General features: G+C 37.4%; 1 protein-coding gene and 1 long non-coding RNA gene across 9 annotated transcripts; one reads left to right on the forward strand and one right to left on the reverse strand.

The window, feature by feature from the left end:
* Positions 1–4191: 4191 nt before the first annotated feature.
* On the forward strand, positions 4192–60055 carry flrt1a (fibronectin leucine rich transmembrane protein 1a). Of its 8 annotated transcripts, XM_083531595.1 has the most exons (5): positions 4192–4826; positions 33240–33345; positions 40869–41211; positions 41291–41451; positions 56677–60055. In XM_083531595.1, exon 5 carries the CDS (start codon positions 56813–56815, stop codon positions 58904–58906), a length of 2094 nt encoding a protein of 697 aa, XP_083387721.1. In that variant the 5' UTR covers positions 4192–4826; positions 33240–33345; positions 40869–41211; positions 41291–41451; positions 56677–56812; the 3' UTR covers positions 58907–60055. The 8 variants fall into 8 exon arrangements, with proteins under 8 accessions (XP_083387721.1, XP_083387716.1, XP_083387717.1 ...); XM_083531590.1 differs by having other exon boundaries at positions 40866–41451; XM_083531591.1 differs by having other exon boundaries at positions 40869–41451.
* Positions 60056–62430: 2375 nt separating this feature from the next.
* Positions 62431–64063, reverse strand: LOC310720742. The gene is made up of 2 exons (XR_014531815.1): positions 63360–64063; positions 62431–63329 (listed from the first exon to the last, which is right to left on the reverse strand). It is a non-coding gene; the product is annotated as an uncharacterized lncRNA (long non-coding RNA).
* Between the last annotated feature and the right edge of the window lie 8026 nt (positions 64064–72089).

Raw genomic sequence — 72089 nt, forward strand, 5'->3', positions numbered from 1 at the left:
TTTAAACTGTATATTGTATTCATATTCAATCAAATACATAAAAAAAATATATACATGCATACTGTAGATACATACAAAAAAACAGTAACCTGGTGTTTAAAAGAGATCCTAATGGTTATTGCTGTGTTTATGTTCAATTTTTTTTCATTATATTAAAATTTTATTCATTGACTGTGCACAATTCCTCAATTATAACTTATAAAGGATGTTTGGTGGTTTAATAAATTGAAACAGAAATTACATGAATATTATTTCAAACTTGCACTTTCACAAAATGAAAAACAAAATATCCATGGTGCAATTGATTTATATATATATATATATATATATATATATATATATATATATATATATATATATATATATATATATATATATATATATATATATATATATATATATATATATATATATATAAAGCACAGGTACCAATTTAGCTGTTTATGTGGATACAGACAAAACAAGTTCTTTGTAAAAATGTGCGAAGAAGTATCACATATTATAACTGTGGAGAAGGCTACGTTAAATTAGAGGATATTGTAAACTTAGTGTGATTTTAATTCTGAGGAATTCCACAGGATTTGGTGTCTCGGATGTATGTGAAACACAGAAATGCAAAGTTCACCCATTCAAACCTTCTGTGTAACTTCTGTTCATCTTTTTTTTGTGAGCCACATGATATGGTCTAATTTGGCTGGAAGTGTGACTGAGTTTTGGCATTGCTCTTGCAGTGCAGATGTGCGCCAGATGAGATCGAAATGGAACAAAAGGAAATTTGCTGTCTAGGAGTCGTGCCTACCTGTGTCGGTAGCTTTGTATCTGTTTAAAGACTGTCTTACTAGTGTTGCTCATGTTAGTGATTGACAAATGTTTGGTGCTACTGCTATGTTGGATACCAGATAAATTAACTGAGAAAATGAAAATTGAATGGCAGCATGGTGGCATAGTGGGGAGCACTGCCCCCTCAAGGCTACAGGGGCTTCAATCTTGAGCTCGGTTTTGCATCTTCTTTTCATGTCCATGTGGTTTTCCTCTGGGTTTCCTCCCACCTCCAAACAAAAAATCCTGGTAGGTGGATTGGATATGCTAAACTGTGAATATGTGAATATGTCTGTGCATGGTTCAGTGTGATTTAGGGTGTATTTCTATCTGGTGCAATACATTCCAGATACATCACAAGCTTGGTTACTGAAGCTGAATGAAATTGACACTAGGATACTGAAATAAATCATTTTTTTCCCCTCCAAATGACATATTAATATGTGTATACATATTGCAACATGGTGGCATACTGGGTAGCGTTGCCCTTTCACAGCTAAAGGTTTGTTGATTCAGTCCTGAGCTTTGGATTACTGTCAACGCAGAGTAGCGTTCCCAGTGTCCATGTGGGGTTTTCCCCAGGTTTCCTCCCAATTCCCAAAAACAGGGACATTCTAAACCGCTTAGCTGGAAAAAACAATATTTCTCTCACATTTCTCTTGTCATAAATATAATCCAAAGCTACAAATACAGCACCATAATCAAAGTGCAAAGGCGATATTGGGGTGATATAGGTGATTTTGGAGGACCAAATACAGTAAAAAACTATGCATATGTGAGCAGATGAACACAGAATCTGAATGCAAGGTAGAAAGCTTCTTGCCAATATCAATGTTTTCCTGGGACAACCTTTAGGCCCCTTTGAGAGCTTTTAAGCATTTTAGAGTCCCTAAAAACTTGCTAGGAGTTTGATTAGCTACTTTAATATACCCCTTGTGTGTGTGTGTGTGTGTGTGTGTGTGTGTGTGTGTGTGTGTGTGTGTGTGTGTGTGTGTGTGTGTGTGTGTGTGTGTTCGTGTGTGTGTGTGTGTGTGTGTGTGTGTGTGTGTGTGTGTGTGTGTGTGTGTGTATGCACTGCAATGGACTAGAATTTCATTCCAGACATGATAATGCTCTTTCTTTCTTTCTTTCTTTCTTGCTTTCTTGCTTTCTTTCTTTCTTTCTTTCTTTCTTTCTTTCTTTCTTTCTTTCTCTCTATATCTAAATCTCTTTACATATCTCTTCTTAATCTAGTCTCTCTCTCTATCTCTCTATCTATCTATCTATCTATCTATCTATCTATCTATCTATCTATCTATCTATCTATCTATCTATCTATCTATCTATCTATCTATCGATCTCTTCTTTACTCTCTGTCTGTCTCTCTCTCTCTCTCTCTCTCTCTCTCTCTCTCTCTCTCTCTCTCTATATATATATATATATATATATATATATATATATATATATATATAAAATTTCTCTCATCTCTCTGTCTCTCTGTCTCTCTCTCTCTCTCTCTCTCTATCTATCTATCTATCTATCTATCTATCTATCTATATATATATATATATATATATATATATATATATATATATATATATACAGTGAGGAAAATAAGTATTTGAACACCCTGCTATTTTGCAAGTTCTCTCACTTAGAAATCATGGAGGGGTCTGAAATTTTCATCGTAGGTGCATGTCCACTGTGAGAGACATAATCTAAAAAAAAAAATCCAGAAATCACAATATATGATTTTTTTACAATTTATTTGTATGATACAGCTGCAAATAAGTATTTGAACACCTGTCTATCAGCTAGAATTCTGACCCTCAAAGACCTGTTAGTCTGCCTTTAAAATGTCCACCTCCACTACATTTATTATCCTAAATTAGATGCACCTGTTTGAGGTCGTTAGCTGCATAAAGACAACTGTCCACCCCATACAATCAGTAAGAATCCAACTACTAACGTGGCCAAGACCAAAGAGCTGTCCAAAGACACTAGAGACAAAATTGTACACCTCCACAAGGCTGGAAAGGGCTACGGGGAAATTGCCAAGCAGCTCGGTGAAAAAAGGTCCACTGTTGGAGCAATCATTAGAAAATGGAAAAAGCTAAACATGACTGTCAATCTCCCTCGGACTGGGGCTCCATGCAAGATCTCACCTCGTGGGGTCTCAATGATCCTAAGGAAGGTGAGAAATCAACCCAGAACTACACGGGAGGAGCTGGTCAATGACCTGAAAAGAGCTGAGACCACCGTTTCCAAGGTTACTGATGGTAATACACTAAGACGTCATGGTTTGAAATCATGCATGGCACGGAAGGTTCCCCTGCTTAAACCACCATATGTCCAGGCACGTCTTAAGTTTGCCAATGACCATTTGGATGATCCAGAGGAGTCATGGGAGAAAGTTATGTGGTCAGATGCGACCAAAATAGAACTTTTGGGTCATAATTTCACTAAACGTGTTTGGAGGAAGAAGAATGATGAGTACCATCCCAAGAACACCATCACTACTGTGAAGCATGGGGTGGTAGCATCATGCTTTGGGGGTGTTTTTCTGCACATGGGACAGGGCGACTGCACTGTATTAAGGAGAGGATGACCGGGGCCATGTATTGCGAGATTTTGGGGAACAACCTCCTTCCCTCAGTTAGAGCATTGAAGATGGGGCAAGGCTGGGTCTTCCAACATGACAATGACCCGAAGCACACAGCCAGGATAACCAAGGAGTGGCTCTGTAAGAAGCATATCAAGGTTCTGGCATGGCCTAGCCAGTCTCCAGACCTAAACCCAATAGAGAATCTTTGGAGGGAGCTCAAACTCTGTGTTTCTCAGCGACAGGATATAAACCTGACTGATCTAGAGAAGATCTGTGTGGAGGAGTGGGCCAAAATCCCTCCTGCAGTGTGTGCAAACCTGATGAAAAACTACAGGAAACGTTTGACCTCAAACAAAGGCTACTGTACCAAATATTAACATTGACTTTCTCAGGTGTTCAAATACTTATTTGCAGCTGTATCATACAAATAAATAGTTTAAAAATCATACATTGTGATTTCTGGATTTTTTTTTAGATTATGTCTCTCACAGTGGACATGCACCTACGATGACAATTTCAGACCCCTCCATGATTTCTAAGTGGGAGAACTTGCAAAATAGCAGGGTGTTCAAATACTTATTTTCCTCACTGTATATATATATATATATATATATATATATATATATATATATATATATATATATATATATATATATATATATATATATATATATATAAAAAAAATCTCTCTCTCTCTCTCTCTCTCTCTCTCTCTCTCTCTCTCTCTCTCTCTCTCTCCCTCTCTCTCTCTCTTCCTCCTTCTCTCCACCCCCTCGTGTTTAATTTCTCCACCTCGCGCTTTAAATTTTTACCTCGCGCGAATTACGGCGCGGAGACGCTTGCGCGTGACATTCTGCGCTCGAGCACACGAGCCAAGGCGGGAAAATAGGGCTGACAGGAAAATAATAGATTAAGAAAGAAAAAAACTCACACACATACAAGGAGTCGGAAAAGCGTGAGTGCGAGTCGCGGTGTTAATCACACACCTATTTTCTATTTTTAAAGGAGAAAGCCGGGGTGGTGAAGTATTGGATGGATGGATGGATGCTCGGAGGAGAGAGAGAGAGAGAGAGAGAGATGGGCTGGAGCATGATGGTAATACTGATGACTGACTGACTCGCTACACTGGATGGAGCGACTTAATTTTGAACAAGTGTCCGCTTTATATTTTGGTTTCCGTCTCATTAAATTTCTTCTTTTTGCCTTTTTTACACCCCTAAATCAATGAACCTGAACGGTGGAACTTACATTCGTTTATTATTTTTTAATTCTTTTATTTTTTTGCGAGGATGAAAATGACAAAACGTTGCGTTTCTGCTTGCGCGGTTTCTCCTTCGGAGTGAGCGCCGAGAACCATAGAATGAAGAACGAAGAAGCTCATTAGCTATTAATATTTTTTGATAATTTTTGTTAGAAATAAAAGGTAAGTTACACACACACACACACACACACACACACACACACACACACATGTGCACATCTCATGAAGTTAATATGACATTCACAAGCTGCTCGCCGTGTGCTGCTCAGACACACTGAACACATCTTCAGTTCATGGATTTGATCATTCAACAAACGTGTGGGACACGATATCAGAGCAAACACACGAATTTCTTCAAATGACAATTTTTTTATTCATATTTTTTATGCTGACACACAAAATTCAGCCCAACCCATAATGCAGAGACCTCATTCATGAAATGGGATTATAAATGCGCACAAGTTTGTGTGTGAACGCGTCTTTTCTCTTTGTGTTAATGCGGTTTCCATTCGCACAAAACGCTGCTTTGCTTAAATATTTCGGGAGTTGAATGCGCGGCTTTGGAAAAGGCGGCACGGTATATCGAGGCTCTACACGATACCGGTTTCCCCGTGTCTCCTTATTGGGAGTTGTGCTGTCGAGTATCCGAAATCTCTATTCGGACGGCATGTGTTTACCCAGGATGTGCCTCTGTGTGCGTTATGTTGTTGGTCATTAGGATATCTTCAAGCAGAGATGTATGAATCATCCAGGAGGCATGACACTACAAATTCCACGCATACATTGTAATACACACACACACACACACACACACACACACACACACACACACACATACACACACACACAAATCCCAAAACACACGTAGTGCATCCAAACACACACACACACACACACACACACACACACACACACACACACACACACACACACAAATCCCAAAACCCATGTAGTGCATCCAAACACACACACACACACACACACACACACACACACACACACACACACACACACACACACACACACACAAATCCCAAAACACATGTAGTGCATTAGGACTATCTTCTATTAGGTCTGTCATGATCATGGATTTTGATGATTAACTGTAAACATTTAATGCTTTAGCTCTGTCCTTAAACACTCGCCACCCATGCTGCTTAATCGTTAGATGGTCTCATGACTATTTTATTATCTAAACTCCTGAGCAAAATATTGGCGAAATAAAAACTTTTAAAAAAATTATCTAAACAACAAATAATCCTGAATCCCATATCCCCAAAGCTTTTCAATTTGATATCTTTGAACGTTTTTTATTTTTATTTTGTAATTTTTAATAAAGATTATAGTTGAACTTGCGGAGAGATTTTTCCACACAAAGAAGAGGCGTTATCGTTTCGTTTAATGTCGACGAGTTTCATACAGTTGATAAGTACATCAGAAATTTTGCATCCCAGACATGCATGGAGTTTTATATCAAAGAATCGAATCCTTAGCACAAATTTGTATCCATGAAGGCTGGTTAAGTGAATTTCAGTTCTAGCTTTTGCTCAGACAATACAGTGCAGTAAAAGTAGATGGTGGTACAGTAGTTCTCATTGTGCATTAGTTATAATGCACAATATTTGGATGGCAAAATTTTGTATTATGGTTTGTTAAGACCTTTTAAAGCTCCACATTTTACCATTTGACCTACCAGGAATATAAAACTGAATCCATGCCAGGAAATACTTAAAGCACAAGGACACGTAGCTTTTCTGATGAATCATTCAATTCTATATTTTATTGCTAAGCCACTTGACCGATGCTTGGATTTGTTTTAGTGAAAATAGTGAGCAGTTCCTGGAGTGTCATTATACTGAAAGAGATAGAAACAAACTGTGGATGTTCCTACAGGATATAGCACAATCAGCTCACTTCAGTTGGGATATACTCTGGTTTCTGGGGTTGATTTTACTGGTCATTTTATAGAAAGCAAGAAATACAGTAATCTTTCCAGACACGGTGTATAAAAATTACTTGCATGACCCATTCAGACATGACGAAAATCTGAGAGTTATTTTTGTATTAATCATATTACCCCACCAGTTCATGTCAAACCAGTTCAGTCCGAAAAGGCCTGAAGGCTAAGTCTGATTTGTAACACTGCTGTCTGTGCACCCTCACTAGACATCATGACCTACAAGTGTTAGGCGATTCAAAAAGTCCAAGTTATGTGTGTGTGTTCATGCCTTATTTGTGTTTCTAATAATTTATATCTGCCTTACCTGAAAGAGTTTTGAGTAATTTTTCAGTCAGGGGAAATTTTGAACACAGCTTTAAAAGTATAAATTAAAAGTTGATTTAAAAAAATGTGTAAATCAACCTAAAATCTGACCCACATGTTTGTAGGTACACTCAAGGTTCTTCATAATGTTACTGCTTCTTCACTTTCAAAGTAGGAACTGGAAACTTCTCACTGATATCATCTCCTGTGAAGCTCTACATAGAACTAGAAATAGAGTTCTAAATAAAAAAACACTTCTCACGTTCATTGTAGACGTATATCCGTTTACATTTGAAATGATTCTGCTTTAGCCACACCCCTTACATGCCCAGACTTTTCTCTTTGTATTATAGCTCTCAAAAAGTGACAGTGATGAGCCTTGTGCTGCTAGTGTAGCCAGTTCTGTATTATAATGTACATTTATTCTGATTTGTGATTCTAACATGAGCATTATAACATTGTAAATTTTGATTCCAAGCTGGAATATGAATATGAACCTTTGATTAATCTTGTTATGGATTTATAACAGATAAAACTCCAATCTGAACATTTTATTTACATAAATTACTTTTGACAGGTAAATGGTCATGCACAGGTTTGTCTTTTTACACAGGATTATTCATGTGCAATCTAAAAATCTTACAGAATTGCCACAAATATCTACAGATTTGGATTGAGATCTATTTGGGAGTATTAAACATACATAGTTATCACCAGTTGTCTTGTAATTCATTCGTGTCTGCAAAATCTGCAAACTCTTGACAGTATATAAGACGGACTGTAGGGAGATATAGAGAATCTATGCTGACAAAAGCAAGTTTCAATTCATGAAATTGTGAGGCATTAAAGATCTGAATTTTACTCAAATAAAACAGCTTCTTAGCAGTAGTGCAAAAGTGAACTGTAACTTCTGGGGACTGAAAACCCTAGAGTTAACAACAGCAGCTTTAGAATTTCCTGGTATGGTTTAATTATGAATTTCTATTCAAGCAGCGTCTTTTGAACAGCAGTGCTGTAAGGGCATCTGCACCGGCTTCTGCAGGATCATAATTGCATTTAGGTTTTAGTCTATTGGTAGTTTTCATAATGCAATGCTTCATATTTCTCTCTTTCTCTCTCTCTCTCTCTCTCTCTCTCTCTCTCTCTCTCTCTCTCTCTCTCTCTCTCTCTCTCTTTCTCTCTGTGTTTGTGGTTAACAGTTTCCTCTTCGATGGAACTCCATTTTTATTTTCCAAACATTTGTCTTTTTTTTCTTTCGCCATGTCCCCGTGGCTTTCTTCCCAGAAGACTCCATCATGTTTTCAGCTCCTGCATCACAGATGCACACTCTGAACACATGTATCACGAGTGCACATGACAAAACTATTCCCTCACTCCTTAACCTAGCATCAGCCTCTCGTCTTTGCTCCCCATACACCCATAAACCCTGTATATATACATTCTCCTTTTTCGATATATCTAGTGGTTGATGCTATAAGTCGCACATGTGCATTAATCATTTAGGTCACATTGAAATGAAACAATTGCCAGGTTCTTTATTCATTTATTGGATTTGCGTTTAAATAAAGCACCATGGCTGTGTCCAATAAATCAGAGCTAACTGATTACTGACCTTATCTTTTGTCATCAATATTAACGGCAAAAAAAGAATGTTTATATTGTCCGTCGATGGTCTTCCCTAATTGCAGCTGAAGGGACTGCTGAATGTTCAGGCTTAATGAGCTTCTATCATAGCGTGCGTGCGAATGTTAAACACTGCTGTGACTGTATAGGGCACGTCCTAATTCTAAGCATTTAGATCCGACTCTCTTCCTCCATTCGCCTCTGTTGTTCTTTATCTTTCTTTCCCTATCATTTTAGCATCAAATCCATCATCATTTCTCTGTCTGTTTGTCATCCTTTTGTCAAGTTAATAGCAGTGAAGCTTTATTGGAGTACACAACATAATAAAACTATCATGAGCAATTGAAATAAACGAAAGGACAAAATAATAATACAGCATGTGGTGTAATGATTATATTCCACATATTTTGAAATAATTGCAGAGAAAAGATACAGAGTAGTAGATTCGCTTTCTCTCTGTCAGATTTTACTTAGGGGTTGCTGAGAAAATCCTGGAAGTTTTTCAGTTTTGGGGAGAAAAATCTCTCCTGTGGGTTTGTATCGAGGACAGTAGGACAGGAAATAAATCTCTCTCTCTCAATCTTGTATATGTTGGACCCCCCCCCATGTCTCTCTCTTTTTCTCTCCCCTCTCTCTTGTAACCCCCCCTTTGCCCCCCTTGGGTCTTCCCTCTCTCTCTCTCTCTCTCTCTCTGTCTCTCTCTCATACCTCCCCTTTTTTTCCACAATCCCCAGAATCTCTGTCCTTTTTCATTGCCAGTTTCTCCTGGGTGGCCATGTTGCTTGTATCATTAGGGAAAAACGACAGAGAGGAAAAAAAAAGAGAGTGTGTCCTCACATTCACACACTTTTTTTTCTTTTTCTGTCCACATCCTTCCTTTCCTACCTTTCTGTGACAGCCGGCAGCCAGTAGGGCACAGTGTCCATGCCAGTGCAGGAAATACCCACGTCAGCGATTAAACACACACCCAAGATGAGTGCACACTAACCTGACACACACTCGCTTAATGGCAGAATTATAATGATGAAAATGTTATCTGGAGTCATTTTTAAATCAACAGATCAGGCGGTCTCATTAACATTATTATGCATTTATTATTTATAAGTTATTCTTTATTACAAAGACATTTGTATTATATGGATATTTTAAAATTACAGTACTTTGTGAAGCTGTGCCAAAATCATGCAGAGGCAATTCTCTCTCTCTCTCTCTCTCTCTCTCTCTCTCTCTCTCTCTCTCTCTCTCTCTCTCTCTCTTACACACACACACACACACACACACACACATCTCACACTTTTTCCTTGGCAAATGGAGCATAGCGGATCATAGCAGCAGTGGGCAAAGCTTTGGCATATTGAGAAACCGGATTGTAACATTGGATTTGGATGTAAAACTGTGAAACACTACAGATGTTGGAACTCAGAAAACCATTAAGCATGCAAGAACACACACACACACACACACACACACACACACACACACACACACACACACACATTTTAAATCACCTAAATCACAAATAGTGCATTTCGACTACTTGCTATTAGGTCTGACAGGATTATGGTTTTTGATGATAAACTGTCACAGAAATTACGAATTATTTGTCTTGTTTCTAATGATATGGCCCTATTATACTGGTATACATTATATTTTATTATAATCCATTAATTAAAGTAAAACACGGAAGTATGCGGGTTGATGATGCATCAGCGTGCTATTTATTAGGGGCAAGTCAGGAAATTAGGTAATCACAGACATATGAATAATTTAAAAAAGCATAACAGAGGGGAGGGTCTAAACACGGAAAATAAACTAGAAAACAGAAACACAGGAAACAAGGCTCAGAAAAAGCAGGGTATAAATAGACAAACTAATCAAGGGTGAGGTACAGAACAGAATAACTGTCAGGAATGAGTTGAGGTGGTAGATTTTATTGAATATCATGCAAAACAAACAGCCAGATCTGTAAAAACAAGAACTCTAAACATATGGATACAAGGCAGGCCATGAGCGAGGCTGAGGAACACATGAAAATTACAACAACAAAAGCTTAGCAATAAAATGTTGAACAACAGGAACTTGTATAGTGGTGCTGAATACAGTGTAAAGAGAAACACAGGGGAGGTTGATTAAGTCATTTGACTTGCTGAGGCTGATGCAAAACCTAGTTAATTACTTATATGGCATGAAGACAGTCAGGTAACTCACTGATTAGATGACGTTGGTGAATATGGGCCTTGAAGATAGATACTAGGTATTGAAGTGTGTGGATAAACCAGTGAAGTGTTGTACACTATGGATCCCCAAGAGCTAAAAAATGGGGATAGAAAATGCGGACTACAATATAACATAAAATCAAAAGTAAATTTTTTGTAGATTTCCAGCAGTTAGAAATTCTAATAAAAAGCTTCAGTCTTTAAATAGCACCTAATACTAGCTTAATAAGCAGAAAATATAATAAAATTGATGTGATAAATAGTTCTTGTCATGATAATCATATCATCATATTTGCCATCTTTGCAAATCTGCCTCATTTAATTTTATTAATTGGCTGCCAGGCAATGAATTATCACTTTTCAATCTCAAAAGAATGCAGTATATTCTAATGTCTAACTAGAAAAGATGGATGAAAATGATTAAATTAATCCAAACTTTCACAATATGTCTCTTGATGGAATCATATTTTTTTTACCTCTATAATTCACAAGAAACTTCTGGCATACGTGACAGTTGAAGTAACTAGTTCACCTTGTGCAGTGGGTAACAGTATCAGCTAATATCTCAAGCATTCTGATAAATGAGAAGGGATTCAGCGGTGCATGAATTATCGTTTTGTTACACAGACGAGGACATGTGAATGTGCTGCATAATCCCCTGCTTTTGTCAAATAGAAATATGATTGCTTATATTGTAGAGAATGTGAAATAATAATGTAAATCAACTAGTTAGCTAATTAAGTGCATTAGTTATATTAATACTGAGGGATGGAACAGAGTATATACATTTCCAATAAGGGGCAACAGTGTGACCAGTTGATCAATGCTCTACTGGTCCCACCACCTCTCAGGGTACAAAGAAGACATGCTTCAAGACTGCTCTGTTCTGGCACCTGAGGTGTTGGAAGGAACTTCCACTTGATACCTGAAGAGCTGAGTCACTAGCTGTCTTCAAACACCGTCTAAAGACCTACCTCTGACAGCACTACTTTAATTAGCTCTTCTCCTATTTGAACAAAAACTTGCTTTTCGAACTATATTCTTTCCCAACAGAGTTTTAGACGGGTTATATTCTTAGTCTGTGTCTTAATGAGCCAGTATTAGAATGTACTTATTAAAAGAGACTTCACAGCTCTTTTGTAAGTCGCTCTAGATAAGGGTATCTGCAAAATGCCATAAATGTATTGTAAATGCTCTGATGTTAGTCACATCATGATTAGTGCAGCAAGTGGTGACATTCAGACATGATCACTTTGTCATACCAGTGTCGGATTTAAACATTAATTCTAAACACACATCGAATGAAAAAGTTATTTAGTAAAAGTAACTATTATATATTACTATTTATCAGGAATCAGTAGAAAGAGTCTACTGGGCAACTGGAATAATAAAAAAAAAAGCCAGCATATAAAATCTGCCTGTCATAATTGTGTGGGGCTACTGATTTATCCTCCCCTGAGTTCTGTAACTAGCAAATTAAATTTGGTTGAATTACATACAGTAAAAAAAAAAAAACTAACCCCATAATTTACAATAACCTTGGCCATTCAAGAGTTTTCATATGAGCTGGCATCTTGTGAATTGTCATTTGAGAGAGTGTTTTGTCAGATGAAGTAAACATATTTGAAACATGTTCACAATAGGGTTAGCCCTGAGCTCTTAAAGGCCTTTCTGTTGTGTTTTTTATTTCTGGCTAAATGCATTGAAAAGCGATTTGTCTGCACTGCCCTGCGGGACCAATAAAAAAAATACAAAAAGTGCACGGGCAGTTCAGAATTTTTTTCTCTCTGCTCTTTAGACATGAAGATGGCTCAGCTTTAATACCTCATTTGTTTGTGGTGCTTATTTTCTTAAAGCATCAATATTTCCTTTGTTACCAAACACTTGATGAATCTTCAGATTGCTCATTTCAGCATTGATATAAATCATACATAAAATCTGTTCTGCTTTTTTGATGCGAAATTGATTTCATAATTGTGTATTGGCAGGCGGACATCGTGCAGCATCCCACAAATCTGTGATGTTTGAAGCTTTACTGTTTTTGAATAGCTGGGACTTGTGATTGAAGTCAACTCTTTTATAGACTAGATCTGGCACAAGGCTGTAATTCCTTATAATTGTGCAGCAGCTGCTTAGAGAAGTAATTAATTGAAATTTTCTTTAATGATATAACTATATAGATATATATATTCTGAAGGATTTCTGATGTAAAGTGAAATACAAGTATACATGACAGTTAAAAGCCAGCAATTGCCTTAGGTACACAGATATTGTTATACTTTATGGTTTTATAGTGTTTATGCAAGAAATCTTTCATGAGCAGCACTAAAACCTAATGCTGAAGCCCATGTGGTCCTTACACAAACATCTATTAAATCTGCAGTGGTCCAGAGCTGTTCTAACATGCAGCCTCCATTCGTCAAGCCGGTCTCCAGAGGAACAAAAATGGAAATGAGATAAAACAGTGATCTGCATGTCAAATCGAAAAAAAAAAATTGAAGCAGGTCTCTATGGGATTAAGGCGTTTTTAAATGAGACAAGGAAATGAGCTTGGGAAAAAAAAACAGAACATTTAATTAAAATTGTCATTGGTTGTCATTTAAAATGTTACATATTCAAGCAGTTAAAGCAAGACTTTTGGGTCACATGAAGCAAAAAGTTTATTGACAGTTAGTACTGCAAAGTAATTAGAGCATTTTCATGAAAAACATGCTGTTTATTATTAGATTAATATTGGGCCATCAGTATGCACATAGATATAAAGACCTGTTTTGAACTGTAGCGCAGTCTCTGACTCTTAATAAGCTGTTTCCATATTATTTGCAGGATATGTTACATTTTCTGTTATTGGTGGGAAAATGAAATTATTAGATCATGTCACAAATGTAAAGTCCTGAGGCATAACGTCAGAAATGCTTCACTGTCGTTGTCCTGTTTTTGTTTTGTTTGACTGATTTTGTTTAATATCAGTGTGTGTGCGAGAAAGAGAGAAAAAAGCTTCGGGCTAGATTCTGGCATTGCGGTTATGCAAAACATTATGGACACATTTCTCTCTCTTTCTCTCTCTCTCTCACACACACACACACACACACACACACACACACACACACACACACACACATGCAAACATACAAATACAATATTTATGTACAAGTATTTATCAAACTTGCATTTAAACTCAAAATGACAATAAATAAATATTAAGTGTTTTATGATTTTTTTCCTTTTGTGATAGAATGCAGGCCAAAGTGCACAGTCAGCTGCTCGCTGGCACGAAACGCCAACTTAAAGACACGCCAATCTGCAGGACTCAAAACACTTCGAGCCCTTTACTGATAACTGAATAACTTCAACATTTCGAGAAACAAGCATTCCCTTTTACCCCCTCAGACACGCTGACTTGCACCATTCAAAGACATTCTCACTTGTGCCTCTCAGACACGCCCATTTCTATCACTCAAAGGCATGCTTATTTGCATTACTCAAAAGAAACACTCTTGTGTGCAGAGTAACCCTTTGCTCAAATAACATAACAAAAGGACAGACTCGGTGTTATGGTTGAAGTTAGTTATTATAATATACTGATTGCAATGTGTAAAAAAATGTAGCACTGATTTCACCGAGACGAGCTTTTGCATTTCTTGACAGAAGATAAAGGTCTCCAGTGAAATGTAAATAAACACAGCACAGCAACAAGCAGGAGAGAACAACCAATCCTAAAAACGAAATCTCACAGTTTTTTTTTTGTCAAGAAATATAAATACAGTATTTATTTGTTATAAAACAAAACCCAATGGCCACGGACTGATCTAACTCTAAACTTTCTTTAGATTTCTTTCTCCATATTTAACCATTGCAATACTAAATAATTACATTAAAAAGTAATTCATAGCTCACTGTAACAATGCACTTCCCGTGGGCTCACCACCTGCAGGAGGGACCGTAAGGGACGGTGCTGTGAGGATTGGGCAGCAGTCGAAGGCGGGGGCCTGCTTAGACTGCTGCCCCCGCGACCTGAATTACGGATAAGGGGGAGAAAATGAATGAATGAATGAATGTAACAATGCAGTATTTTGAATGATGTACTGGAGTAATGGAGCATCTTTGCTGCTAGAAACTACGCCATGAATTAAGAAGCGAGACCCTAGAGCTTGTCTGGTTTTATAATTGGCCTTATTTGTTCTTTTCAATTTGATTGTCTGTTTTAATCGAAGTGACAATATTACTTTATATAATTGGCATATGCACATATGTATATGCATTGGCATGTATTAATAGTCTGCTAGGCACCAAACTCATCCACAGGTTGCCCAAGTTATGGATTGTTTTGATAAGACTGAATTTGCTGTAAAACTTTATAGTGACCACATCTTAAGCCTTAGGAACACTGATGGGATGTTGATGCTTTGTGGCAGACAGCAAACCCTAACCATTCACACACCAGGCCAAAATAATGCTTTTTAGAAAGAATGGTGTTCATGGCTTTGCTGGTATGCTATGAAGTCGTTCTGGAGGCTGGCGGTGTCCCGTCACCTCGCTGAGACATTTTTTGTTAGTTTATTGAATCCTGTCCTATTACAGTTGACCAAAGAAAGGGATGTATTGGTTTTGCACCGTTTACTATTGCTATATTTAATAGATTACAGCTTTCTTGATTAGGGTAAACACCTTGTTGAAATGTCTGTTCATTTCCCACTGATTAGTGAACTTTTTTAAGACAGAGGCTGTGGGGGAGGACACCGCTTTTTATCTAGACCTTTTTGTGTCCCTGGTATGTCATTAATATTCATGTGATATAAGCTAATCACAAGCTAAATAGCAAAGGTGATGGTTTTGCAACTGAAGATAAATTAGTTGGATGATTATAAAATGATAAAAAAGATTTTTTTTTTAAGTTAATCCCAGCTTCATGCAGTAGGTTTTTTTTTTTTGTGTGTGTTTTTGCAAGACACATCTTGTTTTGTTATTTGGCAACTATTTTAATTTAAAAAATATCATAAAATCTGATGTAGGCTGAGAAAGCCTGAGGTGCATTCGGCATTCCAATTTAGCCCAAAGATGTTTAGTGGGGTTGAGATCAGAGCTCTATAGCAGGCGAATCAAGATCTTCAACTAGATGGAGTCTTGTAGTTAAACTTTTGGGTATAAGTTCTTAGAAAAAACACAAATAGCTGAAAAAGTCAGGTGGTATTTGCTTATATAATATACTATTTATTACTGTAATTATTAATTTGCTTAAGAAAGCAAAAGTATAGCTTAAATATTCCAAGAAACAGGCTGTTGCTTCTCTAAGGTGCTGTAGAACCATGTGTGTGGCTATATCTTTATATCTTTATATGTTTATATGTTTAAGGACCTTAAACTGTGACCTATACATGGGCACAGTTTGTGTGTAAGGTTGTGTAGTGGCGTCCCATCCAGTGTGAATTCTCCCACCTCGTGGCCAGCATTTCCAAGATAAACTCCAAATCCACTCTAAATGACATTCATTACATAAATAACACTCATACACAAACACACATGCACACCTTATGGCTGGTTGTAATTCTTGATTACGGTGCAAAGGCAGCTGTTGTCCTACTGTCCACATTACAGCACACAGCAAACTCACACACACTGATTAAACCACAGCGTCGTTGAAAAAGAAGATAAAACCCGAACTGACAAAGCTGATGGAATTGGAGAGTGCTAGTAGATGCTTTATTGTGATCTGAGAGCAGTTTATTGCGCGTAATTCTAAGATTTTTGGCCCTATCTAAGCAAACTTGTAAGCATGGGGAGCATACAAGGACAAGTAAGGATAATAGAATGCAACAAAAAAAACGAGCCACTGCATTGAGCATGTTTTTTGCTGCAGGCTGCAGAGTGTCGGAGTCGTGAGACACCGCACATCCGTCTAAACCTGCTCAGCTTTTCAGACCACTATCACCGCCTCTACTATTTTTAGTCATCACCACTAATTAATGATAAACAATCTTGATTGGATTAGCATACGCCAGGGTATCAGGGCTCCATTTGAGGCAGTGACAGGCTTCCTATTAACAAAATGTACACACACACACACACACACACACACACACACACACACACACACACACACAATCACTCAGTTTCCAAGAGAGATATGGGGTTAGTTTATGAATGAGAGCACATTTTCTCCTAAATGAATATCTCTTATTTTCTACAAGCATCATGCTATGCCAGAGCTTTCTAGTGTTCTCTGTGATACAGCACTTACAGAGGAATAAATAACTGTATTACCCAGTTCATGTCTTGTAAATGCTGATATATTTAAACATAGTGCAGGCAGGATGCAATCTATTTCAAGCGTATGGAAATCCGGGCTGTTACGATTTAGCACTTTCATGGTATGATAACCAGGTTATCAAAAAAATAACATGGCAAAGCGAGCAAGTCGATGTCGGAAAATGAATACACAAGGAGTAAAATACGACCTGGCATGCTGTGGTAGAGAAATAATCAATGACAGGGTTGTCAAGTATCATAAGTGTATTATTTACAATAACATCACTTTAACATCAAATATTTTATTCCCTTTCTTTCACAGCCATACAATAAAGCACATATCATATATTTGATCATTTATCAAGTTTTGATTAGAATGAATTCAACTTTACATTTACATTTATGGCATTTGGCAGATCCCCTTATCCAGAGTAACTTACAACTGAGCAGGGGAGGGTTAAGGGCCTTGCTCAAGGGCCCAGGAGTGGCAGCTTGGTGGTGGTGGGATTTAAACCTAAGACTTTCCAAACCTTAACCACTGAGCTACCCCATCCTCTTGGTGAACTTTATTGTCATTGTGAACTGACAAAGCTGATGGACTTCATTGTCATTGTTCTGAGTACATCACCAATGAAATGCAGTGTATGTGCATGTGCGTGCATATTATTATAATTATAATTAATAATATATATAAAAAGAGAAAAAGATATGAATGTTTTTTAATAAGTGAAACATTCAGTGGGGAAAAAAAACACAGACCGAAAAACAGCTCCAAAACAGTAGAGCAAAACATTCCGAAATAAGAGTACTAAATCAGAGAGAGGGCAGACAGCAATGTAGAAAGAATCAAATCAGAATCCAAAAACAGTCCAAAATTCCAAATGCCAACAAAAAAAACAGTAAAGGGCAGACAGAATCAGATCCAAAAACAGTTCCAAAATCAGGCATGGCAAAAAGAGCAATATAGGTCAGAGCAATAACAAAAACCAAAAGATAGTCCAGAGTCCAAAGCAGTATCCAGGGTAAGCCAGGCAGAACAGGGCTTGGGAAGAGGTACCAGAGCAGGCAAAGTGGCAAAAACCATCACAGGGACATGAAAAGCCGGTGAGATAATCTGGCAGTGAGGTAATATCTTTGGTGTCCTTAAATACTGGGCAGTGCAGGAAAAACCCCAAGATGGCCACCGACCTGGAAGTGTGTACTCCGAACCCGGAATAGCCTGACATGGATAACAGCTTTACACACTTTTGGCTGCCAGACAGTTAGTTTCCATAAACATTCAGCTGAAATAATTTCCTATGCCTTTCGTAAAATTTGCCAAAGATGTTCTACAGTAGATTTTGTGATACAGTTCATAAGCAGTTCGATAGGATTTAGAACTGGGCAGGTTATTCTATGATAGAGAGATAGATTGCTCTCTAAATAATGCTTATGGAGCTTGGATGTATGCTTCAGGTCTTTGTTTTGCTGTTTGGTGAAGTTGGTTAAAATTTGCTGCAGTCCAGATGGAATTGCAAGGTGTTGAAGTATGGAATGGTTGGTTCAGTTTTCCTTTCACCCTGAATAAGTCTCAAAGCTTCCCTGCTCCAAAACAACCCCAAAACATTACGTTTCCATGTTCCACTGTGGGACAAAACATATTGCACACATAATGTTGTGTGGTGTATTAACCACAGGCCTGTGGAATACTCAACACATCAGATACTCAATACTCAACCACAACAGACATTGGATTAATATAATATAAACTCATGTCAAACAAGCGTCTGATTTGCAAATACAGAATTTGTTGTCATTTTTTTTAATAGCAAGTACTTTCTAATTACTTTCTAATTGCCTTATAAAAGGTTATAAACAGCTACTAAATTCCTGTGATCAGGATTTTATAAGAGCAGTGCTACATTCAACAAAAAGCTCCTGGTCTCCCCACTTCAACCAAACCCCATGGACATTTTAGAACATACATCACAGTTGGGTTTGTCTCTTTGTGGACGATTAAAATAATTAAATCTATAAGCAAAGTTATAATTCCCACCTGGAGCATTTGTAAGTGCATGAGCAGTGTACCAAGTATTTGGTTTGCATGACCTTAAAAAAAAGGACAGCCAGTAAATGAGAAATAATAGCCTCAATTATGCATTGGAAATTTGTAGGCTACTTTGTTGTTTAAGGGACTTTATTGGAATGGAAAATGTTAATGGATTTAATGAAAATGCATTTTAATCCTTCAAGGGTCGATGGTCAAATCACCCAGCATGGCACAACAACAAGCCTGATGTTTATAACACACATCAGTGGATATTTTCAAATATACCTTAGCTGATGAATGCAGCAGAATGTTGGGGCATTTGTTGTTGTTGGTTTGCTTGTTTTTCCTTTAAGCTCAAATGATGTCTGTCCCACTATCCAGGCTGAAATCAATTGATGAGTCGATCAATCATGAACACCAATCAATCTGTTTTTATCGAATGAACCGCATTAGGAGGCACACACACGGCCACGGAGGCTCAACGTAATGCGATAAGGTACAAGGGCTGTACATAATGGGATTACATTAGCAGATCACACTGACAACAACAAAGGCAGAGAGAGGGAGAGATGAACTGAGAGAGAGAGAGAGAGAGAGAGAGAGAGAGAGAGAGAGAGAGAGAGAGAGAGAGAGAGAGAGAGAGAGAAAAAGGTGGCAAAGGAAATTAAACGAAGGACAGCGCCCACAGCCATGAAGATTGGATCATATGCAGGTGAGGTATATAGAACTGAGAGGTAGGACACACACACACACACTGTCATGAGCAAGTGGGTTCTGTGATTTATGTGAAATGATCAATGAGTCAGGGTTTTGCTCTTGAGAGTTCACATGCAGTGGAAATATGCGTGTACACACACACACACACACACACACATTTACTGATAAAGAGTAAAAAGAACACAGGGTGATGTACCCTAGGTCTAATGTCACAGTAAAAGTGAAACAGCAACTCCTGCACATTTGGGAATTATAAAAAATATAGCTTGTCATCCGAAACAGCTCCGGGAAAACGTGTTACTGCAGAAGTGCCATATAATATTTTTCCCCCATCTTATTCCTTTTCCTCATTTCATTATTATAAGTGAGTACAAGTACGAGTACAAGTGCACAAAGTACAGAATCGAATTATGAAACGGAAGCTTTATTATGTGAAATTGGCAATAACTTAAGGGTATTTCACAAGGTTATTCGTCAGAATGAAAAGGCATTAAGGCAATTTTGAAGGAATAATCATGATGTGAATCTTGATTTTTTTTTTTTTCTAGTGAAATGCCACGATGCCAGACGTCTCAAGGGGAAACGAGCTAAACCATACTCAAAAAGTTCAGCCAGATCATGTCATGAATTCCATTTACATATTCATTGAATTGTCATGCTTATTTGCATAGTGCTTATTTTCACTTACACTTTAGAAAATGGAATAGATTTTTTTCAAACTTGGAAATAATTGAGTGTAAACTGTTCATAGAAAGAAGCCATCTTTGGTTACAGCATCAAAAACCAAGAACCCATTAAAAAAAAAGGTTCAAGAAAAAACTACCTTCTATCAAGAACACAAAGCAATGGTAGCGAGTAGTTATGAAAATAGGTTTAATGGAAATGGTTGGAATGTCTTGCTTTGTTGACTTGAAAAAACAAGGACAGACTATGCTGGGTGTAGGGAACATCACTTCATGAATGCAAGTGGAGCTCAGTCTAGCTTTACACAACTTGAGCTAGAGAGCCCTAAGCAAGCCGTTGAATCCAGTACAGCGGTTAACATCTGCTTGCAGTCAGTCTGATCTGAGTCATAAAATGTTTAATGCAGTGTAAAGCACTAATGTCTAACACATTATTGACAGTGGTATTCCTAAATATTTTGATCTACACTTGGATATCGGACACTAAAATCTGATATTGTGCATTGATACCACAGCAGTTGAATGCTCTAATCTGACTGGCCAGAAGGTGTACCTTATATTTAGTTACTAGTTTTTAACAGAAATATTAAGTGTAAGATGGATTACAAGTGCTGTGCATAATTGAAGGGCCAGTAAAAAAAAAAAAAGAGAGATAAAACTGATTCTAGTCATTGATGTGGTGACTTTTTGTTGGAGACGTTTACCATTTATGGAAGAAATCTCGATAGTAAGAACCCGCTGTCTTGGTACTGCTTTCTGTTTTTGACATGTTCTCGGTAAAATGACAGGCTGTGCTCTGAGTGTATGTGTGTGTGTGTGTGTGTGTGTGTGTGTGTGTGTGTGTGTGTGTGTGTGTGTGTGTGTGTGTAAGAGAGAGAGAAAGAAAGAGTGGGACAAAGGAAGACAGACCGAGAGGGGTTGGTGAGGGAATGATTTGGTGGCTAGTGAGAACAGGAACTAACTTGTCTCTCCAATAATTCAAGGCATTAAATCTAACTATAAAACATTAAAATGTACATATTGTTGATTAATTAATAAAACATTGTAATCATTGGCTAATCATTGTGGTGTAATTGAGGGGGTTGACAATGGAGGTGGTGCACAAGACAGATGCCAAGGCAGAAGCCACTACCTTACATATACATTATTTTTGTATAACAGCATCATCTGGAGTGACATTCTGCTCATACCACAGAGATTTTCCAATAATTACAATGATTCATAATTTAAAGAATGGCATTTTAATTGTTTATAGTTGCTAAATAGCGTGTACTGTTGTGTTATTCCTTACAGAACCCTGATATTTATACAATTACCAGTTCATTTTGACAGGAGAAGAAAAATCAACATAAAATAAGACACATTAAATCCATGCTGGAGATATAAACCTTAATATAATTATCTTTCAATTTCTCCAGCATGCATGGTTTTACATTTAATTCCATTAGATAAGAAAACATTGCCATCTGTCACATTGCTTCAACTTTAGACTAGTTAGTCTTCAGCTTCAGATGCTTTTTAAATATATGCACTTCCCTTGAGCTGTGAAAAAACTGTAAACAGGCCTATTTTTAGCTTAGTATAGCTAAATAATAAGTATAAATGTATAAATAGTGTTATAAATAGTGCACCCATTAGCTGTAAACAAAGGATGATAGTAAGAAAGAGATGTGAATGTTTTCTGAAGATTTTAGAGTAATAGCTGGAAGTCGGCTGCTTGGATGTGCCTCTTTTGTGTCGGTGCAAGAAAATGACTGTGCAGTCTATAGGAAATCATTGGAATTAAGCACAATGGGTGTTAGACATTACTTTTTTTCTTTTTAGACAAGCATAGTGTTTATTTGATCTTTTATCACCCATCATGACTGTTTTCTTTTTTTGTACGGATACATAAGGTTTTATGGCATGCACTTGTACTTGCTGATGCCTGGAATTTGGAAGTACCTGTTGTTAGTTAATGTTTCCTCCCCTATAGTGAGTGCAAACAAGATCATTACAGTAATGACAATCCAAAAGGTAAACTGTCTCCACTGACCTGGCATTCGGAATAGTAGCGCAGTGGAATAAAATGCAGTTATTGTTTCTTTTTTTCTAATAGAATTACTTTGTTTATAAGGTAAACAGCTCCTTTCCTCATCACTTTTCTTAGAAAAATAATTAGCTCCTAGCTGTTTGGCCAAGAACTTCACAAAGCCAAACAACACATAATCATCAAAGCACCATAATGTAAACGGACAATTTTTTTTTTTTATCCAGTCTCTTTTTTTTTCCCACAGCACTTCTCTAAACCATTTTTTGGCTTTAATGGCAATTCAATATTCAGAGTTGGTTTCCTTACCCCCACCCCACCCCACCCCCATCCACGTTGATTTAACAACTTCCCACAAACTGCATCTATTTAACGTGAAATTTAATTTTGTTAAGTGTGAAAGACAAAGGTTTTTTTTAATAAGGGTTCATAAGTCAAAGGCTGCCATATGGAGATTGACACAGTCCAGTTGCTCCTTCTGTTTGGGGATAAAAAGAGCAAATTGAGTTCCCTTTTATCCAGATGTTGTTTAGATTCTGGGGGGAAAGTTACCGGCACATTCAGCAGACGTTGCACTTGATGTTAAGGGAATCTTATTTGAGACTTTGGGTGTGAATGATGCAGGGGCACTGGGGTGGATATGCTGTGGTGTTTAAGAGATACACTGTTACAGACATCAAAGTAGAAGCTGCTTGGGATATTTGGAAGAGACTCCACCAATGAGATGATGCAAGAATGTAAACATTGAAGAGATGTTAAGTGTTTTGGGGTATTAAAAAGATATACTAAGGGCTCTGGGGATGTTGTTGGGTTGCAAGCGTGCTCAGAGGAAAGTTTTAGATACAATGGGTTGAAGTGGAGGACACTGGGAAGATGGTTCTTGGGGGTTGGGATAATTTTGGAGAACATTGTGAGAGAGTGTGGATATTGTGAGAATGTTGTTGGACATAACGAAAAGGATATTAATGCATGTTGCAAAAAAGATTGGTGCTGTGGTTATAATAATGGATTATAGATCTGAGGAATAGCTTAAGAATAGGTTGTTTTGCAGAAATAGTGACTATGTGTTATTAGAGAACGTGCAGAATTTTCTCCTCTATAGACACAAATATTGTTTAATGTTTTGGGGACTGGAGAGAATAATGCTACGGACAGTGGAGTCTTTGGGGGTGTTTTGGACAAGGTTAAAAGAGGGCTAAACGGATGCTTGGGTATGTTGTTAGGGTATTTATGGTAGTATGTAGAATGTAATTGGGGAACTGTTAGGGAGTGTTTGAGTTTGAGAATGTTTGTTTGAATTATTTGGGTTAAAGTTGGTTGATGTTGGGTGTACGCTTATTAATGTAATTTTCAAGGAACATGCATGGATGTTTGGGCGGTGGTGTTGGAAGTGTAAGAAGAAAGTTGTTGAGGGACAACATAGACACTATCTGAAAAGAAAAAAGAAAGAAAACGCATGGTAGGGAAGATGCAAGAGATGTAAGCCTTTACAGTGCGAAACAGTGGCTGAAGTGGTACAAAGCCTGCGGGATATGTCAACATGCATGCACATTAAAATCATTAGACTCTATTTATTATTCACTCCAACACACGCTCACACACCCACACACCCACACAAAGGGTCTCCAACGATCTTCTATTCATCTCCTGTGCCTGTGAACAGCACTGACTTTAAGAAGCTGATTTTAGGCTGATCACTCTCTTTTTCTTACACACAAAACAGATAGTAATATTACTCCAGTCATCAAAATAAATTTAAAAGGACTAAGTAGTGGATTATTTTTGTCAATGGCTTCAAAAGGTCAGACTACAAACGGACCTGTACCAGTTCCACACTTTTCCACTGCAAACGAGCAAACTCAATTTGGATTCCAGTGTCAAAATGGTACTGATATGGAACCAAGGATCATCAATGCCAAGGGCTTCAGAGTGTCATCGTTTTGTTGCCATGACAACAGCGCTAGTAATTACACTTCATGACCAACATTAAATCAGACTTGAAGATTGCAGGGGGGCAGATTATTATCACTATTATAAAATTAAATAGCTAAATAGAATGTTGTCATTTTATATCTGGCTGCCAAATAGAAGTTAATAAAAGGCATTTTTGTAACAAATGAAATAGGAGACATTACTACAGGTAATGCTAGCAGTGAAGGTGTTATCTTTATTTATATATATATATATATATATATATATATATATATATTTATATATATATATATATATATATATATATATATATATATATATATATATATATATATATATATATATATATATATATCAGTTGCTTGCAACTATTGTGTGTTCTATAGATGCTAAAGAATTTGGAAAGTAACATGTACCATCATTGGAAATAATGCTTTGGGAAACACTTAATGGTAATGGTGTATTCTGTATACTGGTGGAAGTACAGGCTGCAACCTCTTGGTTTAATAAATGGCACTCTTTAAGTGGACATTGTCCCAAAGCAGCTTTATTCAAATAAAGCGGTAATAAATAGTTTTTTGTTTGTTTTTTTTTAGAATTGTACGTTTCTCCCTAATGAGCAAACCACTGGTGACTGTGGACTCAAAAAAGAACCCATCCTCATCTGGGTGGCACTAAATGTCCATTCATTAAGTCAAGTCAAGTCAAGTTTATTTGAATAGCGCTTTTCACAACAGACATTGTCTCAAAGCAGCTTTACAGAAAATTGTTGTCATTACATTTCATTGTTGTTGAGGTTTACAGTGAAAGGTGATTACATGCAAGCTGCATAGGCTATATCCTTTTTTTTACTATTTAAACCTAAAAAACATGGCAGTGGCATTTTTGGAAATTTCACAATACACAGTGATTGGCAGTGATGTCCCTCTGGAGACTCATGGTGCTGAAAAGGAAAGTAGAAATTACACAACCTTTTTTCCTTTTTGCAAAATAGGTAAGTCCAAAAATCTGGTGCATTTTGCACATATTTCTGGTGGTACAGTGCATATAGCAAGCAGGGAAAATAAGATAAGATTGAGCATACCTGATTTGTGCTTTGCCATTTCCAGCTGCTTAAAATAGCTACTCTGATTAGAATAGAACCCATCGCAAGCACATCAGGTTTTAAAATGATCCTTGCTTTTCACCATTCTCGTTGCACTGATGCTGGTGGAAGCAGCAGGCTAATTAACCAGAGCCCTACCTTTTACAGCAATAGGTATGGAAGTTTAGAATGACTGCATCGGATTACCATTATCTCGTCGCATTTCAGCTACTCTACTCGTTCATGTAATTTTTTTTTTAGCAGCAAGAGACACGACTACTCAGTCAGGAATGTACAGGTAGCCGAATGTGAACACTTCATTGAATGAAACAGAAACAAATGCAGATACAAGTTGGAGGTGGTGTAATTGCTATCTTTTGTATGGAAAGTTAGTCAGGAAGGTTTGCGGGGCAATTTGTTGTGACTAAATGTGTGCATCAGGAGTATGATTATTTAAGTAATTACAAAGAAATAGCACCATATTTATCAAATAATGTAAATAATAGAAAATAATTACCAGACCACAGTTACTTACATGAAAATGGGGATTTAGTATCTGCCCGGTCAGGATTCAGGTGGTTTAGGTTAGACAGCTAGTTTATTTTCATTTCAAGAAATAGAAAACACTAATTTTGTTAGAATACTTTGCAAGTAAAATATAAATAATAACCCTGTGAATGGGATTTAAACAGTCCCAAGCATGTTATTACTCAAGAGATACAGCTATGTTTGAGGAACTACCAGATAATACAGATGCCAATAGAGGCATTATGTTAAACAAATTTTCGCTTTGAATAAACAACTACACTAAAAATGATGTATACAAAATGCTAAATAATGTTAAATTTGAATGGAAATCACCATAGCTTTAGTGCATGAGGTAAACTATATAGCTAATGCGAACATAGTGCTAATAATGATCCATGAATCTGACTACGTGATGCCATCAACTCACAATAGCCCTGATCTAAAAAAGAAAAAAACAATCTTTTAAGAAAAAAAGAAATGTGTGTGAGAAAGCAAGAGAAATAAACTGAGGAGACCTTGTTTATTTAGGATTCTGTCGTTAATACAGCACAGATGCTCTAGGAAATAATGAGAATAATGAAAACGATAAGTGATGAGCTGGAGAGTTTTAACCCACACTAACCCTCACACACCCCATCACACGGCGCGTTCCGATCATTTCCTCAGCTAGCCCCATCGCAGAGCGACAGCACACACCTGCCTTATTGATCACAGAGTGTGCGTGATTGTGTATTCGCTGCAGCGCTGAGCCGCACCGAGTGTATCTTCAGCTGTGCTTAAGCACAACCCGGTGAGAACACATTCTGCTAGCAGGACATTGACCTTGCTCCCTCCCGCAGCCTGTGTGTGACAGAGTGTGACAGAGGCAGCAGGGAGAGGCGAGTGTGTGATAGTGCACATTGTGTGTGTGTGTGTGTGTGGTAAAATGAGGAAGAGAAAGCAGTGAGGTGTCCAGCACTTAAATTGCCTGTTTATTTCCAGTCACTGCATCATTTACCGAGAGGAGGTAGAGGCAGCAGTGTGTGAGAGAGAGTGTGAGAGTGTGTGAGCGTGTGTTAGAGAAAAAGGGAGATTTGGGAAATTCAGATAAGGATGTGTGTCTGTGTGTGTGTGTGTGGGGGGGGGGGAGTAAGTACAGTGAGTAAGAGGAAATCTTGGGGGTTGGGGGGATGGGAATAAGTATTGGAGCATGAATTCTTTTTTTTTTTTTTTTTGCTGCGTATGTAGGTAGGTATGTGTGTGTGTGTCAGGCTAGTGATTAGTGGAGCCCAGCTGGCTGAATGCATCACTCTGAGAAGACCAGCAGCTCCCCTGTATTGCCTTTGTCTGCTGTCTGGCACCAGCAACAGGGGTTAAACGCACTTGCTTCACACTTAAAACACGTCATATGTTGCAAATATATGGTATACTCTCGTCTCCACCTCCATCTCTCTCTCTCTCTCTTTTTTCTTTCGCTCACGCCCCCTCACATTGATTTCTTGACCCCAAGCTTCATTCATGTCAACACCAAATTGGAAACGAGGTGCACTGTGCTAAAAAATTATATATGATATATTTATTGTGACAAAGTATACTCCAGCTGTCAATTTATCTTAACAGCAAGCTCATGAGTCATGTAACACGATAACGGATAAAAGGTTAAACTGAAAAAAAATAAAAAATCCATCACAATGCATAAACAATCGATTTACGTATAGTCAGGTTGTGGCAACGCGAATCATTATCAAATTCAAACAGAGAGGTCGTGGCGGCTCGTCATCATGTATCACTCGTATCGTTGACTCGTCCGCTAGATTTGATCTTCATTTAGGCTAATACATTCTCGCCCATTTCAGTGACATATCCGATATACATCATCAGCCATCATGATGCGGATTTCTTCATGCTGAAAAGAAGTGGATTATTTACTATTATTTTTTTTCCCCTTGAAAAATGTAACACAAAATATAGAGTATGTAAACACTGTCTAATCAGCATACAGCAGAGAGCAGAACTGTAGGTTTTGTGTGTGTGTGTGTGTGTGTGTGTGTGTGTGTGTGTGTGTGTGTGTGTGTGTGTGTGTGTGTGTGTGTGTTTAAATGAAAGGGGTAGACCTTTAATGTTTACTGTGTTTATTATTCAGAGGAAACATGACAAGAAGCCAGTCAAGCATTACACATTTAAACTAAAATTAAAACTAAACAAACAAACAAAACAAAAAAAACCAAACTTACTAATTAAATAACTAATGTAGATCCAGGATTAGCTACATTTGTGTATTCATTAAGTAACTGATTATTATTATTATTTATTTATTTATTTATTTATTTATTTATTTATTTATTTATTTATTTATTTATTTTATCAATGAGGCCTTGGGACATAATGTATCGGTTAACCATAAGAGTTTCAGTGTTAAGTTATTGATAGATATCTATCCCTTCTATCTAATATCACCACACACTGCTGGTGTGATCAATAGTGCGATACACTCCTATAGTTGTCTTAGTATATTTCATCTGGTTAATGCATTCTGACAAAAAGATGCATCTTGTTTCCAATTTAGTATGACATGATTAAAACTCTGGGTCAAGGCAAGAGGCAAATGTAGGGGGAGTGGAGTGGAGAGGAGGGGAGGGGAGATGGTGAGGGTTGTTTAGGGGTATTGAAGCATGCTACAATTGCTCACACTTTTAATTACACACAGCATGGTTGATACAAATCAAGCTTGCTAGGAGTGTCTCCTCTCTTTCTGTGTTCTTGCACTAGTAAATATAATTCAGTTCAGATATATGTATAGACAGCTAGCTTACTTTAAACATGCATTACCACTGAACATAATCGCTATCACTTGTTAATTCAATAAGGATTTTCACACCTAATTGTTAGAACTTCAATATAATTTGGATTTCAGTAGGAGCCAGAGCTTGCACTGCAACAGTAGCACTAGAGCACCATCATTTCCGCACACACAGTTGAATCAAGTGCCTTAATGTAGTCATCCGACGCATTTTAAGCATCCGAAATCGATAACTGATGTTGCACCGTGTCCTGTGATTGACTGGGTCCCATCCAGGGTGTATTCATGCTTTACAACCAGGGTTCCCGGATTGGCGTTCGGCTTCGGGGTGACCCAGATCAGGATAAAGTGCTTACTGAAATCGAACGAATAAGAATGTTTCTTTGGGTTGCTGCTTTGAAAACGTTTCCAGCTGTGTCAGGGTGTTTATAGCTGGCACTTTTAGCGAGCACTTAACGAGGAGGCGCCTACTGCCCGGTGTCTTTTGAAGGAGTTACATGATATCCATTAAGTCCATTTGTAACAATATACTCAGCACACTCTGTAACAGGAACACCTTTACACATATGTGCAATAAGCCAATCATGCCTATTCAGGGTATAAGCTTTAGTTAATGTCCGCATTATACATTAGAAAATGAATCAATAACTTGGTGGTATGGAATGGCATTGAATTGGTTTGTCTGATGGCTCTAGGCTCTAAAAATCAACAATGTCTAATTATATAATTATATCATGCCCATTTATGATAAAATGATATAATGTTTGAACATATAATGGTTTTCTTCACTTTATGGCCAAAGGTTTGTGCACATCTGACCATCACACACATATTTGACTCAATTTCTACAATTTCTCTTTATTGGAACTAATAAAGCCAAACGTGTTCCAGCATCAAAAATGTACACAAAAAACAAAAAAGATTATGAGTGTCCTACACTGGACACCTTTAGAACTAATGTTCTTGTGGATAAAGAAACACAAACTCCAACCTACAAAATCTAATGTAAAGCCTTCCCAGAATAGTGGTGCTTGTTAAAACAGTGAATAAGACACTAAATCTGGAATGGGATGTTTAAAAAGGACATACCATGGATGTGATGGTCAGCATGCACAAATATTTTCGGGTTGACAGTGTTTGAATATTCACATCTGAAGATGGAAATTCTACTCTCAAGGTCTCTTCCTTTTAACTGTAAATCATGTTTGCCATGTAAATGTGGCAAATCCGAACATCTGTCTCCAGTAAATGCTTACAAACTGCAAGTATCATTGTTAGTGTGAATGCTGATGACTGTGTGACTACATGTTGAGAAAGGAATAAGTAATGCCCTGTTGAACAAAGGCTGTAATAAGTAAGTGAAGACTTTCCAATGGCGGAAAACATACTCTTAGGAAACACACACATTGGGAACTCATTCCATATAATTATCTAATCATCTCCTTAAATGAATCTTTAATTATAAGGAAACTTTAATTATAAATCTGTGATTATATATTATTTAGTGATACAGCCTTGCAATAGAAAATGAACTAATAAATTCTGGCCAATCAGATTAAAAAATTCAGCAATGTATTCTAGGTAACTTTTTTTCTTTAGATGCATAGATGCATAATATCAGATACAGCAGCAACAAATATTTTAACACTAATGTTAATGTTCACTGTGTCTGTGACAATATAGTGTAACATCCATATATATATATATATATATATATATATAAGATGGATATTTTTTCCTGCCTCTAATGGATATGTTCTATTAACCGCCAGTGAAAATGTATGCAGAAGAAGAGACACTGTATGTATATTTATGCACTGTATGTATCATATTTGCAGTGCATACATACATAATGCTTGCATTATTTCATCCTATTTGCCCATAACTCTTCAGACAAACACCGTCCATACTTCAGAGACGCACACAGCTAGTGTCTTCCCATCCTCCGTCATATTCTTTTGTTCTTGCGGTTCCTTAACTGATACGTTGCCATTGTGAAAAGCCAGCACCTCATCTCGTCCTCCTTCTTTTCATTCTTTTCCCCACACCGCCCTTGAACTAGCTTTTCTACTCGTCATCTCTTCGCTGAATACGACACGTCAATGCTCATCTCATACCGCACTTCTAAACAGCTGTGGGAAAAGGGGGGTAGGGGGAGTTAGGAATATATAGATGGAGAAAGAAAATGAGAGGGAAAATAGGAGTGAGAGAGAAAGAGGAGGAGGAAAGGGACATAGTAAAGGAGGGAGAGTAATACAGTGAAAAAAAGAAGGTGAGAACAAGAATGAGGAGTGAGAGAGAAAAAGGAAAGAGAAGAAGAGAGAAAGAAGGAAGGGGAGAAAGAGACATGGAAAGAGAGGCTAAGGAGAAAGAATACAAGAGGGAAAGAGAGCGAGAGGGACAAGGAAACATGAAAGGAAGAGCGTGAGAGAGAATTAGAATGGAAGAGAGAAAGAGAGAGAGAGAGAGAGAGAGAGAGAGAGAGAGAGAGGGGATGGAAAATACGGCAACTGTATGAATGGTGCAAAAAATGGCACCGTCTCAAAGGGCAGAGCCAAATAGACGAAGGATGGAGCGAGGGATTTATCCAGCAGGGAGGAGAGAAAGGGTCACAGTGAATGATTCAGAATCAGATTAGAAAAAAAGGGGGAGGTGGAAAGAGGGAGGGTGTGGAGACTGAAAGAAGAGAATGAGTGGTGGTAAATCGAGCATCGAGCTCTGCATATGGGTAACTCTTAATTATCCGAGCTAAAAGCTTTATTAGGACCGCTCAGTCACAGAGAGAGAAGCAAACGCATGTGAGCATCCTGTCCATATTTCTCACTCCCTCTTTACCCTTTTCTCCTCATATATCTCTCTCGCTTATACTCGGAGGAAATGAGGTGGAGGAGCACCTGGTTAAGTCGCCCTTACCACTTTATGTCATGTTATAACTCTCACTATCTCTCTCGCTTTCTCTATTTCTGTCTTTCTCTCTCTCTCTTGCTCACTGACTGGCTATTATACTGGCTCTGTTAGGAGTCTGGTCACATCATACTGTGTCTCTGTGAGTGTGCTGGTTTCTCTTTGTGTATATATGTGTGTGTGTGTGTGTGTGTGTGTGTGTCTAGGCAGTTGTAGGATTCTAAGCTCCTACAGATATATCAGGCTATTTAATAACGACTAATGACAATAGCGAATCAAATATTTCCCCCTATGAACCTATGCAGTGTTTGGGGAGTAATAAGATCCCGCCCAAACCCCGAACTTGGGGAATTCAAGCTCATACTGGCTAAGTTGTGGCGAAGCAATTGAACATTTTCTTAGAAAAAGAACACAGTGAACATATAAATGATTCGAATTTTCAGCAACTGTTACTGAAAACCATTACTTGGTGATTAAGTAAGGAATAAAACCCAATAAAAGGACGATTTTCCTAAAACAGCATGTCATCAAGCAATTCCTTTTTCATTTTTATTTGTATTTTATTTTAATACAATATAACAAGTGTGCAGTGGAACGTTTCTGGTTTCTAGTCAATCCCTTACCAGCGTTTCTTTTTCTACACTCTTATGTTGATAAAAGCCAGAAAAAATGCTGTCATATTCTAAAAACTGAAACTGGTTATAATATAGATATATTATGTTATAATGTTAATGTAAACCACTTTTTAAAAAATATGTGCATGCATTTAATTTATTTTGCACCTTCTATATTTTACATATACCATTCTGGCACGAGCATATGCGGCATAGAAACGTATTGCAATCTTTAACTCGATTGAACCGTATGAGACATCTTTAAACCAACATTTACCTCGGTACAAATTGCCCGCTTTCTTGAGATATTAGTTACAAGAATCTCCACTTTTCTTCAAAGTCTCTATTCCGAGAAGCCTAAAGAATTTACAGGCTAAAATCTGTCTGCATTTTAAAAATACCATGTCCAGCATCGCCTTGTTGTGGAGATGCTAGCTTAGTGATTAACGCATTGAACTTTTTATCTGAAGGTCGTGAGTTCAACTCCCTGCCATGCCAAGCTGCCACTTTTGAGCTGCTCGGTTGTAAGAATGTGATAAATATAATTTGCTCAGGATTAGGGCATCTGCCAAATGGCGTACATTTAAGCGTAATGGAAACGATACTTGTCACATGCACTTTACAGCACAGTGAAATTCTTTCTTAGCAGATCTCAGTGATATTAGGTAGCTAGGGTCAGAGAGCAGGCTCAACAGGTTACAACATCCATGGGTTGAAGGCCCAAGAGCAGCAGATAGGCAATGCCAGGGCTTAAACTCCTATATATATATATATATATATATATATATATATATATATATATATATATATATATATATATATATATATATATATATATATATATATATATAGGTGAGCCTCTTAAAAAATTCTAATAATGCAAAACATCTCTTAATCATTCAAGGGAACATTTATGTTTTCGTCTCAGGTTTCTTATCATCTAACGGAACTTGTGGAAGTAGTTTTGGTGATTACATCATTTCCTGCCTGATGCTACCGTTAACTAAGAGTATCCACAATGGAGGAGCTTCAAGGTTTGATTAATCTTTTTACTTGGCAGACGATTGTATGTGGGAAGACGTAAAGCAGTGACTAAACGGAACTTTCCAGCTCACTGAAAATGTTATTACACACTGCCGCGCTGTACGGTCAGGTAGAACAGATATTTCAACTTGCCAGGCTGAATCCTAAATAATATTTCAAGGAAACACTGACATCATTGGTAGTGACTTGATATTTGCTACAGCGATACGTGTCAGGATTAAGGCCATGGAAAATGTTTGCTATCAGCCTTTGCACCACTATCTATCATTATGTAACTGGTATAGTCTCAGCATTGTTTTTCTGTATTAATGTATATAATGTATATATAGTCTGTATAAATCTGTGCAGCTCTGCAACATCTGTAGCTGGGATGGCTTGCCTTTTTTGTCAGATAAAAAAAATCTTTAAATCTGTGAGTTTGCCCCATATGATGTCTGCTAAATAAATTTGGTAAGTCAAAAACAAAATGCAAAAACAAAATGCAAAAGTTAATTGAAACAGAATTAGAAAATTATAAAATATATGGGAATATAACATTAGATAAACATTAAATTAAGCCAAAAAAAAAAAAAAAAGGCAAAGTTTATCACAGCTCTGCAAAAACATACCTTTCCCATTCACATACACATCAGAAAGGGATGGGGTGAGGCTAAGCAGCAAGCATACTGAAAACAAAATAAAAGGGAAACATATAATATGAAACATTAGGTGCAACATTTTATGTTATGCCACATAATGTATTTTAAACCATTAACATTTTTGCAACTGAATCCAATTCTTTGTTCATTAAAATTTCCCCTCGCACCTCACGGAGTGTCTCAAGTTTCTAGTGGTTGTTGTTGCTGGGTTTCACGGTCCTCTTCTTCACGCTAGGGCTATGCTTTCTTTGTCTTAGTGATTTTTACATCCGCACTATAAATAACGCCTCTACTTGCATCCGCCTTTGCCGTATTGCATGACACTTTACAGTTGAAGATGCAGTCCTAGTTTTATTTTTCTTTCAAATTTATAGGACTCATGAGGTAGTTGTGACAATTGGGTTCTAACCAATCAGCGGTCTACGCTATTTCAAATTTCTTGTTTGCATGACTCACTTGGGAACAGAAACAGCAATAAAACCTTGGATAAAACCTTCTACACCGCACTGTCCAGTGGATACCCCGCTATATACAAAACGTTATTATTCTTTTTATTTTTTTGCTATGGTGATTATGAAAGTTGACTCCACTCCTGCAGTCTCATATATCTGCGATAGAACTTGGAAATGAGATCTGCTAAAGCTGCTGCGTGAGAGAGATTATTTTAATAATGGAGTAAGCTAATAAACACCAAGCCATAAAACTGATGCATCTTCACATTTTGTAGCGTTCTCCTTGTGTCGACTCTATGAGCAGCTGCTCGGCGCACATGCATGTTCCCTAGCAAACATTAACACACAGCCATTAATGTTAAAGCTAAGCTCATGGAGAAACATTCATCATTTTGTCATGCTGTTGGTATTTTGTTCCCAAAACACACACATATGCATGGACACACCTACAGGCATGTACACAGACTTTTTTTGCCACGTTCTCGCCAGTGAATTGGTTCACCGTCAAATTAATGGAAGCTTTCCTCATCCTGACAGTAATGCCAGCCTCCAACTTATTCTCCAATGAGTTCATGACCCTCCTCCCCCTCTCTCTCCCTGCCAAATGATGAATTGTGAGGGAAAAATAAGGTGCTGCTGTTTGCTGAATAGTTAAGCAGCCACACACACACACACACACACACACACACACACACACACACACACACACACACACACACACACACACGCACACACAAGCACACACACAGTAAGCACTCTGACATGCACAGATTAAGCAAATAAGGTGGCATAAATACACAATCATTTTCCCAGAATCCGAACCCACACATGGTGCTCCTTGAAGTACAGTGGATTTGTGCATCAGATCAGAATTGGATGGAGGCATTCAGATTTAAAGAGTGAGGACTGTTTTTTTTCCCACTCTCCAGACACGGCAGTCTGCAAAAGACATGCTGTGTTTTGTATGAATTGAAAAGCTAATCTGTAAAATTCTGCCCATCCCTCTCAAGTCAACACAATTCAAATTCCATTAGCACTCGGACCCAGGCGGCAGTGGATGGAGGATTTAGCAGGGAAAGATGCACATGCAATAAACAGAACGAGTTTGGACAGATTTTCCAATCTAAAAATGATGGATTTATGGATATGTAGCTTTTCTTTTTATAAAGTAATAAGATGTGCTTATCAATAAATCCAGAACAGGAGTGAAAGTACAGTGTGATTCAAGTTAAATCTCTCCCATTGTCTTTCTACATTTAGATCCAATCATCTCTGTGACTTTAAACCAACGTGACTTTAAAATGCAGTTTGTTCTTACTTAACATATCCGAAGTTTATATATTAGCCATTAATGCAGTTATAATGGAAGTGCCTTATGGCATCTATCCCACAATTGATTTAAATAGTGAACATTTACACATTTACTTTGCACTGCAACACATTCAGGAAACAAGAAAAGGGCGTATATACTTTTATTCCATTTATATTAGATCAAGGATCATTTGTGACTCTTAATAGTGAAATAATGTGAAACCTGTTAACTGTAAGTTTAAAATGTAATGCCTTTAATGGACAAAAAGCATAATTGCTTTAAGAACATTTCTCCTTAAAGATCTCATTATTTGTAACTAAATTAATATAATATCTGTAACACTATAATGTTGAATGCAGTAAAAGCCAACATCTTATTGCTTTTTCCATTCCCAAGTGAGTCATGCATAGTGTATGGTGAAATCTCCTCATGCTGTATCTCCACTATGTCACAAAATGAGTACACCCCTCAAATTTCAGCAACCACGTTCAAAAATGTTCTTAAGGCACAATCATATAGAAATGAAACTTGGATATACTTTAGAGTAGTTAATGTGCAGCTTGTATAGCAGTACAGATTTACTGTCGTCTAAATATAACTCAACATACTGTTTTGTTTGCCTAAATAACTGGCAACAAATTTGAGTTCTTGTCTATATATATATATATATATATATATATATATATATATATATATATATATATATATATATATATATATATATATATATTCATTTATATATGAACACCTGAACTTTTTTCCCATTCCACTATCAGTCCACCATTTGCTGCAATAGAGTTTAGAGGGTGCTTGTGGAAATGCCCGCTCTGATGTAGGTGAGGAGGCCTGGGGTGCAGTCACAGTTCCAAATCATACCATAGGTGTTCAATAGCGTTGAGATCAGAGCTCTATAGCAGGCCACTCAAGATCCTAAACTACAACTCATGCAAACCATATCTTCTTAGACCTCATACAATTCTACATTTTGTGTAAAAATACGCACACACACACACACACACACACACACACACTCACACACACACACACACACACACACACACACACACACACACATGTACACACACATATATACACACATACACACAAATTGTGATAACTAGACGAGTATCTATCAAAAATAGTGGTGAACCAGCATCAGAGTCATGGGAGGCCAAGGCTCATTGATTTACGTGGGGGAGCGAAGGCTGGAAGGTTAATACTGTAAATCATGTGAAAAACATTTAGAAAATTAATTCTAAAAAAACTAAATTATGAAATGTTAAAGGCAAATACCCTTTGTCTAAACAAACACCCATTTTGTGTGTCTTTTTTTTAAAAATTATGACATATTAGGTTGAAAACAACTAGATTATTAGGTACATAAGCCAAAACTAGCAAAAGTCCTCAGAGAGCAAAACATGTCTTGGATGATTGACTACACTTGGAGTAAAGGGGACATTGTCTAAATCTGATTTATTGCCAAATCGTACATTTAACACTGGAATCTGGCAGCACATTTGGTACATTTTGCAACGTTCTTAACGAGAACTAGCTGACAAACAGCTTTAGCTGCTAAGCTCAGAATGTTAACCTTTGCAGTTCTTGTGTGGGTGTGTGCGAATCAGCGGACATCTCGACCTGTTATTTGCTTTCATTTGTGCTGTCAGCACAGGCAATCATTTATTTGTCCCATATCTCCTTCATATTCTCACTATCATGGAATCAGCCACATAATATTCATACACGTGTGTCCGACATACATGTGAAGATATGTGGCATGACTGGCAGTGAAAATGATTAATATAAGGCATACATTTAAATGCTAAAACTATTGATAACCTTATAACTCATTTACTACTTCAAATGTTTTAAATTATAAAAAAAATAAATAAATAAATAAATAAATCTTCCAAACAAGCTTAAAATTATTCGATGTTTTTATTGGACCATGTTTGGTAAAAAAATTTTTTAGTATATATAAATGTATGTACATTTGTAGCATACAACAATCAGAAAACATTGCGACCACCTGCCTAATATTGTCTTGCCAAAACTTCTCTCAGCCATCAAGGCCTGGACCACACAAGACATCTGGCACCGTGGCAGTGGCACCGAGACATTAGCAGCAGATCCTTTAAGTCCTTTAAGTTGTACGGTGGAACCTTAATGGATCAAACTTGTTTGTCCAGTACATCCCACTGCGGCTTGATCGTATTGATATCCTGCGAATTTAGAGGCCAAGTCAACACCTTGAGCTTTTCGCAGTGTGGCAGGGCACATAATCCTGCTGAAAGAAGCCACTGCCTTTAGAGAATAGGAGTGTAACCTGGCCTGCAGTTTATGCTTAGGAAGGTGGTACGTGTCAAAGTACCATCCACATGAATGACAGAATCCAAGGCTTGCCTTTTTTTTCTCGGTTGTCCTTCCTTGGAACACTTTTGGTACTAACCATACTGGGAACACTCCACAACACCAGCCGCTTTGGAAGGTGCTCTGACCAAGTAATTTAGCCATCACCATCTGTTCCTTCTTGAAGTCTCTCAGATTGTTTTGTTCGCCAGTTTTTTCTGCTTCCATCACATCAGTTTTCTAAACTGACTGCTTACATGTCTGTAATCAATACTAGTCACTTCACCTATCAGTTTTTTATTATTATGGCTGATTTGTCATATTGGTATGTAACTACTTACTGCTTTGTCTACATCGATTTGAGTATTACCAACTGATTGAGATTTAATTTGTCTTTTGCGAAAAACATTGATCTATTTTTTTTCTATGATTGTAATTAGTCAAATGCAGTGGAAATGTTATGGCTTGTATATTGGATTATGTATAATACACACACCATATATAAGCAGTAAAAAGGCTTTATTAAAACTTAGGGAAAACTTTTAATTTGGATTTAAATAGGAAGGGGTGCCCAACTCCCTGACCTTTTTTTCCTCAAGCTTTTAGATGAAAAATTATGCACACGATTTAACTGTGTTTTGTCGTTGCACACTGAATCAAGAATTTACAGTGCATGTATTACTGATTTGAAGTTAATGTAACCCGTAAGTTGGTACGTTTAGAAGAAGGTTAGGAGATCTTAAAAATTGTTCATGGGTGAAATGAATTCATCAAGTTTAAAATGCCTGGAACTGAGCTCAGCTCTCACATACATTTTATCAGCAATCCAAATTTCTGTGCCGTCTTTCAGTTTCATAAAGCTTTCAACCACACTGCGACAAACAACACAAACAGCTGGATCATAGAAAATATTTCCGCACATACTTATGACTTGTTAGCATTCGAAAGATCTCAGTCAAATTTCAAAAGGGATTAGATTAAGCGGCTCCGTTTATTTTGCCACGTTCAAAAGGGAGCTGTTTGAAGTGGCTGAAAACGTGTGCTAAAAACTGCTGCATTTCAGTTCAGCACTGTTTTAACACACACTTTTTATCTTTTTTCATTTCAGTCTAATCCTTGTCAACATCTTCAGGTGCTGTTCCAATTAATAATAAAGTTTTTTAGCGAGTTATTCACGAATATGTGATCAGTGCAGCAGTGTGCTGTTTGTTCACCATTCAGTAAACATTACTGTTTAACAGTCATATTCACACACCACCGTGAGCATCAGCCAGTCAACAGCTTACTGTTTTGTGTGGAAGACCTTTTGTTTCAGTGACAAAGAGAAAATATAAACATTGTTATAAACAGATTGTCCTGCAAATAGAAACACAGTTGAAACCGCGAGACAACAGATATAAATGTCCTGTTTTTTTACACTTGAGATTCACTACAACACGCTAACACCTTTTTCGGAGCAGTATTGAAAATGTGAAGAAAAAAAAATACATTTTATTTTTATTATAATTTTCTACATCCCTTTTTTTTTTCTAGTTTAATTTCAGTCTTGCATAATTTGGTCATTTGGATTTATTTTTATTATTATTTCTTTATTTAGTAGTACAATTTTATATTATTATTTTTGCTTTTTAATTTTGGTTTTAGACTTTCCTCCTTAAATGGAATGGAGGTCATTATGAATATGCAGATTCCAATTACAGGCATACTAAATCCTTTCTCCTCTTTTTTTCTGTTGAATTTTTTAGTGTTCAGTGTGCTAAATGAAACTGGCTAAAACTATAGTAGAGCTACGATTGTCTCAACCAGAGCCTTTTTTAATACTAGATTTACTCTAACAAGAACTGATTCATGTTTATATGTGTATATTCTGTCTGTCTTTTTCACATAATGTCATTTTTATTCCATTATATATTTTTAGCAGAAGTATTATATGCAATAATATTATAGTATAATAGTAATAATTATTGAGTAGTATAACAGTTTATTTTAGTCATGGCAGAAAGATTTTACATTATCGAAAAAATCTGAAAGAAAACAATGCTAGGGCTATAGTCAAGACTGCCATTGTCAATTCTGAGATAAATGTGAGACCAGGACTAGCTGAAATTGAATCTTTAGGGGGTAAAGTCCAAGCCAAGTCCAAATGAAAGGAAATCCAAAAAACAGCTTATTCTTTTCTTTTTTATTCTTTCTACTCTTTCTATTCTTTTCAGTCTATGACTAGACTTGGTTACTAGGTTAAGACCAGACTCAAAGAGTCAACCCAAACATTTACCTCAATGCAAAGGAAACATTATTGATTGGATCATTCGCTATTTGGAATTTCAAAATGGAACCCTTGCGAAATTCCCATCATATTATTTTTAGTTGTTTTACATTTTCTTCATATTTACTATGACACATGATTGCCTTTTTGCACAACAGTGACCTACATAAAGAATTTATATGTTTCAAGCTACCAACCAAACAATCTCACAAATGCATTGCAATTAGCCAGATTAAAAGTTAAGGTTAAGCAAAAATCAATCCAAGATTTAGTTTGAAGATTCCAACTCCAATTCCATTTGTAATCCCATTATTATCCACTCACACTATTTCTGAAAGACCTTAAACAACCATTTTAGCTTCAAAAAAATGTACGCTAGCATTGTATCCATTTCATTTCTCCAAAAAGGAGAAATCTTTGTTAAAAACCCTTTTGCTTTGATATCATCTAATATAACTTTATTTCTAATAAAAGCCTCCATTTGTTTTCTCAGCAGAACAAGGGCTATTCTGGTCTAAACAAGGATCAATGGTCCCTCCTTCTCCTTAACCATCTCTGGCAGGCACAAGGGATTTCATTTGAATTACCAATGACGTTCAAGAGCATTTTCTTTTCCCCAATGTGAAAACAAACGCCAGCATTAAGAAAAGTTACAGCACACCAGAGACGGTGGGAAAAGATTGCGTATGCTGAGCAAAAAAACATGCTGGACAATTGTGAATGAGACAACGGGTTATGACCAGCAAGGCAAAGTCCTCAGTGAGAAAGATCCAGAACTAATGTGATGCTTTGAATACCTAAGGGATTTTCTTATTTTAAAAAAAATGAATCGGAACTCAGTTAAGTCGATCGAATGTCAACGTTTTTCAATTTGGGATTTCCTGGTGTCGCCCTGAACTCCAGTCTGGTGTTTTGTAGGAATTAATACACAGTATCCCTAAAACCCTACTTCAAATCTGTGGCTGGAAACCTCTGGAACATGCATGGAGATGGACACAAAGAAAAACACTACAGTTTGGATGCAGGTCTACTAAGGCTTCACCCAGAGGGAAGGAGTCTCCCAATCCTCACAATCAAAGGTAATGTTTCTTCTACATATAGACTCCCATCGCTAGGAACATGCGTATGCATTTCACATGTTTTGCAAGAAAGTCATCTGATTGTAGGGTTGATTGCATAATCATTAGCTGCTTGCATTAAATTAGCATGTGTGATTGATATACACGGCAGTATGTTTTTAAGATTCCAGAGTTTTGGAGTTGTGGTCTCCACTGAGACCCAGATGATTAGCAGATATTCAACCAGACACTATTACCAGACAAATTACCAACGCTGCAATGACTACAAAACACATACCATTACTGGAATGGCTACAAAGCAAACTGGGTTGTGTAAAAGTGCTGCTACTGTAGTGAGTAAAAAAGTTAAAATCGAAGTAGCGATCAAGAAACTTACTCAGGTAAGAATAAATAAGTGGAGTAGTAAAAAAAAAAACTCTTTACAATTAAAACAAGCTATGGCTGAACTGCATGTAAAGAAAAGTAACCTTATCTGGTTAGCTAACATTTCAAATGAAGTAGCCTGTGTGGTTCATTAGTTCATGTTAATTCATGCATATTTCTAGCTACATACTTAGCTCTCTATTAAAGAGACTCATTATACATTATTCGTGTCATTACCTGCTTAGCACTGCTATAAACCATAGTAGCATTGTAGCACTTTGATATATTTAGCACAATTGACAGTCACTACTGAACACCAAAGTGATACTTTAAGCTGAATACAGAGCTTTTCGATCAAGCCTATCTTTAGCTTTAAGCTGAGAGGATATCAGCATTATTATCGTGCTGTTTTCTTTGCAGCATTTAACATTTACAATACCTGAATAATGGGCCAGGGATGCTTATATGGATCCGAAAATTGCTCAAGTAAAAATACTGGTACTGCGTACTATGACAAGTATTATAACAAGTACACCCAGTTAGATAATTTTAACAACTGCTATTTACCCATAATCCTTTCACCATCAAGCAAGCTGTACTATAATTAATTACCCATGGTGCATTTGGTGACCATCCATTCCCAGGTACTATATGAATCATAAAATAAAATAAGAGCAGAGTTTGGCATAATACAGATTAATAATGTATTATTATACAGTATATACAGTACATTAATAGTGTAATGTACTGTCTGCCAAAGTTTCTCAATCTTTTAAAACTCCTGTTTTCTGGAGAATTTATGAGGTCAACAATTAAAATCACAAAAACAGATTTGTTTCAGATTTATTTATGTTTATTTACCCAAAACAATTTCATGCATGCGATCCAAATAAATTCTGCCATCTTCTAATTTTAGAAAATATTGGAGTTATAAAAAATGGAGTTATAACTACTCTAGGTACTATTGCAACTTATCTTTCGATGAGTTTAGATGGTCAGTGTCTGTTGGTGATTTAGACTTTCTAGTTACATGAAGATGTTTTCTAAACTTGTTGACTTTTGCCCTCTTTTCATCTGTCCTGTCATCAGCTGTGGGGTAAAGTTAAGTCATTTATGTTCATTACATAAATTATTATGGAAAATAAGTGGTCTTTGTTGACTTTAAAACCAATTGTTTATGATTGTCTAGCTGTGATCTATCTATCTATTCACTATTTATCTATTCAATAATTATCCATTAATATTCAGTGTCATTAGGTTGTTAATCATGAATTGCAAGTTCCTGCACATATGATGTATGATGGAATTCTAATAGTAATATATGCAAAGATTTTTTCAAACCTTTATTTTATGTTTAATATACATGTTGTGTACATTTGTTTCATATGCTAATTTTATACTACTTAATAATACATTGTGGTGCTAGTTGATAGTTTTATTCTGTAGTTTAGATGAGTTACAGTGGTCACACACTGCAGTAGGTACGACAGACTGGTTCAGGGTGAAGGTTGGACTGCATCAAGGATCGGCCCTGAGCCCTTTCCTGTTTGCAGTGGTGATGGACAGGTTGACGGACGAGGTCAGACAGGAGTCTCCCTGGACTATGATGTTTGCAGATGATATTGTGATTTGTGGTGAGAGTAGAGAGCAGGTTGAGAAGAGCCTGGAGAGGTGGAGATATGCGCTGGAGAGAAGGGGAATGAAAGTCAGTAGGAGTAAGACAGAGTACATGTGTGTGAATGAGAGGGAGGGCAGTGGAGTGATGCGGTTGCAGGGAGAAGAGGTGGAGAAGGTGGAGGAGTTCAGGTACCTGGGGTCAACAGTGCAAAGTAATGGAGAGTGTGTTAGGGAAGTAAAGAAAAGAGTGCAGGCAGGGTGGAGTGGGTGGAGAAGAGTGACAGGAGTGGTTTGTGATAGAAGAGTATCTGCAAGAATGAAAGGGAAAGTTTATAGGACTGTGGTGAGACCTGCGATGTTGTATGGATTAGAGACAGTGGCATTGAGTAAAAGACAGGAGGTGGAGCTGGAGGTAGCAGAGCTGAAGATGTTGAGGTTTTCGTTGGGAGTGACGAGGATGGACAAGATTAGAAATTAGTTTATTAGAGGGACAGCACATGTAGGATGTTTTGGTGACAAGGTGAGGGAGGCGAGATTGAGATGGTTTGGATATGTGCAGAGAAAAGACATGAATTATAAAGGTAGAAAAATGCTGAAGATGGAGCCACCAGGTAGGAGGAAAAGAGGAAGGCCAAGGAGGAGGTTCATGGATGTGGTGAGGGAAGACATGCAGGTAGTTGGTGTAAAAGAGGCAGATATAGAGGACAGGGTGGTATGGAGACGGATGATCCGCTGTGGCGACCCCTAATGGGAGCAGCCGAAAGAAGAAGAAGAAGAAGAAGAAGATTAAATATTAAATTTTTTCCCCTTACATTTGAAATAACAGAATAACTTTTTAGTCTTTCTTCCTTTTTTTCCTTTCTTTCTATCTTTCTTTCTTTGTTTATTTATACCTATGCTTCTCTTTTCTTAAACTTTCCTCTAATATAATTTATTAACATGATCTGTATGCTCAGATCAGAGCTACTTTATATGCATGGGATAAGAGACTGATTTTAAATTAGGCATAATGAAGTTTATTTACTCAGGAGGAGGAGATTATTGCCCAGCCTTCTGACTGGCATAAAGCACATATGGACTGTACATAAAAGTAGCAATTCTGCAATCGCAACAGAAGATAAAGAAACTGAAGAAAAAACAACATTTCAAATGGATTCAGCACAATATCTAATCATTGTAATCCAGCATCAGGAATTATTTTCTGTCCAGCAGAGCAGCAGTATCTAGCTTCACATCATGACTTGATGAGATCGATCGGTGTGGAACAGGAACACGCATGTTAGCGGAAGACACTGAACGAGTCCTGGTGTTATTGCAATCCGATTACGGCCTGTGCGTGGGAAGAGGGGCGTCGCTGGATTGTTTTTGTGTGGGTGATGATTTTCATCAGCTGTAAGATAAAAAGGGCAGAACAAGAAAGGATTAAAGGAGTTGAGTGGAAGAAGACAGAGGAGAATAGATGAGAAATGGATTTTTTTTTGCTCATGAAAAAAGGAAAGAAGCAGCAAAAGAGAGAGAGAGAGACAGAGACAGAGACAGATAAAATGAGAGAGAATCAAAGGCAAACGAATTAAGAGGAGGGGGGAATGAAAGGGGCTTATAGACAGTAGGAAGAGCTAGATTATGAGTGTGTTTGTGCATGTGTTTGTGTGTGTGTGTGTGTGTGTGTGTGTGTGTGTGTGTGTGTGTGTGTGTGTGTGTGTGTGTGTGTGTGTGTGTGTGTGTGTGAGAAAGAGAGACAGAGAGAGAGAGAGAGAGAGAGAGAGAGAGAGAGAGAGAGAGAGAGAGAGAGAGAGAGAAGGAATAAGACAGGTTTGAAAAAAAAGGCCATGATGAAACAGAAGGGTTCGCATGAAAGCAGCCGAAAGAAATTGCGACTCAATCAAGCCGCCTTGTTTCTTATTCAGAGCACGTTCAGATATGGACTATAACGGTTGAGAAAAGAGAGAGTGCATAAGAGAGGGAGAAGCAGAACGAGATGAAGGGAGAGATAGCGGTTGTTCAATTTGAATTTAAACACACTGCCATCTTTTTATCTAACCAAAGATGATGGATTGCATACAAATGCAATCCTCAGACATACTAAGCACTCACATAGCCTAAGCATACACATTATATACACACACACACTCCCACACACACACACTCTCTTTTATACACACACATAGAAAGAGAGGCAGCCTGAAATCTTTTTTGCCCACTACATATGGGAATACATATATACACACAGAGTTGAATTTACATTTGACAGAAGTGAAAAAAAAAAAAAAAAAAAAAAAAACATCGTCATAAATTGAATACAAGATGTTAGTAAGTCACTGAGGCTTGCTTCCCTGCATCCATTTCAGGAAATCCAACACAGCGACTCAATAAAAAAAAGATTAGCCGATCACAATAATACATTTTAACACACTGGTACAAATAAAGCCGTCACCCTTTTCACTGAGCTGCACTGCATAAAGAACAGTAGCTCGTTAAAATCCCCTAGCACACTATAAAATTCAGCAAAAAGCTCCTGCCTCTAAAGGTAACACGCTACCGGAGCTCCCAAGCACCTCGAAAACACCAGGATGCTAGCTGACTATTTCGCATATACTATAATTCCTGGTGAGCTGAAAAGACTCCAAAAAGAAACAGCATACAAGCATAGTAGAAAATCAAAGTAAACGGCTAGCACAACAGAATGCTAGCATACATTTAGCATCATACTGCATCGCTCATGTACTTTTAGATTTTAATAATTAAGAAGGTTTTTGTTAGTTTACTGTAACAGCAGCTCAGTGGTTAAGGTGTTGGATTTCCTATCGAAAGGTCATGAGATCAAGCACTTCTGCAGCCACACTACACTGCAGTTCCTGAGCCCTTCAGCAAGGCCCTTAATGCTTATTTAAGTTAAAGAAATGTTGTTATTTGACTATATGCAAACTAGGTGAGGTTTTCCTCTAACAGCATGTGACATTGTGTTTTATTCCATACTTACATTGCTACCTAAGATGCTAACATACTTGATGCTATGTTTATATTGAGCCAAAGGTATATGATACAGGTCTAAGTAAAAGTAAACAAAAAAAGTACGGAGTGGAGGTTTTAAGGTATCTGATATTATTGGACACTATTTTTGTGATCACAATTAAAAACACACACAAAAAACAGTGTAGAAGCGTGTGGGTGTAATAATATTGTAATGCTAGATTGACTGACAGCCTGTCTGAGACTGGCAGCCTGCTACACCACTCGAAATCTTAATACTACAATGGAGAAAAAGGTTAGCTTCTTTTTTCTTTAGCACTTTATTTTAAGAAACAGATGTGATCAGGTGGAATTGATGATTTGTTAAGTATTTTTTCTTACTTTTTCTTCAGTAAAACTGCACAGTATAAATTTGTACCTGAGAAAAAGAATCAAAAGTCCTGAGATTTAGAAGGGTGTGAAAAAATTGCTGGAAATTAAGAATGCTTTCAAAAATACATTTGTTCATAATTTTCTTTTATTTTTTATTAATTAACAATTTGGAAAGTAAAGAAACAGAAGAGAAATCCAAATCAATTGTTGGTGTGACCACCCTTTGCCTCGAATCTTGCCATCAAATCTTCTAGGTACACTTGCACATAGATTTTTTAAGGCTCTCGGCAGGTAGGCTGTTCCAGACATCTAGGTGAACTAACCACATATCTTCTGTGGATGAAGGCTTCCTCAGATCCGTTTGTCTCTTCATTTAATTCTAGACAGACTCAATCATGTAGAGATCAGGGCTCTGTGGGGGCTAAAACCATCACCTCCAGGACTCCTTGTTGTTCTCTACCCTGAAGATATTTCTTAATAACATTGGCTATATGTTTGGGGTTGTTGTACTGCTGCAGAAAAAATTTAGGGCCAATCAGATGCCTTCTTGATAGTATTTGCACTGTACTTAATATTTTAATAATTTATGCAATTCAGTGTTCCTGTACATCATACCTTTTGAAGCAGAGACTTGTCTAATGTTACAAAATCTCTTTTTTATTGTTGCTTTTCTATTGTTATTGATCTCACCACAACTGTAAGGTTACACTTGTGGTCTTTAAACCAGGCCCTCATTTAATGCAATTTATGTGTTAAGTTGAAATTTACAAAGAGCAGCATGATTTTCTGAAATGTAGTGGAGTAAAAATATACTCAGATTCTAATTTTATTTGTCACACACAAAACCATACACAGTACAACAACATTCAGTGACATGCTCATTGTGCATGGTTTGTGAAATAAAAAGCTGAAAAGTATAAAAGGATAAAAATGACCGATAGAAAACCTGAATAAAATAGAATGTACAATAAAATAGAATAGAATTGCAGTGAAATTAAATAATATATAACTAGTAATTGGTATTTAGTAGATACATTGATACATAGATAGATATATAGATGTGGTATTTTATAGATATGTAGATATTTAAGATATACCTAATATAGTGCAGCTGTGCAGTTTTTGTGTATATGAGTCCAATTGTCTTGTTCCTTTTCCTTGTCCTCAGGAAAAAGCTCCTTCTCATTCTTTGTGTGGTTGCCTACAGACCAGAAACATTTCCCTGACCGCAATAGAACGAAATCCATATATATAGAAATAGAAATCCATTGTTCAGGTGTCTGAGGTCTTCCTGGCCTTGGTCCAGCACTGCTTGCTGTAGATAGACCGCAGGTCAGGAAGCTTAGCTGATCGTGCCATCTGGAGAGCACGTCTGTCCTGCTTGGTGCTGTTCCCAAACCAGGCTGTGATGTTTTCTGTAAGAAAACTCTGATGCAAAGTTCAGAAGTTTAAAGCTCTGCAGTTTAAAATCTCTTAGGCGTCTAAAGTGGGGCAGAAGCTGACATGTCTTCTTCACCATGGTGTTGATGTAACAGGACCAGGTGAGGTCGTGTGTGATGCTAAAACCAAGGTATCAAAAACTGTCCACTCTCTCCACAGGGACCCCACTGATCAAGAGTGGGTGCTAGCTTCTCTTTTGCATCGGGGTGAAGTTCACAACCAGCTCTTTATGACTTGTTCAGCAGATTCTTCTCTTTCATTTTTGATCTAATTCAAAGTGAAATTAAAAAGTGAAAAGTGAAAAAAAAAAAAAAAAAAAAAAAAGAAATACATCAATTACACCATTAGTTTGTACTTAGCTTTTATTCATTTGTTTATTTTTTTATTTTGCTTTTTTTGGATAACCATTACTCTTTATTTTCATTTTTGCTTGGTAAGCTTTATCATTTAGGGCTTGAAAATGAACTCTATTGCTCCCCAGAGGATTGCAGCAAGTTTACGTGCATTAGTGTATTTTAAAGCAGTCAAAAAATTGACAAATGTACAACCTAAGATCAGCTGGTTCTAACAAAACCAATTTAAAAGAAAGTGTGTTAACAAGGAAACAATCTACTGATCTACTGCAAGTGGTTCTGAACCAAGACTCGAAAGAGAGTGAACGACCTCAGGCATTCAAACGGTGGACTCATCTGTACTTTCACTCTCTGAAGACCAACACAGAGAGAATGGGGAAAAACCTCTTTCCACAAGCCAATTCAGGCCCTAAACCAGGAAAACACTTGGACAAAAATTTGGACATGTCTGCACAACACCCACTGCCTCAGACTTGAGTTATCGCATAAATGTTTGACACATCTGCACTTTATTCAAAATAAATCACACTGTTTCTAATCTCTCTGTCCAACATGTAGAGAAATTCTGGTGAATGTAAATTCTACTTTTATTATTTAGATTCTATGTTTATTCTATTTTTTATTTTAAAGACAGATGATAAAAGCATTTCATTGCACATCATACTGTGTATGGTTGGGAATGAGATCAATAAAATTAGCATTTTTAATACTCTCACTTTTTTTATGAGGAGTACCCAAGTGGTAAAGTGTCTGGTAATTTAACAGAGTTCCACACCAGTGCCAAATCTCACCCTTTTTTTCACAAGTGACCGTTTTTAAGCCATGAACATCATCCTTGTGATTGGTGAGGGTGAGGTTTCTATGAACTTAATTGCCTGAGAGGGAATAAGTTCTGTAAAAGGATATGTAGATGAAGGAAAGTTTTACCCTTGTGCTGCAGATTGTGACCAGCATCAATGCCATTAGAAAGAAATTACCGATTTTGCTTCAGTGGGACTTTAATTTCGCCTGTGATTAAACGAGTGAACAATCAGAGCTGCCTCAAAGAGTAGGCGAAAGAAGCAGTCGATCAAATCCTTGAACTGTCTATCCGCTAAGATTTTAGAAAGAAATAGTTACGGGGTTTTTTTGCAATCAGAAAAGCAGCTACAGAGAACTCTAACCAAATGTTTTTTTTCCTACTGTATGTCACTGTAGATCACAGACTAATGTTACTCAGAGTGCACTTTGTAATACGACTAATTAAACATCGTTCAGTTAGCCAGCGAGAAGCTCTGACAGGCTGCAAGAGATGGAAATATAATTTGCCTGTGGCTGAAAACAGCAAATAAACAACAAAACTTAGCTGGAATATTTGAGTATGCATGAGGATTTATTTTATTATTGATCAGAGAGCATTAGTTTATGCAAGAAAGAAATGATTACCTGCTGGCTACAATGCAGCATGTAAAGTATATTCTTTTTGCAATCCATTATTTCATTTTAATGGTTTGAAATGTAGAAATATTGACATGAAGAATATATGTCATAGCTACAGTAATGGAAATTCAAGTATTTCATTACTGCTTTATTTCCTACTCTTGTTATTTTTCTATAGTATATTTGTATATGCTCATTATATGCAAGTCATATTCTCTCATTCTAGGACCTGCGACAAAAATACCGCCTAGGGCTTAGCACACCCCAGGAAGTTTGTGTGAATTTTCCTTTGGGTTGATTTAAAGATTTGTAGCAAGTAATGAGTCTAGAAAAATGAACTGTATAAAATTCAGAAATGGATTAGTCTATTTTTAGCTTGCACAAGAAAAATCCTATTAAAATGTCATTTTTTATCACAAAACTGTAGACTGCTAAAGAACCGTGACTCTCTAATGAAGTTCGTAGCCGTCTCTCAGCTTTGAACCTAAAGTTGTTTGAAATAAAGGCTAAAGCGACATGATTAAAAGATGCAGATTGAAGAAAGGACCCACGAATGATATGCAGAGATGTGCATAATTTTCTCGAATGTGAAATTTGTTCAGGTGCTGCATGACCGTCGGAGTCACCCCACTTCATGACAGTGACAGATTAATCACATTCGAGACATGCAGCATTCAAGGACACGGCAGTTACATACTGAGAGCAGAAACCCTACAGTCCATTAAAATGTAGTATCCACATCATGAAGGAATATTTAAGGGAATTTGTTTGAAAAGAAAAAAGTACTATTTCAGAATGAAAATGGGTTATGCTTTAAGCTCTCTAGAGAAAATTGTAACCTAGTTGTAAGGGAAACCCTCTGTTGGAAAGTTCTACATAGAACTAAGGGATTAAGGGATTGTAAAACCTCAATGGAAAAAAAGATACCCGTATATACACATAACACATGACAGACCGATAAATGTGAAAATTCTGTGAAACTTTTGCGACTAATTAACTGTATGTGTTATTTGCTACTCTTGGAACCAGAGCAAAAGTAACCAAATTCAGTTCTTGTACTTAGTTATGATATGCATGGCTTGGTTTAAATGAAATTTGGGTCCTGCATTTACTGTCATGCAGAAACACACATTTGTACACAATCACATAGACACAATGAGACACAAATAGTCCAACACAGCTAATCCAACACAACTAAAATTCTAATACTATTAATCACTACTGTGCTGAGAATGTTCACTACACGGATCAGATCTAGTCACTGGTGATCTTAACATGAGCCATTTCCATTGATGTGTAAAGTGGCAAATGAACTACACTCTGAAATGGATTAAGAGTAGTTACAGATAAAATAATACAAAGTAACTGCTGCTATAAGGTGCATGGGAATTGTATAAATACTCCTAATACTGGGTCATATTCAAAGATGTTGTTTTTAATGCTGAAATCTATTGTATTCAGAACTTGGAAAAACCACTATAGGAAAAATGCTGTAGAGCAGCCATTTAATTCAAGAAGATCCACCAAAAACACCAAAACATATAATTAGATTTGTATTAAATTCTGTTGATTTACTAACGTAAAACTTTCTTCTGTGTCTCTTGCTTATCGTAGAGGAATAATTCTTTGTTTATCGAATTCAAAGATTCAAATGCTGTACAGTGTTTCTCTAGGTATCCATGTGTTTTTTAAAACGAAGCACTGGACTGTGTTTAGATCGGGACCGCAATAGAATCTTGTCTGAGTTCAGAGTACAACAGACTGCTGTATTAGTCCAAATTGTACATTAGGGAGGACATTTTCAAGTGTGGTTATGTAGTGAATGGTTATGCTTATTTTGCAATGCCATGCCATGCACATTATGCAAGTATGAAGCTTGTGGTTTTAAACACAAGCCCTTATCTTTGAGGCATAGAAAACATAGGTTGAAAAAGAAAATCATAGTTATTCACAGTTGTCAAATATAATATTATAGCAAAAAAGTAAGGCCGTTTAAAAATAATAATAATAATAATAATAATAATAATTCAAACAGATTAAATACAATAAAAGATTAATGTGGCAAGTGCTAAAATACATATCTAATTAAAGTATTAATGTTATATTGCTGCATGAATGGCTTTAAATGTAGTTTTCAACTTAACCAGTACAAATTTGGTTTTATTTAACAATATGGCTTCCACACCTATTATTGTTCTTTTTACAAGATAGAACTGAACATATTATTTTGCATGTAATTTATTATTATTATTTTTTTATTATTTGTCATGTTCTGACAGTTGCTCATGCAGACGAGTTAATTAAGCCACCAGATATTAAACTGAGGTCATGAAATCGTAATGTGTGCAGGCGGTAGGCTGTTTTATTATGCTTTTAATTGGTTATTTGGAATTGTCGATTCACAGGTTAGTGGGGCAAGTTGGAGCTGAGAACTTTTCTTTTCAAGAACAGAAAGAGACTTCATGAGTTGCATCATATTGCACCAAGTGTGTGTTCCTTGTCTCATTCCTCCATTTGAATATTTATAAATATATATATATAGTAATACAGGGTTTTTTTTTTGCCATGTTTTGTTTGTGTGCTTGTTTCTGTGAGGCTGCCTGTAATTTTGCAGTTGGTTGGGAGATCAGAAGTCGGTACTGTCTGGTCGTTCATGCATTAAGGATTAATATTTAATCTCCAATTTGGTAAGGAGGGACGTGGATTCAAATAAATTCCATGGCAACAGGTTTTGAAGAGCAAAACAGGCTCCTTCATAGATCTACAGGGATTTCGTTAGTTAATGCAGGACAGGGAGAGGGAGGAAAACAAGAAAGACAAGAACAAGGGAGCAGTAGAGAGTTGAGTTTTTAACTTTTTTTTTCGCTGTTTACTGTTTAGAAGCTCTTTAGCCGAACCTTGGCTGGAAGGTGAAGTTTTTTTGTTTTTTTTTCGAGGAAACCGTGTGTTTCATCGTTTTGAAAAGTGTCTTTGAGAGCAGAAATAGTTTCCAAAAAAAGATTAGTTGGATGGCTAACAGTTGTACCTTTCCATAAAGGTTCTAGTAGGACACATTTGGGATTCTTCCCATTAGAGGCAACCAAAAAATAAAATATATTGTATTGTACTACAGTATATTGAAAGCTTAATTTCGTTTCACAAGCTAAATTTCATGAGCACATCATGGTCTTGGACCTGGCCTTTTTTTTTTTTTTTTTTATGAGTTGGTACCAAAATGTTTTGAGACTAATGGTGCTAACTGGTGCTGTTCTGACCATGTGTGTTACCACGTCTGTGATTTCATCATGGACAGCAAGTTAGAGCAAAACGCAAAATGACATTCTGCTTGAATCTGGGCAAATCTGCCACAGAGACGTTTGACATGACACACTGTACGTTTGACATACAGCGATGCTGCAATGAGTCGTTCAAGGTTTTTTGAGTGACATGCGCGCTTCAAGAGCGGAAGAACATCATTGGAAGGTGATGAGAGATCAGGAAGCCATCAACGAGCTCAACCCCCGAAGATGTCGAAAGTGGGAGATCCAACACGAATTCTTCGAAAAAGAACACTTCCAGGACTTTGTATTGCTGTGCAAGTACACTATTTTGAAGGTGGTAGTGTGTAAACGCAGATAAATAAAGTAATTTCTTGTAAACAGAGCTCGTCTTGAAACGTTTATGATACCACATCGTATAAGGAGATGCACTATATTTAACATTCATGGAAAGAGTCTCTTAACACTTCTTACCATCAGTAACTTTTCTGCCAAAGGGAAAAACTTCACTGTTTTAGTTTAGCATTTGTGTATTCTGTATATTATGAAAGATAAAAAAAATTGTCTGATGATAAAATGAATGTTTATATCTTCTACAACGTACGTGACAACAGAAAATAGCTTGTATGAAACACAGGAACTAACACAGGAATGAAATACTTTCATTCTCTGTTATTGGAAAAAACAATTTTTCTCATTTTTACAGAGAGTGCGTCTGCTTCGTGTCAGGCCACCCCATCCATGATGACTTTCCTATAACAGCATGCCCCATTGTGTTTTATTCCTCGCATATTAAACAGTTTAGTATTATACATACATTATATTTAATGGCTTCAAATGACATGTTCAGGGAAAGTTTTAAGACACCTTCTGTTCTGACAAAAATAAAATTCTTGCAGTCATGCATCACTGTCAAGCTTCATTGATTTGAATTATCCAATTCCTGGATGGCAACCAGATAACCTTATTAGGCAGAAAATGAAAAGAAATTAAAAGACAGACAGAAGGATGGGCAGATGGACGGATAGATGATGCATCCGAGATTGACCATTAACTTTCTCCACTATGTTCATGCTTCCTTTCCTTTTCTCTCCCACCACCTATCACTTATTCTTATCATATTACCTTTTTTCTCTTTATTTGTACATCATCTTCTCATGTGTTTTGATCAGCATGTATCTCCCCCTTTGTCTTTTGGAATTCGCATACATAAAAAAGTTGTTATTTATGGTCATGCATCAGCAGATAACAGTCAACTTAGCTATATCTTCTGCTCGCCATCAAATATGGCTATATCTTCTCATGCGCCAGTGTTTCCCCTCCCGATAAAGCGTTATTTTTATTTCATACACTCACGCGTGACACCTGGCAGCACCAGATATGGTTTTATTGTAATGCGGTGAATTTTATGAGCGAGCGATAACAGAGCTGTGGATAGGCTCTGTCTCTCTTGCTCAGGCTTGTCCTAGGGTCCCTGGATGTAAATTGATATGGTCCCTTGCCACCCTCACAGGGCCTGAAATATTGGAGGAGTGTGGTGTGCTGGGGTGGTCCGGCGACAGGCCGTCTGGAGAGCCCATTTTAGGCTGTCCTCTAGTGATCTGTGCGTATTTCTCAAACACAAATGTTAAGGAACCACATGCACATGCACAAACTAACCTATGTGTTGATCCTTATTTCAAAATGTTTCTTTGTTAAATACACAAAGATTTTTGTAGAGGTGCACAGCAGAGACAACAAACACAACTATGTGTGTAGTATAAAGTATGCGAAGTTAATTGGAGGCAGTTGCTAATTCGGAAAAATGTTTTGTAGAATGTTATTAGACTGAACAACATTCTACAAAACATTTTTCCGAATAAGCAACTGCCTCCAATTAACTTCGCATACTTTATTTTAAAGATAGTATTAACTTCGCATACTATCTTTTAATTTAATTTGCAAACTTTTTTCATCAGATATTTTTGTGTTCCTAACATTGCTTTGAAGGTTTTTATATGCATGGCTGTCATAAAGTAAATTGGAAAACTTTTTTTTTCCATTTATGTTTTTTTCTTTTCTCTCTTTAACTGTACTGATATATGGTTGAAAAATGATACAAAATGACATCGAGACTTTCTCTCATGTCGGGTTGCAATAACGTTATTGTTGGAGTGTTAGCTGTCAGCGAAGGCTGGTCATGATTTTCAATTGGAGGGGTAAAACCTTTTACTACCTATCAGTAACTCTTTACTATTATGAATCCATTATGGTTGAGACTTATAGCTCAAGGTCTCACAGGCATAAAACTTTAACATCTACTGATAAAAACATATTAAATAAAAGACAGGCAGCGACATTTGCAATTTCTATTTTTAAGTGTTTCCTTAATTATGTCATGTCTCTTTTAAATAGCAAGCATGGTAAACAGAGAAGCTGTCAAAATGAGCTCTATTATATTTCTATATATTTTTATTACTGCCAATAATGGTGCTGTAAACAACAACAAAAAAAAGAATCCACTTTTAGCTATTTGTTTAGAGGAAGTAAAATGATGTGCTTTTTTTTATGAAGGCAAACTTGTTTATACCGAGCTGCACAATTTACACCATGTTTTATGTATATTATCTATGTTTTGCAATAAGAATTTGTCTGTATATATCAACAGATTACATCTACGTTAAAATTGTAATAGTTCATTGCATTGCAGTGTGTACGCATAAGAAAAAAAATTTGTATCGTTTTATTTTATTTCCTTCTCTCGAGCACTTGCTCTATCATAACATTCACAGCTCCATTTGCTCTGTAATCCCACATAGGTTACTCTGTCAATCACATTCTCTTTCTTTCTCTTTCTAATATTTTCATTTGTATATGAGAGTAGTGACCTATATACCCTGTGTTCATCAACCGATTTATTTAAACAGCTTTTTAGTCCCAAACAGTACCTCATTGCCTACCCTAAACCAACATTCCCTGACCACAGCCTGGTTTCTAAATACACACAACCACGTACAAACACACACTCACAGGTGCAAAGTGTAGGATAGACATGTTTAAAAATATTTGTGATGTTTTGACAGAAATTACTATGTGCACAGACTGAAAAGGATGCATATTTTCCACATAGTCATTTACAATGTATGGTACACTCATGTGATAGACTGAAATATAATTGTGTAGTAGGTATGTATTTGGAGAGGATTTCATTAATTTAAAACATTGAAGATAAAAATGTTTGTATGTTTGTTTTGTATTGTTTTGGTTCATTAGAGTTCAATAGTTTGGCTATATTGTGTTTAACTTTTAAGAAGAATTCTGGATGAATGATTGTTTAAGATCTTTTTAGACATTTAATTTAATAAGCCTATATGGCATGTAGGCTTTATTTGGGAACGCACAATGATCTTGAGTACTTTATGTATTAATTCAAGATTATTTCTTTCTTTCTACAGGCTGGCTGCCTGAGCCTTTCTGCGGATAAGATCTGCAGCTTATAACAATATTGCTGGGGATCTGTAAAGCAGAAACTCAGAAGCGAAGGGCACAACATTAAGAAAACAAGAAGAGGAAAGGTTAGACATTGAAACCATGGCTCCTGAAGTCATGGCTGAGCTTCGTGATTGGTTCTTTCTTCTGCTGCTCTGCCTCACACTATTGGCTGAGGTGCTGCAGTGTGCTGCAACTGCTTCACAGGGAATGGATGCAGATGGAGACGTAGTGTGTCCGTCTGTCTGTCGATGTGATGAAGACTTTATTTACTGCAATGATCGTGGTCTGAGTGCTATCCCACCACTCCCCCCATCTGCCTCCATTCTTTATCTTCAGAACAATCATATAGACAATGCAGGACTTCCCACGTCCCTTGAGTTCCTCACTACTGTCGAAGTCATATATCTTTATGATAATGAGCTGGATGACTTTCCCATGCATCTACCACCATCTTTACGGGAACTTCATCTCCAAGACAACAACATCCGGGTGTTACCAAGAGCTGCATTAGCCAGGTTGCCTCTCCTGGAAAAGTTGCACTTGGATGACAACTCAGTGTCCACAGTTAGTATAGAAGATCAGGCTTTTGCCGATAATCCTCGTCTTCGTCTGCTCTTCCTTTCCAGAAACCACCTTTCCAGCATTCCCTCAGGACTTCCAGCCTCACTAGAGGAACTACGTTTAGATGATAATCGTATCTCTACTATTCCCACACATGCCTTCCGAGGTTTATCTTCTCTGCGCCGTCTTGTCTTGGATGGAAACCTTCTGGCTAACCAGCGCATTGCAGATGACACCTTCTCACGCCTATCAAACCTCACTGAACTTTCTTTAGTACGGAACTCCCTTCAGACTCCACCACTCAATTTGCCTAGTGCACACCTGCAAAGATTGTCTCTCCAAGACAATGCCTTGATCCACATGCCACGGGGCTCGCTTGATGGAATGCGTAGTCTTCAGAGGCTGGATCTTTCTGGGAACAACTTGACCACACTTCCCAGAGGTTTGTTCCGGGACTTGGAGAGTCTAGGGCAGTTGCTTGTGCGTGGCAACCCTTGGCACTGTGGCTGCAACCTGCGCTGGCTTTATGACTGGCTAGAAGCTAAAGGGAACACTATTACAGTTCGAGGACTAACTTGCCAGTCTCCAGAGCGAGTACGTGACATGCCACTAAGGGACCTTACTAGTCAAATGGATGACTGTGAATTAGCAGCAGCTGGAGGTGCAGGGATAGGTGGAGTGGGTTCACCAGGTGGTGGAGGTACTACTGGCAATAGAATGAGTGGAGCAGGAGTCAGTTCAACAACTCTGTCCCCTCCTCAAGGATCCCTGTTTACTCTGCGATCCAAGCGACCTGGTCTGGGGCTTCCAGACAAAGGCTTAGACTACACACTTGGCAGCAGTGGTGTGGGGAAGAACCTGGCCCTGAATGTGAAGCCACTATCCCATGACAGCATCAGGGTTACATGGAGTGTGGCTCAAACATCTTCCTCTTTCAGGCTTAGTTGGCTCCGCTTGGGGACTAGTGCTGCAATGGGTTCCATTACTGAGACTCTTGTAAGGGGTGACCGAAGAGAGTATCTACTTACTGCCCTCCAACCAGCATCCAGCTACATCATCTGCATGGTGCCCCTAGTCTCCGGCACAGGGAACAAGGGAGGCATGTCTGGAGGAAACACAGACACGGATGAGGCTCCAGTGTGTGCAAAGGCTGAGACATCTGATCCCAACCTGTCTGATGTAGACCAAGGGGAGGATCAAGGCTCAGAACACATCACCTCACTTCCACTTGCTGGGATTATTGGTGGAGCCACTGCTATAGTCTCTTTAACACTTATTCTCGGAATATTCTGCTGGTACATTCATCGGGCAAGGCGCTTTTCCACAAGAGAACACTACAGCCGAAGCAGCTCGCGCAAAAGCAAGCATTATGATGACTACATTGAATCAGGCACTAAAAAAGATAACACCATCCTGGAGATCCGAGGGCCTGGCTTCCAGATGACACCAATGGCTGCCAGAGAGACACCACAGCCCAAGCCAGTACAGGAAGACTACATAATACACACAATCTTCCCTTCAAATGGCACAGGTCTATACAAACCACCCCATCACACAGCTAATGCAAGCTATGGCACAAACCGTGGCTATAGAGAAGGGGGTATTCCAGATTTAGATTACTCTTACACGTGATGAGCCTGATTTAGTGAACACTATTGAAAATATGGTACTGATAGATGCACATTTTTTTTTATCTGCATGGGGTCTACAGAACCCTATTGTGCCTTCTGTCTTCATTCCAAACTAGCCTGCTGTTCATGGCACCAAGGAATCTCTAAATTGGCCCAAATGCCTACTAAGAAACCATTTTCTGTTTTTTGGCACCAGGAAGGGAATATACCATTTTAATTAATGGTTCCAGCTAGCATTTTCACTCCCCCCAGTCAACTTGGTGTGTCCTCAGCGTCATGGCTTTTTCCAGGGCTCCCTCAGTGAGATGGATACAAGGGCAGTACAAACTGTATTTTAAACAGAGATTCATTCCATTTAGAGCTCAAATCATAGGTAATATGGATTAATGGCACTTACTGAAAAAAGAACAATATATTTAAATGTAAACCTTCATCTCTTTTGACTGTAATTGTTAGCTGCCCAGCTGTTTCATAGTGTTGCTCCTGACATGATGTGGAGGAGTACAGTACTGGAATGGCTAGAAAAAGAGAGAACACTATGGGGAATAAGGATTTCTCAAAATTCACTGCTGTACAGGGAATCAAAGGATGTCTTGGCAGTGCAACTCTTCAGAGACTAAAAACTTGCTGAAGAAAACATGGGAACACTTTGGTTCCAATTTTCTTAAGTAACTTTGAACTTGGACATCTCAAGTAGGATTGTATGGGAGAATGTATGGAGTTACAAACAGTGGTCGAGAATAGTGATGCACACTAGTTTTTAACAACTCTAAATGATCTTGATATGGTAGCAAGTTCTTGCTATCTAGTTCCTTTTAACATGAAGGTGTGGGGAAATGTGATCTGTAAGGTTCGATTAGACTGAAAGATTTTTTTTTTTTAAGGTAAGAAAAGAAAATTTCAACACTATTATAAATGTTGAACACAGGCCAGGTTTGTAGATATTTGAATCCAACACAAAGACTTTTGGAAGTGAAAGTGTGAAAACATATTGTGTACCAGAATTGTTATGTATTTTCTCTTGTAAGTTTATTTATCCCATACTGCTGTCTTTTTGGTTTATATCTGTTCTATGGTTTAAACAATCTGTTTAGATAGAATGTGGTCAGTCCTGCTGCTGGTGATATTAAAAACACTGTGGTTTTGCCTAGCCCTGTAACTCGTATAATGATTAAGGATTATTTTGTGTTAAATTAATTGTCATTATATTGCCTTGAACTCCCCATTTGACCTGATACTCTCCAAACTTTACTATTATTCTAGTCAGATCCTCCCCAAAATCCTCCAGTGTGACTTTTTTCGCTCAACTGCGAAAAAACTAATGAATATTGATCAAGTTCCTGAGAAAGCACTATGATTGCCCCAAACTTTTAACTATTCTTCTAATCTGAGGTCAGTTTTAATTTATTTAATATTGCTGAAGGGAGGCTGATTCTATCACAGCACAAAAGAACCACCTCTAGCCAATAACCTTTCTCCTAAAAATGGAGTCCATTCAATGTCTGGTGGGCATGTGAGCAGGACATCAGGCTGATACTTTGCTGTGAGATTACTCACTATAATTCATTTGGCTTTTGAAACCCAGCTGTAGTAGATAAGGCTGCTATCTACTTCAACTAGATATAGCTGTAAATTAGAGGTAGTGTTGAACGAAATGAAAGATAGAAAGAGAAGGCATACAAACCGTAACACTGTGGACCTACACTGTGGGAGAACAGGGCACTTGTTGCATGAATCTAAGACAGATATTTAGATTATTTATTTTTCTCTTTTTTTCTCTCTCTCTTTTTTTAAATTACACATTTTACATTACACAGTAAGGGAAGTATGACTACATGAAGTAAAGGCACGAGTGGAAAATGCATATTCTAACAGGTTGTGTTCAGACAGGCATAGAACTGTTTTTGTCTCCAATGTGTCTACACATCGTCCTTTCCTTTTTTTTTGTCCCCTTTCCTTTTCTTTTCTTTCCTTTTTGCCTGCTTTGTCACTTACCCTTTTTCTCATTCCCTTTCCTTTTTTTTTTCTTTTGCTTCCTTTCCTCTTATTTCATTTCCTTTCCTTTTCTCTTTTCTATCCTTTCCGTTCCCTTCCTTTCCTTTCCTTTCCTTTCCTTTTCTTTCCGTTGACTTCCTCCTCCACTTCCCTCAAGGAAAGGATTTAAACATTTAATGTTTAAAAAATGGAAGCTAATTAAATGCGCCTGTCAAGTATATCTGGCTTGTCTGTGATTGTATTTGACGTTACAGCATAGTATTTTTTGTGGAAACTGAAAAATTGAACATGGCCCTTAGAAATTACAGGCATGATCTCACTATTTTTAAGTCGCTGTTCCTGTTCTTTGTCAGGTCATTCTACGTGTGGTTGCTACTAATACCATTCATGCCGACAACTGAACAAAAATCATACCTTTGTTTAACGAGAGACTGCTCAAGATTTTTTATGGTTACTATTATAAGAATCTACTTATCAATTAAGTGGAGAATATAAAATAAAGATCCAAGCCTATGCTTCAGTTTTGACTAAAATCCTTATCGCCGAGAAACCTGCCTTGCACATGAAAAAGATGCTATTGAAATATTTCACCTTTCCTGCCACACGTGCTTTCTTCTTTTTGAAATTCCCTTTGATCTATTACCATTCATTTCCTTTGACATTGCAGAATGTGGCACAAGGGTGTGGGCATGTTTTCATATGTTTGTTTTGTGATTATGTGAAGACACATACTGTATGTTGTGTCTACGTGGGGTCGAGGAGTTTGAAGCATACAGGGTCAGCCGTGGTTTTATCTTTTGTCTTTTTTTTAAACCATCTGCAGATTCTGCACCTCCTGCCGACACGGACCAGCAGTTGTTCCACCTGCAGCCCATTTGCACAGATGTCTCCCGACAAACACACATTCGCACACACACAAATACACACAGTGCCAAAACTTAGCTAAAGCCATGCACATTCATACTTCTGCTGTCTCACTCTAGAGACGAAGCCCTTTTTTTCCATACCCTCTAAAAATAAAAACATTTTTCTTGTTTATGCTCACTGATATAATGCCACTGTTACACTGCATTGAAAAGGGGGGGGTTTAGTCGAGGTCTCTATTTTCTTACTGTCTCTTCGTGCCCTTTTATTTTTCTTTGTAAGTTTTTACCATTTTGTATCTCTGTCCTTATTTATCTCTCTCTTTCCAGAACCTTTCCTCAGGTGCTGCCATCAGCCCGTTCTGATCATCCTCTCTTCAGTGCTATAATCATCACACTCTCTCAGCCTTGTGGATAAAGAGTTATGGCCCTTTCAATCTGTCTAAGTGATGTAGCCTGCTTGTAATGACATCATACCAATGTCGGCTACTGCACTTATGCAGGGCTTGATGAGCCGTCATAAGGACGTCATACCACACGCTTCAAGGTCTGGTTTAATCCACTCTGGTACAAAACCATTTAACAACCAGTAGAGTCAATTTGATTGTAAAAACGACCGTGCAGTTTGGCTTTCAGACTATATTACCCAGCATCAGCAATGATACCAAAGTGTGCTCACATGGTGATGGTGCCAGTTCTATCAAACCTGCGGAGCAGCTCTTTAGTCGAAATGGCTGCTCTGTAATATAATGCCATTTTTGGAAAGAACGCAGTCCATCACGTGGACATAAGGTGCAAAGATGCACTGCAGTGTGCCAGTATGAGAAAAACATAATCGTTAAAGGCAATGAAATGAAACCCATCATTTGGAAATTACTAGACAAGGTTGCTTTTTTTGCCGGACTATAATCTGCCATTAGGCATTTAAGAAATCATTCACTGTTGCATCTATAGCAAGCAGAGGAACTTGAGAAGCATCAGAGCTACAGGTACAACTTTCATTCCTGACCCATATTGTGACAAATCTGTTATACTGGATATCTGTCCCCATCTTCTATCTTGTCCAAAACCAACGCCTGGGGAGCATTTCAACAGTACAGGTCAATCAGTGAGTGCCTTGACAGTTCAGCTGTTTTTAAAAAACAAATAAAAATGTATGACTGGCCAAGTAACACAAACTATATGAGGGGCGGTTATAGTGTATTCACTTTTCCAATGTTTATTCAAAAGAACCCACAATTTTTTTCAATTAAAAAGAAAGTCTCTGCATATGAGTGGTGGCTTAGTGCTTTAGGCACTTGGCTACTTAATGCACAATATTGAAAGGTTCGGTTGCGACTTCAAATCTAAGCACTGCTGGCTGTCAATGCTCCCCGAGCAAAGTGCTTAACCCTCAAATGCTCAGCACAAGTCATGTTTGATTTAAGCAGCAATCCAGTGTCCTCCATTGTAGGCCTGGAATTTGAAATTCAAAACCTCTAGTGCTGGAAGCCTTAACACCAAACAAAATACATGTAATGAACAGAGAATCTGTTTAAATAAATGCACATATAAATAGTAGATGTACTGTTCTTTATTTTTTGATGGGGTTCCCACAGGCTGCAACAAAAAAGTGGGAGTTTCTTATATTCATGTGGGTACAAATAAGCAGTCAGATATGTAGCTTCTATGACAAAAACATAATGTGATTGTGTGCAGTTGCAATATGCATTGACAAAGATCATTCATCCTTAGTCACTGCCTGTCCAGAGTCATGGTAGTGTGATTTGAGGTGCAAGTTTATTTATATTTTAGGATATAGAACATTAATTACAAACTATCATATACTGTATATTATGAATAAATTAATGAGTTTGAGGACCTGTCAGAGTCACAGACCATTCTGACCCTGGTTGTGTTTTTTTCAGTGCTGTTAAAAACGGAAATTTCAGTTTAGGTCATGTCCACTTAGGGTGATGGGTCATTGTGTTATACCCTTACTCAATTCCCACTGCCCCTTTTGATGCTTGATGAACTGGTCTTTTGCTGTCACTATGCTTCCTATACATGGCATGTCCTGTGGGAGGCTTTAAGAACTACAGTCTCATCACCAGCTTTGCAGAATGGCAGGACACAGCAAAATGCATGCTGCTACCAGTAATAAAAAAAATATAACAAAAAAACACAGAAAACAAACATTCCTTGAGAATATTATGTACCAGTTATTTTATTTTTCCCCCATTCCTAAGAATACAATGCAACAGACTGCTAAGTGTAATGGAATTTGGTTGAGATTTTTTGTCTGCCTTGCTAGAAAGAAAGAGATAAGTAGTTTATATATATATATATATATATATATATATATATATATATATATCCCCTTCTTTATGTACTTTGCTGCTTTTGAAAACAGGGCTCTCTTCTTATTCCTCTGTTGAACTGGCTGATTTATGTCTCAAAGAGAAGGGGGAAAAAAATCACTATTTTGTATAAAGTATGTTTTTTTCTATGTGATTAAAAAGAGATGTATTGAAACCGGCTCTGTTTTTTTTTTCTTTGAAAACTGTATACATGTGTAACTGTTACACTGCTATCCATTCAGTGTGCTTTAAAATTCTTTCCTTTTATTTCTTTTTCTCCCCTGTGTTTTCTTTTTTCTTCCTCTTTCTCTTCCCTATACAATTTGCACACTTTTCTGTTCTCTGTTACACACTGCCATCAACACACACAATGCAGAGTGATGACTGGGATAGAGAATAAAAGATTTAAACTTGTTTTAAATAATTTATCACCACCATGTCTTGGAACACAGTGACAAAATATTTGAATTATGAAATACAAAATCCTGTAAGAAAACTGAGGCAAATGGATATATATAATAACCTGCATGTCGAGACACATTGAGAATTTATCTTTCATCTGACTTATCCTATACCTCTCTCACACACACACACACACACACACACACAAATACACACACACACACACACACACAAAGTAAATGGATAGAAAATTTTTCTTTTAGCTTTGAAAAAAATGCGGTGGTTTTTGCATATATCTTATTTTTATGTTTTTCTTCATTTCAAGGGTGTTCTTTTGGTGAAATATGGTCCCAATCAACATTTAAAACATGTTCTCCCCAACACCCCCCTCCAAAAATCATGAACACCCCCCCACACACACACACACACACACACACACACACACACACACACACACATACTCTCACACACACACACACACACACACACACACACACACACACACACACACACACACACACACACACACACACACACTCTAAGTCTCTTTCTAGCTGCCACATTCTTATATTGTACACTGCCCTCCCTATGTACTCTCGTTCCAATTTCTGCTTTTACAACCACCTTTGCCGACTGCTGTATGCAAGGAGAGAGAGAGAGAGAGAGAGAGAGAGAGAGAGAGAGAGAGAGAGAGAGAGAGAGAGAGAGAGAGAGAGAGAGAGAGAGAGAGAAACAGAAAAAGAGAGATATGGAGGTGAGGTGGTGCTGTGGAAGATGGCGGAAAAAACATAGAACAAAAAAAACAGGTTTCGAATTACATCAAGCATCACTTTAGGCTGGTAAGAGCGATGTTTCTGTCTATCTGTGCACCTGGGCTCTCTCTGAACAGAAGGACAGAGAGAGAGAAAGAGAGAAAGAGAATTATTATTCTGAGTCAACAGCCTCCTGGTCCACAGGGAAATAATCTGCTGAAAAATAATTCTTTTAGTCGACACATTTGGCTGTTCAGAAATGTATTTCTCACCTCAGCAGAGGAAAAGCTCAACTCATTGTTTCCACACAATCTCTCATGTTTTAAAGGCAGACTGCAGTTCTAGTTTAGGGCCTGATGCGGTGTTCCATCCTGAACGCAGCCAGCCGAGTGTGTAAATACAAAAAAAACCCACGACTGATTAAAACGCATCTTTAGAGGGTAAATACATATGCAAAGCAATCATTCTTGCATGGTTTCTTGCTTGATCACAAACACACACACACACACACCACACTCAACTGGAACGTATGTGCTCACTTTCAGAGTGGATCCATTGAGTCAGGTTTCTGTGTGTAGCTTTGAGCATTCAGCCATGCTGTATGTACATCTTATATAGATCATATGAGACTAAAAAAAAATTACAAGGAAGATCCAACAAAAATCATAACCTACATCATTTTTTTAAAACTTTACAATAGCATCTATATAATGTTTTTGTTACCTCAATGCTATATTCTTACACCAAACACACACATGGTTCAGGTTAATATTAGCAGAAGATTTGAATTTCAGGAGTAAACAGACTTCGTCAGATTATGTCTTAGCAAACAGTTCGGTTGCCAGATGTCCGAAAGCAGTAAAGCCGCAAACACAACAGATTTTTATTTAGCATAATCTTATGATAAGATTAGAGACAGAAACATTCCTATATACTGGTTTAGTTCAGAAAAGAAGATGTAGGTAACAATTTCATGGTTGGAATGAGTAAAAATCACAAACATTTATATATTGGGAGTTTATTGGCAGTATACTAGCAAGCTAGTTATGCTAGCAAACTAACCAGCTGTGTGATCAGAAAGAGTAAAAAAGCCAATTATTTATATCAACATATTGGTTTTATTAACTTCAAGCCTTTTAACTGACTGTGCATCCTGGTGCCTTTCCTTTATGAAATCCTTTGTAGTAAAAATGCGGTGAAATATGAATATAAAAGCTGGCAAAAAAAAATATGAATGACTGATGAAATGAGAAAAAGCACTGTGCTGTAATACAGAGGACCAATTTTAGACATCAATGCCACTGAAGCACTTGTGCAACCGCTTAACAATGCAAATTCCCTTGTTAGATTTTAGCAATGTTAAACTTGATGCGAAATTGTTCATTTTGATAGAAATATAAAATTTGAATTGCATGTAAAAGTTCACTGTTAAAATCAGCACAGGCTTTGCTGTAAAGAAAAATAAAATAAAAACACTTAGCTATACCATCTGCTTCAAATTTCCCATTTTAATCCCTTTCCGTATTCCAAGCTGCTTTTGCTGTCACATGTCAGAATACCTAGAAATTTTAACCAAATGCCACATACAAAATTTTATGGTGCACATTAACGATAGTGGATGACTGGGATGTGAGTTGCCTGATGCAATGACTTCCATTGAAACGAATATAATTCCAAGTTTTTTTTTAGACTCGTACCATAAAACCCACACTTGGGTACCACACTTATTCCCGACAGCGCTGTCCATCATGGTTTATTGTGCATTTTATGTCATTATGCTTTGGCAGGAAGTGTACCTATAATGTAGAGTTGAGTGAATGGGTGAAAAAGAAGAAAAGATAAGGAGGAAGGAAAATACTGTACATGTGATTGTAGTAAACCGGAATTTTTTATAGAGTTACAAAGGGGTTTACTTAACTTACCCCCCCCCCCCCCCCCCCCCCACACACACACACACACACACACACACACACATAAACACACACATACACTATGTACACTGCCTCCTTCTCCTCCTATATTATTTATTGATTAGCCTAAAGAGCAATTGAGGTCACTGGTCAGGTGTCTGACTTTTCTTCCACCCCTGGTACACTGGCCGTCAATTTGTCTCTGTCTCCATTGCCCATCCCCCCACTCCCTTTTCCCTCCATCCAGTCTCTCGCTGTCTAGTCGCATGTCCTTCATTCGACACTCGTAAATCAATCAATCAATCCAATTTTTGTGTCGGGACCGGTGTGAGTATGGCTGCCTGAAGCAACGCCCTGCAAAATGCAGTGAACGATAAGAGGGGGGGCAGACAGAGAGAGAGAAAGACAAGGGAACGTTGCACTTAATCTCCATTCAAATCTTATTAAGATAAAGGATTGAATAATGAGACGTCGTATTATTTGATTAGTGCATTTCAAAGTCACTGATTAGGTGTGGAGAACCAGAGTTAGGGCCAGCAATAGAAGGTGCAAAGTACTAACCGTAACAAATAGGTTACTCTCTTACTCTCTCTCTCTCTCTCTCTCTCTCTCTCTCTCTCTCTCTCTCTCTCTCTCTCTCTCTCTCTCGCTCGCTCTTTCGTGTGTGGTGTGGTGTGCTTGGCTGCATGATGAGGTCAGTAGCATTTTGCTGTGCTGTTTAGAGAGAAAATTAGAAAATCGAAGTGACGATGCGACACCCTGCACTGGGCCAGGACAGGACAGGACAGTAAGATGCACAGGAGGCAGAGGAAAATCAACACAAATCTGTCATCCACATATACAAACACACACATACAAAGCATATATAGTTTGACAATATGACCTGTGTTAATTTCGCACCAAAGCAAGAAAACTAAGTTCGCTTTGACAAGCTCACCAGTGGCCTGTTTATTTCCATTGTGGCTAGAAGGTCGCTGACAGGAAAGTTGTGGCAGTGTCAGAAATGTTAGATTAAACTCTGTGTGACTGTTGCTATGACATGTCTACCAATAGGCACCAATAGGGTGACATGAAGGATAGCGATAAAGCAGAACTCATGGGTAACTACATATTTATTAAACAAAGCATACGAATGGACAAAAAAATATATTATTACAGCACCTCAGACTCATTTTGCTAAATATTTGTCAATGGGCATCCATTTTGTGCATAAGATCTCACTTATTGATCATGTATGCAGAGTAATTTTCTAGAAGAACCAGTCTATTGTTGGAAGCTCTTTACTGTGTAATCTGACATGGAAAGTACACATTATCACATAATCTGTGGTGAATTGGGCTGAGATCTTACCTTGTAAATTGTAAAAAGTAATCATCTGTGTTTAAGTCAAGAGTTACCAAGGCAACAAAATGTAGAATAGCTTAGGGTTTGTTTGTTTTTTTCACAGTAAGAGCCAAAAGAGCTGCATATTCTAATCTATGTATGTGTGCTCCAGTCACTAAGCGTGCTTGGTATACTCTACTCTGAATCCTCGTGTCTCTCTCTTTGCCATTACATAACCTACTGCATTTACATAGACAAAGACGAAGCTCAAACCTTAAATCTTTGTCTATGGGGTTCAAATTGAAACATTTTGATGAAAACTTTTCTAAGAGTTTCATTCAGGAACGGTTGAGAATCAGTATAAAATAGTGCACTGCCTATGAGGCAAAGCTTGGTTGGTTTTTAATACGGAGAGTAATAATAAAAAAAAACAGTTTTGTTATTACAGAGTGACTGAAATGAATGTAAGAAATGTACTAAGCAGGCTAAATAAAGCAACTAGCAAGGTTAATAAGTTAAATGTCATGTCTTGGCTAATTTTCCACTGGTACCTACCTACCTGCCTGCCTGCCTGCCTGCCTGCCTGCCTGCCTGCCTGCCTGCCTGCCTGCCTGCCCCTGCCTGCCTGCCTGCCTGCCTGCCTGCCTGCCTGCCTGCCTGCCTGCCTATCTATCCTCACTAACAAATTAAAAGCTATGAATAAGATCCTAAATAGCGTAATATGTGTATTATTTAACACACAGGTTGAAGTCAAGTCAAGAAGCTTTCATTGTCATTTCAACTATATATAGCAGACGCAGTACACAGTGAACCAAGAAAACAGTGAAAAACATGGAAAAATCTCTAATAGATAGAAAATTGCTAATGTCACATTTGTCACAGTTGGGTACAGGGGGGGCTTTTTAGGTGTAGGGATTTTAGATATTTAGGATTTTTAGATATGTTCTCTGTGATGTATTTAGCAGCAGCTAAAAATCAAAAAATGTCACACAATAAAACACAGCAAATTGGCAAGGTTTGCTAGCTAGTCAGTTTTCCGTGCATGTTTTGTGGCGTGACTGCATCAGATATGCCTGTAGCTTATACCAGGACCAAAGCCTAGTTATTTAAGATCATATGTATTGCTGTTTGTATCTGTTTCATACTGAGAAAATCTCTATTTTTAATGAAAGAGAAAAATGCATTTAGCTCTGTGTTAGCAACACAGAAGATCAATTCCATAATGCAATGTGGTGTAATGACTATTGCCAAGTCCTATAAGCCTACACTCATATCTCTCTCTCTCTCTCTCTCTCTCTCTCTCTCTCTCTCTCTCTCTCTCTCTCTCTCTCTCTTTCTCTCTCTCTCTCTCTCTCGCGTTCACACACACACACACACACACACACACACACACACACACACACACACAGACTCACACATATACACACATGTTCCTGTCTCTGTTTTGTGAGAGCTATTAGAGTTTTCTATATAGCTGTGATCTAGCACTAATGTTTCCCACCATACCTCTCTCTCTTTCTTTCTCTCTCTCACACACACACACACACACACACACACACACACACACACACACCTTCCTTTCTCTGTTTTGTGAAAGCTATCACAGTTTTCCATATAGCTGTGATCTAGCACTCTAACACTAATGCTTCCCACCTTCTCTCTCTTTCTCTCTCTCTTTCTCTCTCTCACACATGCACACACACACACACACACACACACACACCACACTGCTGTGATTTACTGTTCACTCTTTCCCTGGTGCACGTGGACTATTCATTACACAAGCCACTGGTTTAATCCTCGCACTCCCAACACGGCCAGCGCTGTCCTCTGATCAATGCAGCCAGAATAAATCAATCGATGGCCCTGCCATGCTAATACACACTCTTTCGTCTTTCCTCCCTGTTACTAGCCTTCATTCCCTGTCGCTCCCTCAAACTCTTTTGTATTTCTCTCTCATGCTCTCTCTTTCTGTCTTCCTGATCTCATCCACTATTTATCTGACCTCTTCTATGTAAAATGCCATTAAGCCCGGTATTATCTTTTACACACAAAATGCTCTAACATTCATTTGTTTTTTTCCACACATCAGTTTTACTCGCCACATCCACATAAAACGCTAATGATGTAAGAACTCAAATGTTAACTGTTAAAGCATGAAGACATTTTATGTTTATGTGAAAAGTAAAATGGTCCGTGTGACTGCATTTTATTTTCGGGTGAGAGGAGCGGACATAAAATGAAACACTGTAAATGAAACATGTAACACATGTCTTTTTTTTTTTTTTATGTGAGAGGCAATTTAGTGAAGGTACGGGCATTTAATTTTCTTTCAGAGGTAAATTAATGAATGTAGAAACATTTTATTTAAATTTTAGGGGGTAAATTGGTGAATGTAAAAACTTTTTTTATTATTTGACGTAAACTGATGAATGTAAATTCCAAATAATTTAATTTGTGATAAAAAAAATTCAAAGTGAAATTCAAAATATTTTTGTCATGTGGAAAAAATAGCAAACAATAATGAGCTTTTGATTTTATTGTGGGAGGTAAATGCTAAATGTAAGAATGTTTTCTTTCGAAAGGTTATAATAGTTTCTATGCAATACTTTACACTTGCACATATCTGAATATACTTGCCGGCTATATATTTTTGCTTTTTTTATTCTCTTCAGTTTATACACTGTGCCTAGAATCTTCCATCACCAAGACAAATTCCTTCTGTGTGTGCATACACTTGGCATTAAAACCCATATATTGTACTTTCTCATGCGAGAGGTAAACTTTTTGGGCACTTTGTATATTTGTGTCAGTTAAAACGGTGATGTTAGTGTGAAAGGTAATATTGTTAAAGAAAGGTCTTTGTATATTTATGCGGGAGGTTAAATAGTGAACGGTAGAGCATGTTTTATTTTGTCTGTGATAAAAGTGATTTACATGCAAGAGGTAAACGGTGAATGTAAATGCCTCTCTTTTGTATGAAAGGTAAAAATAGTAGATGTAAGAGGGCCTTTTTGTGTGTTATATGATGATGTGGATGTACATAAGAGCATTTTATATTTGTTATATAAAAAAGGCTGATGTAAGAGTATTTTATTTTCATGCAAGTGGTACAAGTGGTAGCGTAAATAGATTTGTGATTACGCAATAGCTGAAATTTTGAATGTATACACAAAACTTTGCTGGAGATTATTTTTCACTTTTTGATATTCACAAATCTCCTAAAAAAAACTTTTTTATCACTGGTATAATTATTTTATTAATAATGCAATTGTTTTATATGAACTAATCCAAATGGTAATTTTAAAAAAAATTATATTACAATGGATTTGATTTTAAGTTTATGTCTATGAGAGGAATAACTCTTTTTTTTAGGATTTTTCATTTATGTGAGTTATGCATTTTAAAATATAAATACATTGGAAGATTAGGCAAGAGGTAAAATGGTGAATATGAGAGGATTTGGTGTGTATGCATGAGGTAAAGTGCTGATTGTATGAAAGCATTTTGCATGTATATAAGAGATTAAGTCTGAATAATAGCCTAAATGGCACCTCATAATCACTTTGAAATCTCTCATTCTCTCTCTCCTCCGTAACT

The sequence above is a fragment of the Silurus aristotelis genome (genome assembly GCF_946808225.1).
Source record: "Silurus aristotelis genome assembly, chromosome: 26".
Classification (NCBI taxonomy): domain Eukaryota; kingdom Metazoa; phylum Chordata; class Actinopteri; order Siluriformes; family Siluridae; genus Silurus; species Silurus aristotelis.

Coding starts and splice junctions, on each gene's coding strand:
- flrt1a (XM_083531590.1), top strand. CDS start 56,813: ATGGCTCCTGAAGTCATGGCTGAGCTTCGTGATTGGTTCTTTCTTCTG.